The following is a 72,089-nucleotide window of genomic DNA, read 5'->3' as shown; positions in this document are numbered from 1 at the left end:
TGAGTCATGCAGGCCTTGATATCTGCCTTGGCCTATTCCTTGACCAAAGCACATCCATGTACCTTACACCATTTATTCTACCTGTCATGTGGAGAATGGTCTATAGGGGAGCAAAAGGTGGCAGCAAGAGAACTAGCCAGAGGCCACTGCAAGCACTCAGGAAGGAGACAATGGAACTCAGGCATTTGGTGCTGAAATAAAGCAGAAAAGATGCCCTGGCAGAAGAGACTCAGGCAGGAGCAAATGACCCTGAGTTTTCTATCTCTGTCCTCAGCATCAAGTCAATCTACCCCAGAGACAACAAAAAGGTGCCACAAAGAGAGAAAATAACCCACAGCTTTCCTCATGGTAAGGAGGAAGCATATTACCGTCGCTGGAAGATTCTCCAGGCAGTGGCAATGATGCTGAAACTAGACAATGTCCCAAATCTCTCGAGCTGTGCTGTCCAGCATGGTAGCCACTAGAGCCACGTGTGTCTAAATTTAAATGTAAATCAGTGAAAATTTAAGAAAATTAAACTTCAGTTTCTCAGTCTCATTGGTCACATTTCAAGTGCTCAACAGGACACATGGTTTGTGGCTATCATATCGAACAGCACAGATTCACAGAATATTTCAATTATCATAGAAAGTTCTATCAGACAGTTAAGCTAACAATGTAGATTTCCATGACAGATGCCAACCTCTGAGACTGTGAATCTAGAATGCTCTGAAGACTTGGCTAAGAGATAATGGCCACGTACTGTGATCATCGTTCAGGGATGAAGTAAAGGAGATGAAAACTAGGACATTTTCTTTGACTTAGCATCAGTTATGAAAGATGAATAAGTTCAGCATGTCTACTGTATAGTAATGTGACTATAGTTAAAAACACTTTATCATGTACTTGAAATTTGCCAAGAAGGTAGATTTTAAATGTTCACACCACAAAAATAAAAAGGAAATGGTAACTAAGTGACCTAATAAATATGTTATTCACAATGAATATATGTATCAGAGCATCACCTTGTATACCTGAAATATACACAAATTTTTATTTGTCAATCATACCTCAATACAGCTGGAAAAAAAAGTAGTTGATCTAGTTAATTATTACAAAAATATTCTTATCTTCAACATTAAAATTAGAAATTTTCTGAACCAAAAAAAAAAAAAAAGTTCTATCGGACAGTGCTGCTCTAGATAGCTAAGACACAAAGGAAAATAAGGGAAAATACCAGCTCACAGGACAGTCCCTAAAGGAATAATATTTACTATTTTCTGGTACATGAATGCTAATGTGGCCTTATTCTAGAGGATATTTGCTATGCAAATAAGCACAGGCAAAAATACGTGGTGGGACTTCCATGGGATGAAGATAAGAGAAAGAGGTACCATATGATAAAAAGTGAGTAGGAAATTGAAGCTGCTGGTATAAGAATCATTTTATTGCCAAATTCAAAAGAGCCAGCCCAACCAGGAAATTAATCGAAGCCAAATGAAAACAAATGGATCCTGAGACTGAAAACTGAGACTAGGAAAGAGATGGGAGATCTGGGTACTGATGAATTAGGGAGAATGAATGGGAGTGGGCAAAGTGAAAAGTGAGTCCAGATAAGGAAACCTTAAGGTCTGAAATCTTGGAGGAGAAATAGCGTGGGTGATGTGGAAGTCCAGTATGTGCCGTTGCCCATGGTAACTGAAACAGAGGTGAAGTTTATATTCAAGAACTCTAAGACCAGGATTTTGGAAAGAGTCATCAACATGGAGTGTTTTAGCTTTCTGTTATGAAAAGCTTCAATCATGTATAAAAGTAGAAAATTAACATAATAAACCCCAATATATGCTTCACTCAGCATCAACAATGAATAATTTGTGGCCAATCTCGTCAACATGGATTTTAATGTTACCATTAAAGACACTGGAAGGTCTGGTCTTGGTGTGGAGAAAGAAAAGTGGGAACAGGTGGTAAAAACAGGAAAAGAAGGATGGGAGGTCCTCCTCCCACGGGTAACAGTGGAACAAAAGAAGAAGTGGAATTGGAAGTGGTGCTATTGCAAGAACAATGGAAAGCACCTAGCACAACATCTGGTACAGAGTACAGACTCAATAAATAAGAAGTGAAGAGACAGTGAAGAGCAAGGAACGTCTTATTCCCATCTCACTACATCTGTGGGGGAATTTAAGCAGCAGGAGACAAACACAATGAAAGAGCAACCCCTTTAGAAAAGACTGAAGTTTTAAAAATCTAGGTTGCAGTAATGGATACAGGCCCCATAGCTTATAATTGTAATAATCCAGTCAAGCCACATTATATCAATAAAATGTTGAGCAAAAATGACACAGCAGAGTTCACTCCCTGCTGACATTTGAAAATAAAACACGCTACAAAGAGTCATCTCCATTAATGTGACTCCCACCAGCCCTCTGTCACCTTTCCCTTGTCCTAATGAAGATCAGCCTCACCTGTGTGATTTGCCCTCAATAAGCACAAATATTTTCCACGAGCCAGTGAGCTACTCTTTCAGGTTAAGTGGGCATGACTACAAATGTATAGTCCTATGATGCCTCAAAGGCCTTCAGTGGTTTTCTGAATTTCTTTCAATTTTAATAGAAATTTGCAAGTGACAAAAGCCCAAAATCACAGCAAATGCTGGCTTCAAAGTTGGCCTCTTGGGACATTCTTCGTCCTAAAAATCTAAATGCAGTAAGTAAAAGCATTCCTGTGTGTTTAAGAAAATGTACTAAATTTACTTTCCCTTTCCTAGAGGTTAAAAAAAAAACAAAAAAAACTCTAAGTCTCCTGACATCACACAAGTTCAATGTTTGGTTTCCTAAAACACTCTGGTTCAGTTTCAGTCTGTAAGTCTATTGAACTAGTAAGATGGGTACCACTAATACATGTGGTTTACATTAATGCTATTCATGATGTTTATCCTAACTCTCTGCAGGAAGCAGCTCCACCATATGGTATTCATGTTTGTGTGTTGCTATAATACATTCAGAATCCCCATTCTAAAGAATAATTCATCAGCTGCAACATAAATAAAACACATGCCTCTGCATTTGTTATTTAAACAGCCATTTTCAATCAGGGTGGAGATACTGCAACAGTACACTCAGAATTAAATGTTAAAATCAGATGTCTTCCCAAGCCTGAATTGTGATTTGGGATCAGCTAATACCTGTAAAACAAAACAGATGCTTAGAAAAGAGAATTTCAAATAAGTGAGAGTTTGGTGGCTTTAAAGAGGAGAGCAAGTGATTCAGTGCTAAAAAGAGTAAATTTCCTCAGCACCTTCCTAACTGTGAGGACATTGTGCACATCTCAGGCGGATACTAAGTGATGCAGTAAAGCAGCAAATTAGAAGAATGTAAATTCTTTAGTAGGAATTGCACGCAGGGGAAAAATGCCTCCTAATGCTCATATTTGTTTTCATGTAAATAATGTACACTCTTCCTAAAATCAGACTGTCCGAGGCTAAGTAAGATGTCAAAATCTACAATAGATAATAAGCTGGACTCCAAAATGGTAGGTAGAGTTATATTCCTTCTTGGGTGCAATTCTTCCTGGTAAATGAGAAAGACGTACCCAACGTTGAAATCCAGCAGTTTCAGTCTTTTGCTTTCTCTCTTATTTTTGGTAGGCGCATGTGTTCTTGTTCTTATCCTCTCTTTTTCTCCCTTTCTCTGATTTCTTATTACACTGAATTATATGCTAATTGGTTGAGTAATCCCAGATGATACCATTTCTATTTTAATTGGCATAACTGTTATTGTTATTCCTCCTTCATCCCTGTGTTTGTCACCTTTGCACAGAACTGGTGATGCCTGCAGCTCTCTCTGAGGTTAATCGAAGCCTCATTATCCCACAGTGGGTGAATCAGAGTTCTGTGTGTTTTCCTCCACTGTCTCTTACAACTGGGTGACTTAGGACAAAGGCTTATAGCCCCATCTCTAAAATGCTTTTAATTGGCTATCAGCCTCACCTTTGTTTTTCTACGTCTAACCATGTTTACGGCACTTATAGACCATATCCCAAAATTTAGCACCTAACTGTAATGTGCCTGGTATTCCACCCTCCCAAGGAAGCTTCTCAAGGGTTCACATGGTGGAGCACAAGGGGTTGTTTGCTGCCTTCTGCTCTGCCCTGGCAATGAGGAAGGTCCTGCCTCAGCTCTCAAGGAGCTCACAACCTAACGGCCAAGACAAACAAGTTAACAGGATTTACAATACAGTGCTCAGAAGGGAGGTAGCACAGGAGGTTTAAGATATCCTAGGAGGACACCTGGCATATTTGAAGAGTCTAGAGTTCTCTGTATAAAGGGATATCTGAGATAGGACCAGAAGGATGTGTAACAGCAGGAAAAGGATTGGGACAAAATGATCTCAGGCAGAGAACATAGGTCAAAGTTTTTTTGGGAGGTGGGAGCAGGGCAGTCGAGAAAGCAGCAAAAACCAGATCAGAAAACCAATGAGATAGCACTCAAGTTCACAGATTCTCAAGGAGTATGTATTTAGGTTGAATCATATGAAATTGCAAATCTTTAACTAAAAATTTCTAATCAAAAGTATAGCATTTTTGTACATTATGAAATTTAATATTCTTTATTTGTACCACGATTTTAACATATTCCCCTATAGATAATGTTGTGTAGGTAGTTTTCATCTAGCTGGAGAGAGGGAAGTCAGCTGCCCTAATTGAGAATATCCATTCCAGGGTAGCTGGATAGAAATTGAAAGCCTCTAATGGAAACTTCACCCTCCACATGAGGCTCTATCAATATTTCAGCTATCTTGACAACTGATCAACTCCAGAGACTTTGTTAGCATCATGGATGTAAAAAGTGATTTTTTACTGGTGAAATGAGTGATCAGGATGTGTGTATTGACCAAAATATTGCACAAGCATTCCATTCGTGCATAATCAAGAATCCAGCAAGCTCAATAGCCTATGCAGTTAACAACAGTGCCTGAGGCTTGATTCGGGAATTATCTTGGGTCCAGCTGCTGACTCAGAGGATTCTCCTCTCCTGAATCTGGCTGTGACTTTAGCTAAATCCTGCTACTAAACTATTGCCTCTGTGTCTCTAGTGAACCATTCATGCAAGGAGCTGTTGGAGCACTCAAAGGGATCCAGAGCTAGGACTTTGTATCAAGCTTACAGAACAGGTTCTATGACTGTTTTTGTGACTCTTGGCTAAAAAAATGTTTGTATATGCAGCAGAATTCAAGCTGAGCCTTGCTGACATTAAAACCTGATATCAAGCTTGTCCCAAAAGAGATCTATCACTCTCACCAACTTTCAACTATTTGAGGCTATATTTATATGCTAATACCAATATACCAATATTTTTTCCCAAAAAGCTTAATGTGGATGATTAAATTGGCTTTGGTTGGTTCTCAAAATCCCTCTAGCATAGTGATAGGCATGTAGTAGGTAGTCCATCAAACTGTTAATTAAATTAGGGTTTTGACACTGGTTGAAATTATAGGATTATAGATGCATATGGGCTAATAAGAGAATGTCACACATATTTGGGAAAAGATACTTTCTAAGAAAACATTAGAGAGAACAGCCAGTGTTTTCTCTAAGAGATGTTCCATTCCATAATCAGAATGAATCTCAGCCCTGACCAGGTTTGGCACTATGAAATTTAGTATTCCGGCCTTCACACTCAAGAATGATCCCTAACATGCCCTTGGGTATGTAGAGTGAGTTTCCATAGAGATGATGACAGTGTACAGAGTCATCTCTAAATGGTCTTTCACCATAAGTGGCCATTCCCACTTACATGACCTCCAGTTGCAAGTTGAAATAGTTTATTTCACTGTACAGTGGCTCTGAAACTCCATAGTCTTCTGATCCTCCATGGGGTCTTTCTCAACTCTTTTGAGAATTACCCACAGTTAACAGATAGAGAAGGTGAGGCCCAGAGATCTTTAGCCACTTGGCCACAGTTTCACCAATACTTCATGACAATTGGCACCACAAGCCAGGTTTTCTGACTCTGAGTAAGGTGTTTATTCACCATACAGTGGCTCACAAACTTGTGCATGCATCACAGTTCACAGCTTATTAAAACACAGACTGCTGGGCCCCATCCCTCGAGCATCTGATTCAGTGTGGGGTTGGGGTTAGTCTTTTGCATTTTAATAACTTCCCAGGTAAGACTAATGCTGCTGATTCAAGGACCACACCTTGAGAACTCCTGCACTATATCATACTTCTTTCTTGCTTCTTAACCACCCTGCCCCTCCAACCAAACACACTTCTTCCTGTATAATCTGTATCAGCTCCACTTATATGACCTCTAACGGCAAGTTGAACCAAATACACTCAAAATACCACTCCATCTTCTTGTGACACTAGGCTCTAGGCCCTGCATTCTCATCATAGGTTTAACAAATGGTCTATCTTCAGAGAACTTCAAGGGAACTTTTTCTTTTTTGGAACCTGGGATGTCCGAGAGGATATAATGTAAGTTGAGCCTGGAAAAACTTCTTGGGGCCAGATCATAGAGGGTCTAGATCACATTAAGGAGTAGAGACACCAACTTTTCTCAGTTTTAGCACTAAAAGTTCTTCATCCTGAAAAACTTCTCAGGATTTGGCAAACCAGGATAGTTGTTGATTCTATATAGCATGGAGCTTGATTTATGATTTTAGACAATGAAATCCAGCCATTTTTTCAGCATTCATGAGTTACCATGCTTTGTTCTAGCATTATGTCAGGTCCAGGAAGATGATATACTACCCCAGACCTTCGTGATCAATTGAAAGAGAAAGGTAGGTAGGCAAAAAATTATCTTATTAGAGGGTACATAGTTTAATAGAAACTGTCTGCACCATAGTTATGGGAGCAGTATTGTGCTTTAGAAGTAGGAACCCAGAGAATAAAAAGCATGTAATTTTCAAGGACATGTTTTTTATAATAGAGAAGACTGAGTGTGTTCATGGGCAAGAGGGTGGGAGATAATACAGGGGAATAGTTCTCAGTTGAGAGGAGAGAATGAAACAGAGATAGTAGAATTACATGGAGAGGTTTTGGATTTGTTTTCCTTTTACACCACATACCATTAATTTACGTTTCCTGTTGAAAGTGAGCTTTTTTGAGAATCACCCATGCAGTGGGAGAAACTAAAGGTATAAAAAACAGGAAAAATTAATAGAGATTGTCCCAGAAGAGGCAGGAGGAGGAGTCTGAGGAAATCATCTAATTTTGCTGAATCACAATTCGCCTATTTAGAAAATAGAGATAGCATCACCCCTGTAAACTCGTATTTGTAGCTCCTCCTTCAGTTACCTGTGATTCTTAACCTTTACAAAAAGCACTTCAAGAAAGCTCTAGGTACACCTTGTCTCCAGAAAAGTGCTTATCAATTCTAAATACTATTTCAGGGGGTAGACCAACACTTTGGAGCCCATCATGGATTTTCCCAGATTAAGACCTTGAATTTTAGAGCAGGAACCAATGAAGCAGAATGTGCCACACGATCTATTAGGGATTGGGAGAAATGCATAATTGATATATATTTATATTTTCATTGTTATATGTGCATTAGTATAAGGTATATAATATTGGTGCTATAGTACATATATATGTGTGTGTATATCTATCTATCTATCTATATATATATATATTTTTTTTTTGAGATGGAGTCTCGCTCTGTCACCCAGGCTGGAGTGTGGTGGCATGATCTCAGCTCACTGCAACCTCCGCCTCACAGGTTCATGCCATTCTCCTGCCTCAAACCTCCCGACTAGCTGGGACTACAGGTGCCCGTCACCATGCCTGGCTAATTTTTTGTATTTTTAGTAGAGACGGGGTTTCGCTGTGTTAGCCAGGATGGTCTTGATCTCCTGATCTTGTGATCCACTCGCCTCAGCCTCCTAAAGTGCTGGGATTACAGGCGTGAGCCACCGCGCCCATCGAGTACATGTATATTTTAAGGTAACGATAAACCTATTTGGGGTCCTCCTCAAATTCACTAAAGGGTAATATTAAATTACTACCCACTTAGAAGAAATTTATATTTTAAGTGACTAACGCTTAAATAATAAAAGAAAGTAATAGAATTTCAGAGTGTCCAGTACATGAGGGGACACTGGCAGTCAGGAAGGATTTGAGGCCTTCCTGGAGGTCTTTGTGGTATCCTGAAACCTCCCCCTCGGCTGCTGCCTGCTTCTTTTCTGCCTAGGCATAGCCCTGAAAGGAAGGAAGAGAATGATTAGTATTATCCTAGCCCACAAAGACAAACAGAGAAGATTTATTGCTGTTCAACACTTAAGACCTCTATATTCTGCCATCATCCATTCCCCCTTAAACAAATGCTGGTTGTCACCAGATGATTATTATTACTATGCAGCCCAGATCCTCTGATGAATCGAAGCTGATGAAACAGTCCTCTCGAGTAAAGAGACTAAACTATTCCCAGGTGGCCTGATTTATCCCCTGGAAGTTGTGGTTTTCCAAGTGGAACCCTGGTTGCTGAAAAGCATTCCCTCATTGCAGTAGGATGGAAAGTTAACCCTGAAGAGCACTGTATTAGTCCATTCTCATTCTGCTAATAAAGACACACCTGAGACTGGGTAATTTATAAAGAAAAGAGGTTTAATTGACTCACAGTTTTGCATGGCTGGGGAGGCCTGAGGAAACTTACAATCATGGTGGAAGGGGAAGCAAATACGTCCTTCTTCATATGGTAGCAGGAGAGAGAAGTGCAGTGTGAAGCAGGGGACAGGGAGGAAGCCCCTAATAAAACCATCAGATATCGTGAGAACTCACTCCCTATCAGGAGAACAGCATGGAGGTAACCACCCCATGATTCAATTACCTCCCACCAGATTCCACCCATGACACGTGGGGATTATGGGAACTACAGTTCAAGGTGAGATTTGGGTGGGGACATAGCCAAACCATATCAAGCAAGTTTCTCCAGAACAGGAGATGGATATGAGTGTACACGCAGGTGACCAAAGAAGAATGAGATTGTTCCCATGGATATCCCTTACAGCAACATCCTCAACCTTGAATGTTTGTAAGAATTCCCCAGAGAACATGTGAAAACAGTCTCCCGGACACCATCCCCACAGATTCAGATTCATAAGTCAGGGCAGGGCCTATGAATTTGCATTTCAAGTGAGCCCACAGGGTTGTCTGTGCTGCCAGGGTGGTGATCACCCTTCGAGTGACAGAGCTGTCTGGCAAGCACCCTGGTTAGAGACCCCAGACAGTGTCACATCAATAGCCTCCCCGGTGGTCTGCCTCCCTCAGTACTCCCTGCTTCTGCCTCTCTAATTTGTTGGCTGCTAGAATGACCTTTCTAACACCACAATGTATCCTTATCTTGTTTAAAATAATGTTGACTGTGGCCCCCAGCTAATTCTACAATAGCTCAACATGACACCATCAATGATGTAGTATCGTAGGTCAATTTTTTTTGTTTTGATTACAGTTTGCAACTGTGCCAGCACAGGCACATACACATCTCCTCTCCAGGAATTCCTTTTTCTCCTGTTAGAGAAAATCTGAAGATGATCAGGGACATGCCAGGTCATATCGGAAGGTCAGTGAGGTGACATTCACCAACCACATGCTTTCTCTTAGATTCACCTTCATTAAGACACCTTTCCACAGCACACATCACAATCTTATTCTCGCCAAAACTAGAATGTCCCAGCTCCATGAATTTTTCTTTTCTTACTTGCTTTTAATAAAATCAGAGTGTTTCCTCTTCCAAGGGGTTTTAAAGATATGGAGAAACAGAGTGGCTAGACTCAAACTCGTGGGCTCAAAGTATCCTCCTGCTTCAGCCTCCTGAGTAGCGGGGACTACAGGCATGCACCACCATGCCTGGCTCAAAAGTGTTTCTTAATCACACCCTTAGTCTAGGTCATTCTAAGAAAAAGCCATTTGTTGCTCAGCATTGCTTGGCAGTATACTGTGAGAATTGAGAACACGTGACGATCTTAGTCTTCTTATCATAGCTGACATCTACAAGTTCTCCTGTGTGTTTTTGTTTTAAGTCAGCCGGCACCAATGACCCTGCGTTGGTCATCTTGTTAACAGTCCTACTGTACTGAGAGTGGGAGAAACTGAAACAGTCACAATTGAGGAAGACAGAAAACACTTTGGAACTGTCCACCAAGGCCTTTAGAAGAAATTCTGTCTAAAGACCTCTTATTTAGGTAACCACTGAAACAACTGAGAGAAGAAAAAAATAACCAAACATATCACTGGGAAATCAGTTTCTCTTGAAGAAAGCCTAAGATATTTTTGCTAAGATATCCCAAAACAGTGTGGCTGAATCTGCAGCGCCCATATCCCAGAACAAGCCCCACCTCAGAACCTGCCTCCACCATTCTGGCCCTTCTACTTGCAATTTCCAAAACCAAAATGTTCAGGAACTTAATTCTTAAGTTTTCCAGTTTTTATTTCAAACAAAAATTGTGAATAGATTTTCCTTAAAGAATAAATTGATCTGATCAAATAATTTAGAAATGTATGTTTATTGTAGGATTTATCTAAGTCCTTAGCTTATTACAGTAGAATCTAGATGTGAAACCTGGCATGTATCTACACACACACACTCACACAATCACATATATGAAACTTAATTCACTTGCTACATTAACAGTCTTGCTGGTACTCTCTCATCTTTCAAGAATGGTACAGTTGGCTGCCTTTATGTTTTCATTTAGCATCTCAAAATGGGCACTTCGTATTTGAGAAGGGTTACGGCATGACTCAGCCATTTAGTTAATCTGACTAATTAGCATTCTGTTGCCCATTAACAGAACTAAAAACAACAACTGGAGTTCCAAATATTTCTCAGATTTCTGAACAGACCTTTTCAGTGTCAAGGACGTTTGTTGCTTCCTGACCTTGGTAAATTTTGGCCTAGTTAATACCCCAGAAGAAGCCCTCTTACTACCCTGAACAGAGAAGGCATCATTTTAAATGACCTCCTAAATTGGCAGCCTCCTAAACCATACCACTTTTCAAAAATACAATTCCAAATTAAAATTCTGTGTCAGGAAGAAAACATTAACCGAATTGCAAGCGTTCTTATGAGCCTCATTTAACTCAGGTGCATGAAGTTGAGAAGGCAAATTTACATAAAGCTTGTTTTGAGTTTCTGGCAGGGGCTGGGGGAGTGGGATCTATATAACTGTGAAAAGGCTGTAGCTAAAATTTAGATATAAAATTACAAAATTAAAATTCAGCATTTGCTCTAGGGCAGTGGGGAGGAAGAACGAGAAAGCTAGCTAAAATTGAGACAGCATAACAGTATGTGGATTGCGTGCCATGCAAACTTATTAGGTTTCCTTGATTCAAAGAGGGAAACCTAAGTGGCAACTTCACTGAAAGATTCAAAATACTCATGAATCAAACCAATGTTTTTAGTATTCTTAATTTCTCATTTATTTTATGTACACCTTTGCTGTAAAAATGTGAGAAAAATGCACAAATGTTTGTGCAATTTGTCCTGATTGTATGCTGATGATATCCAGAATAAAGACATGATTCTTAATATTAAAGAATCCACCCTCAAGGGGAAAGACCATCAGGAGAACAGTAATGTACCTGAAATGGGCAGACATGACCCGAGCAAAGAGGAGACCCCTCCTATAGGCAAGGGAGTGGGTCAGGGAATGTATTCTGGAAGAAATGACCCAGGAAGTGAACCTTTTTACTTCCTTTTCCAGCTAGGCAAGCACTTCCTTTCTAGGTCTGCAGGTTTCTTCTCATCTAGGTTATTTATTTAGTAGTTACTTTAAGTAAATGTGTTAATTGTATTATACATATTTTCTCAATTATTCTTCCCCAAATCATATGAAATAGGTTTTACTATTATCACCTTTGTTATGGGATAAATGGTGTTCCCTGCAAAATTAATATGTTGAAGTCCTAATCCCCTGGACCTTAGAATATGACTATATTTGGAGCTAGGACCTTTAAAGACGTAACTAAGTTAAAATGGAGTCATTAAGATGGGCTTTAATCCAATATGACTGGTGTCCTTACAAGAAGCAGTGATCAGGATATAGAGAACACAGAGGGACAACCAAGTGAGGACGCAGCAAGACGGTGGCCATCAGCAAGCCAAGGACAGGGTCTCTGAAGAAATCAAACCTGACCTTGGACTTTTAGCCTCCAGAACTCTGAGAAAACTTCTATTGTTAAAGCCACTTAGTCTGTGAGATTTTGCTATGAGAGCTCTAGCAAACTAATATACCCTTTTTACAAACAAGGAAACAGAAACTTAGAATAGTTGCTCAAAGTTATATAAAAAGTATCAGAACCAGGATATGAGACTGGGTATCTCTAATCCAGAGCTTCTGTTAACTCCCAAACACAACTGCATCCTATGAGCCCTCGCCTTTCCAAGTGTGCTCTGAACCCCACCAGGAATAATCCCCTTTGTAGGGCTTCCCACTCCCTTTATGAGCCCTCTTCAGCATACCTAACTCTCATTTAAATAAGAACTTGCACCAGCGGTGTATTCATTAGCATGGCAAATTCTCTCTGGGACTTAGGATCAGAGACAGGCTGGGACCTGAAGGAGATCACAATCCCATGGGAGATGAAAAGTAGCAGTTAAATAGCATCCCAAGGAATCAAGTGAATGCTGGATGACTAGTGCAGGTGACAGAGAAAGAGCTATCTACCTCCCCGTTGCCATACTCTCCCTTACTACTATATCCGATCCCCATCCCTAATCTGAAACTGCACTTGCCATGGTCTCCTAGTTTCCAAATCCAATGGACACTAGTTATCTTACGTGACATATTTGTAAGTTTGACACCATTGGCCCTGCCTTTTTAAAAAAAAAAAAAAAACACCCTTGTCCCTTAATATTCTTGGCATGATTCTCTGGTTTTCATTTTTTCTTTCTGATTACCCTTGTTCTGTATCCTTTTATGGTTCCTTCTCTTTATCCCATCTTTCTATATTGGTGAGTCTTGGATTCTGTTCTCGGTCCATCTCTTTTCTCTCTGCATACTCAACCTTGATGACGGCATCCATTCCCATATTGTCAACCCCACCCACCTATGACTCCTATATCTATAGCTGTGGCCCAGACCTTGTTTCTGAGCTCTAAACCCACACATCCAGCTGCCACAAAAAGAAACCAAGCATCTTCTCCCAAAACTTATTCCTTCTCAATTCCGCTTCTTGGTGAATTGCATCCAGTCACTCATGCCAGAAGCATAGGAAGCACAGGTTTAGAAAGTTTAGGATAGGCAGGTATGGGAACCATGCAGGTCTTCATTTACACCAAGGTTTCATTATTCTTTACTTAATTTCTTTGATCCTCAGTGTCCTCATCTATAAAAATGAAAATGATAATATCCACCTGAAGAAGCTTTTGTAAGGATGCAGTTCAGAAGTCCCCAAACCACTCTGACATTCGACAGTTGGCCAGAACTCACAGAACTCAGAAATGCCGTTATGCTCTCGATTACAGTTTCTTACAGCCAAAGAATAAAGACTCAAATCACAAAAGGAAGAGGCGCATAGGGCAGAGTCAGTAGAGACCAGGCACAGAGCTTCCAGCTGTCTTCTCCCAATGGATCACATGGACAGCAATAACTTCTCCTAGCAACAGTGTGGCACAAATGCATGGAGTATTGGCAACCAGGGAAGCTCATCTGAGCCTTAGTATTCAGAGTTTTTAATAAGGGTCAATCACATACACACGGGCTGACCACCCAGGTGGCTAACTTTTGCCTTTCCAGATGTCAAGCCCAAAGCCCCCACTATAAATCACCTAGTTAGCATAAACTATCTGGCGTGGCCCAAGGCTCCAGGTAAACATCAATATTCTTATCAGGCCTCCAGGTTGATAAGAACCTCTAGGTTCCCAGGCACTGCTCAAGGGCCAATACCTTTATTGCACAGAGGATTAATGAGTTCACAGATGTAATGTGTTTAGCACAGTGCCTGACACATAAGCGCTCAATAAATGTTAATTGTTGCTAATATTTTCACCTTGTGTTCTTCTTTATTTTCCATGTTCAGTCAGCTACCAAGTCCTAACAACACCATCCTCTTTCTTTTCTATTTTCCTTTATGCCCTTCCTTTATATAGTGGAGGAAATATCATAATGAAATAAGAAAATATGTAAAATGAACAGGAGAATTTGAAAAAAAATCCAAATAAAACTTCTCAAAAAAGTGATCTTTGAAATTAAAAACTCAGTGAATGTCATAAACATCAGATTAGCCACAGATAAAAGAGCAATAAAAATTCCAACTTTAATTTTATCCTAATTTGTCCACTTTTTTCATAAGAAAACATGCAAAAAGGATTCATTGTTCCATTCTTTGAAATAGTAGGAAATTAGAATCAATAAGGAAGTACATAAAAAATAATGGTGTATTTTCCATGGGATACTATGTGGCCATAAAAAGGAATGAGATCATGTCCTTTGCAGGGACATGGATGAAACTGGAAGCCATTATCCTCAGCAAACTAACACAGGAACAGAAAACCAAACACCACATGTTCTCACTCATAAGTGGGAGTTGATCAATGAGAGCACATGGACACAGAGAGGGGAACAACACACACCAGGGCCTGTTGGGGGGTTGGGGGCAAAGGGAGGGAACTTAGAGGTCAGGTCAATAGGTACAACAAACCACCATGGCACACGTATACCTGTGTAACAAATCTGCACATTCTGCACATGTGTCTTGGAACCTAAAGTAAAATAAAAAAATTAAAAATTAAAATAAATTAAAAAATAATGTTGTATTTTTACAACGGAATGAGATTCAGAAGTTAAATGAACTAGAGTTAAATGTATAAATTTGTATAAATGCATAATAAATTATAGTAGTGAAAAAGCAAGGTAAAAATGGATAAAGTATTATGCCATTTATGTGAATTTCTAAAATTCAAACTATAACACTCAGTACTTTATACACATTTACATATTTTGAAAATGTATAAACATAGATTAGAAGGATACACACCAGATGTAGAATATTTCTTATCCCAGGAGAGGAGGGGTAGTGAGTGGGGAAGTCAAGAAGAGATTATAAGATTTTCTACTGCATTCTATTGTTACATTTTTTTAAAAAATTTCAGCCTGGGCAACATAGCATGACCCCATCTCTACAAAACTTAAAAATTTAGCCAGGTGTTGTGGTGCATATCTGTAGTCCTAGCTACTCAGGAGGCTAAGACAGGAAGATCACTTGAGCCCACCCAGGAGTTCAAGGTTGCAGTTAGCTATGACTGCATCACTGCACTCAGCCTGGGTGACAGAGTAAGACCCTGTCTCTAAAAAACCTAAATAAATAATTTTTAAAAATGTAACTCGAGCAAATATAGCAAACATGCACCATGGATTACTTTCAGTTCTACAAATGTGTCATGCTCTCTCTTTCTCTTCCTTCCCCCATATCATACCTTTGTATTAGCCAGGGTTCAACCACGAAGAACCCAGTAAGAGATATATATAGTAAAGAACTATTACATAGAATTATCATATGACCCAGCAATTTTATTCTTAGGTATACACCCACAGGAATTGAAAGCAAGGACTTACACAAATATTTATAATTCAGTGTTCATTGCAGCATTATTCACAATAGCCAAAATGTTCAACCCAAGTGTCCAGCAACCGATGAATGGATAAATGAAATGTGGTATATACATACACTAGAATATTATTCAGCCATAGATACATGCTACAACATTGGCGAACTTTGAAAACTTATGCTAAATGAAATAAGCCAGACACAAAAGAACAAATATTGTATGATTCTACTCATGTGAAATATTTAGAATAGTCAAATTCATAGAGACAGAGAATATATTGGAGGTTACCATGACCTGAAAAGAAAGGAAAAGGGAGAATTATTGCTCAATGGCTATAGAGTTTCTGTTTGGAATGATGAAAAAATTTGGAAATACATAGTGGTGATGGTTTCACAACATTGTTGATATAATATAAAGCCACTGAATTGTACACTTAAAAATCTCTAAAACAGTAAATTTTGTTGTCTATATATTTACCACAATTTTTAAAAAATTAATAATGTAATATACCAAAAACCATTGATTTATAAATTTTAAATAGGTAAATTGTATTGTATGTGAATTATATATACAAAAAAGAGAGAGAGATTTGTTGCAAAGAATTGGCTTATGCGGTTGTGGAAGCTGTCTAGGCAAGTGGAAATCCACGGGACAGGCTGTGAGGAAGGGCAGTCTGGAAGGCTGACATGCAGACTGAAGCTGCAGTCCATAGGAGGAATTTCTTCTTCCACAGGGAAGCTTTTTCTGCTCTTAAGGCCTTGCGACTAATTAGATCAGGCCCACCCAGATTGTCTAGGAGGATCTTCCTTACTTGAAGCAAACTCATTATAGATTTTAGTGACCCTGCAAAATATCTTCATAGCAACACCTTGATTCATGTTTGATTGAATAACTGGCAGGAGCCTTGCTAGGTTGACCCACAAAACTAACCATCACACTCAAGGTTTATGTAATGAGTATATCTTCTTGTCCTTGACACTTACATGGATTCAAATGGCCAGAAGTTCCATAGGGTCCAAAAGCACTATGGAATCATTTTGAAAAATATAAATTACTTAATGTATGATATGCAAATTATGAGTATCATAATAACCCAGTAGTTTTTAATATCTCCTGACAAAGATGACGATTAATGTATTCTTCAAGTGTCCAGCAGAAATTCTACACTTATCCTTTAACAAAAATAAAGTCTGTGCCAGGCATTGAGCTTAGGTTGAGGATATTAAAATTAATAAGGCACAAAAACTGGCTGAAGGGAGTTCCCAGTCTACTCCTATTTACACAATAATAAAACATGATCCTTCCCCAGTCACAGGATGATGGACTCCACTGATTACCTGGGTCTGCCCTGCCGTCCACTCTGGCTCAGATGTCTGTGTAAACATCCTCTGCTGACTGGCTTCCAAACCTCAGGCAAAAGGCTATACCAGTTGGAAAATTCAACAGTAAAAAATTAAAACACCTCACATTCTTTCCGAAACATTACAGCCATTTCTCTCTGCTATACTTCTTTTCATGAAGAAATTTCTGAAGGCAAAATTTCAAACTTTTAAAGAAGCAAAAGCAAGACATTGTTTGCAATTGAGATGTAAGAAAACAATGGTCCCCATAGCTTAGGGTGTCTCCCTGTTCTCCAGTTTATCTGCTTTTCATCTTCTCCCCTACATTCTTGCTCCTGCTCTTCTTATCTACTCTTCTTCTATATCTTTATTTTGGCCTTCAGCATTTCCTTGACGCCTTCAGCATTTCCTTGATCATCATTTCATCCTGTGGTAGCACTCAGGATTAAAGAGAATGCCATTCAGAGAAATGCAAACCAAAACCACAATGAGGTACCATCTCACACCAGTCAGAATGGCCATTATTACAAACTCAAAAAATGACAGATGGCAGATGCTGTGGAGAAAAGGAAATGCTTACACACTGCTAGTGGGAATATAAATTAGGTCAAGCCACTGTGGAAAGCAGTCTGGAGATTTCTCAAAACACTCAGAAGTACCATTTGACCCAACAATACAATTACTGGGTATATATCCAAAAGAAAATGAATCACTCTACCACAAAGACATATGCACTTGTATGTTCATCGCAGCACCATCCACAATAGCATACACATGGAATCCACCAATGGTGGGTTGGATAAAGAAAATGTGATATATGTATAACATAGAATACTACACAGCCATAAAAAAAAGAATGAAATCATGTCCTTTGCAGCAACGTAGTTGCAGCTATCACGAGGTTAGGAGATTGAGACCATCCTGGCCAACATGGTGAAACCCAGTCTCTACTAAAAATACAAAAATTAGCCAGGCGTGGTGGCATGTGCCTATAGTACCAGCTACTTAGGAGGCTGAGATAGGAGAATCACTGGAACCCAGGAGGCAGAGTCTGCGGTGAGCCGAGATCACGCCACTGCACTCCGGCCTTGGCGACAAAGTGAGACTCCGTCTCAAAAAAAAAAAAGGAAGCCATTATCCTAAGCAAATTAATGTAGGAACAGAAGCCAAATATTGCACTTCTCACTTTTAAATGGGAGCTAAACTTTAGGTGCATATGGAATAAAGATGGGAACAACAGACACTGAAGACTACTAGAGCAAGGAGAGAGGGAGGGGGGCAAGAGTTGAAAAACTACCAATTGGGTATTATGCTCACAGCCTGGGGAATGGGATCATTCATACTGCAAACCTCAATGTCAGGCAATAAACCCTTGTAACAAGCTGTACATGTATCCCCTAAATCTAGAATAAAAGTTGAAAAAAATGAAAATAAATAATTTTTTTAAATGAACAGAATTCCACGAATCACTTTCTAACCTGTTGGGTAGAAAGACGCAAAAAAGAGCAAAGCAAAGAAAAACTCTGTTCAAGGTGAAATGGTAAGTAATTGGAACTTCTAAAATTGTTTTCTTTAAGTTTGTCTAACGGTATAATTTATTAAAAGATGCCCAATAATTATTTCATGTTGATGATAATAATGAACTACAAATGACCTTGTACTTTTAGGAAACTTTACTTCATGAAAAGAAACCACTGCTATAATGTTGCAATATATTCCTTTCTTAAGGCTTAGCAGTTTCGCCTCCCTGCATTTTCACTGCCTTTAATTATTGAATGTCTTTGGAAAAATAAAATCAATATTTTGCAAACTGAAACGACAATCTCCACCCTTATTGAACATCAGACAGCTGCAATCATGCATGTAAACTTAATTGTGAAAAAATGAATCAGAATTCTATGAAAACTAATTTAATTATGCTTTCAATGTTTTCCTATTGATAGAATGTGCATATAACTCCTTTAGGACAATAACATGGGTTATGAAATCTAACTCATATGAGCAAAGGGGTTTTTGTTGTTGTCGTTGTTGTTATTGAAATTATTTAATTTCTCATTTCTCTCAGGAACCATTTCATTCAAGTGAGCAGTTCCATTGCCATTTTAAAGGAGAAACTGAGGCAAATATATGATTAAACCAGGAGATTCCTGAGCAACATTACAACATATTCCTGTTTCATTTGCCTTCTATGCATCAAAATATCAGTGCAATGTTGTATGCTATTAGGCAATACAGAATCCCAGCACTGTATTATTTCCTGACATTTTAGCTGAGCAAATACCCAAAGGACCTTCCCAGGTGGATGTAACTTGGCTCTGGGCAATTAGTGTCCAAAGCCACATTAATGTTGTCTTCCTGAATCTGCAACTTGACAGTCTGATAAACAATAGCACTGAGAGAGGTGTGAACTTCCACTATTTATCTCAATGGGCTGTTAACTTTGAAACCTAATTATGATCACTTAAATGCCAACACTCTTAATCATTTCACTGCTGATCACCGTACCAGAAACGTCCAGCCACAGTAATGTGCTTCTTCCTGGGGCTGCTGGACTCAATGGCCATGTCCTGATGTGTTTTTCAGAATATCCTCTTGTTAGTAATGTCAACCTCAGACTGGCTAAATGGGTATATTCAGCACTTGAGTTCTTGGTTAAGCAAAGCACCTATGATTGTGCTTTAAACAAAGAAAAGGAATGAATATCTGTTGCTTCGTTTTGTTTATTTCTTTTTAAATACTGGGCTTGATGACTTTTCTTCATGAGAATCTCTTAAGTCCTTACAGAAATCGAAATCTTTCAGAATACCAGAGTCATCACTGGGAATAATGTAAAATAAGAGCAGAGAGGATGATTTTCCAAAAGTCACTGGCATGAATTTACAGTATAATTGAACTTGAGAAATTTCCAATATCATACACTTCAACTATCTAAAGTGGGAAATATTTTATACAGTCTGACCAAAACCATGCAGCCTCTCTCTTAATATTTTCTGGTTTAGCACATGGACACAGGAAGGGGAACATCACACACTGGGGACTGCTGTGGGGTTGGGGGAGGGGGGAGGGATAGCATTAGGAGATATACCTAATGCTAAATGACGAGTTAATGGGTGCAGCACACCAACATGGCAGATGTATACATATGTAACGAACCTGCATGTTGTGCACATGTACCCTAAAACTTAAAGTATAATAATAATAAAATTTAAAAAAAGAAAAAATATGTATATTTTTTCTGATTTAGGTAACTCACTGCCCCACACAGAAACCCATCCCATTGTTTGCTTCTTCCTTCTTAGAAGGTTCCTTCTTGTATTCAATGTAATTCTCTGTCGTATACTGTTTATCCTTTGGCCCGAATTCTCGTATCGCACAGAAAATATTTATCCTCTCATCATCTTCAAATATTTTTAGCAGTTCTTCCAGATCTTCCATCCTAAATACTAGCACGTCATTGATAACAGCCTCTTACTGAACACTTATGTGCCAGGCTCTTTGCATGTAACTCATTTAATTATCAAAACTTCAAGAAATAGATAAATTACCATTTTACAGATTAAGAGATTAAGACTCAGCAAGATTAAGCAAAAGGGGTTGGTAAGTGAAAAGGTGGGGCTTGAACTCCCAGCTGGCTCTCTTGCGTCCTCACCACGCTGCCTTCCAGCCACAGTTTCTCCAACACACCTTCTCATTGCAATAGGGCCCCCTCTTTTGAATCTCTTTCCTAGATTAACAGCATCCTCTAATGAATACATATTATTATCCTTATTTTACAGTGAAAGAACTGAGGATCTTCTAATTCCTGTATCACTGTTTCAGTACTTACTGACATTTCAGGATCAAATTGCTTGATCTTTCCTATTTGCATATGATATTAAAACAAGCCAGAGTCCACCAGCATGGGATTCACATGCAGCCATGTTCCCCACAAGACTCAACATTGACATGACTGATGATGGCATTCTTCCCCACTGAGCTCAGATACAGTCAAAGTTTTTCTCAATCAGGGCTCCAAGCAGCCATTGTATGCCTATCAGTCAACTGAAAGCATAAACCCTGTTAGGCTCTTCAACAATGGCCACTAATTGGTTTCTAGAAATAATATACTAAATTGAATATGACAAATTTCAAATGTGACAAATATGGGTACATTGGGATGAAGAACCTGACAAAGATATTATAATGAGAAAAATGTACAACAGCAGCCAGGTTAAAGGCCATCATTAAATAAACAGCAACGATTTACCAAAAACACAAGTCCAAATGGGGTCTTGGCCTTAAAGGGTATACAGTTAGTTTGTTGATGTACAACACTCAGAAATTCAATAAACAAAGACTAAGAGCAAAATAAAACTGGTTCCTTCCCACTCCAGAAGGAATTTACATTGTCACTTATTTGCAGTGCAGAGGAGGCATGCATAATATAAATTTATTTTGTCCAGAAAAATCACCCAAAAGGTAGTAGGTGTTGCTTCACACATGGAGAAAGAAAAGATGATGGAAGGAAGAAAAATGAAATGAAGGGCTCAAACTGTCTTTGAGTTCAGTATATGTTATAGCAGGATTTCACTTTGACTTAAGTAAAATAGGCATACAATAAAAAACAAAAATCAAAAGAAAGTGGAAGGAAGGTCCCCTGGAAAACAAAAGTTCATGCCTTCCCTGAGGCAAATATGGAAAAAAAGACTGAATATTTTCTTTCTAATGAGCTTCCCACTCTGAAGCAAGAGGCAACATACTGTCACACAGGAAAGGACCAGGGCAGTTGTTCTCTAACTGTGCTCCTAAAAATGCAAATTCTCAGGCTTACCCCAGACCAAATGACTCAGACACTCTGGGAGAGTGGGGTGTGAGACTAAAACAGCAAGCTTCCAGGGATTCTGATGTTCTCTGAAGTCTGAGAACTATTGGTCTATGGGAAGCCTACAGTGAAGAAGCCAGGATTGGCCCAGCCGCAGCCAATGTTGTCTTTATTTAAAACCAGCCACCAACTAGTTCTCTGCCCTTATTACCATTAATTTAATTGCAAAATTAAAAAGAAGGAAAATCCATATACTCATATTTAAAATCTGTGCTCCAATGCGCCACTGACCAAACCCTGCCTGGGAGCTCACATATTTGGGCTATTTTTTCACACAGTGTCCTGAGTAAAAGGACTGAGTTTTTTCACACAAACCCTGCGCCTGAGCTGCTAAGCAGAAAATTTTGGAAGAGATTAGATATGTGCATGAAATTTTAAGTAGTTTGAATAAAACCTTTGGGTTCAACCTTTCAAGTGTATGTCTTTTGCATACAACTTAGGAAAACATTCCTAAAATCTACTGAAAATTTTGAAAACTCACAATCTTTTGCCTCATATTCTGAAAATGCACAGTATTCAGAATCATTTTATTAAAATAAAATTATTATTCTTTGTACACTCTAATGTTCACTTTTTCTGAGCCAACTCTACAACTATAGTTCCTCCAGTAAACGTGTAAGATTTTCTCAAACAAGTGTTATTTATTAAAGAACAGCCCTTTTCCTGAATTCCTGTTTCTCTTGGCACTAGATAGGTTCTGTTGTTGATAGATGCGTGCCAAGCTCTAAAATAAAAATCCAAGTTGAGTGATTTTTCTCTATGTTTATTTTATCCATCCAAATGAGTCCACATCCCTTAAGGGAACCAAGCAAGTCAACTCAGCAAGGTCCTCGTCTATTTTGCAAACTTAGGTTGGAAGCTCTGTTTGAAGATATTCTCAACCAGAATTAAGCTTCTTGGCTACCTCCAGAAAGTGATATTCTCACTTATACATTGTATTTGTTATTTAAGAGAGGTGGAGAAGAGCAGCAGCTGATACCAGGGATATACTACATGACAGCAGTTCATCAAAGATATTTGGATCATTGGACAGCAACTAGCTCTCTCAAAATATCAGGTTACTTTTTAGTTTTGGTGCTTTACTAGTAGTTGAAAGAATCATACACTCCATATGGAGGCAGTCAAAAATGATGAAAGGTCTGGGAGGAAGAGGCTGATTAAGATGGCCAAATAGAACCCTCCAGCAATCATCCTCCCCACAGTAACACAAATTGAACAACTACCCACTCACAAAAAAAGCACCTTCATAACAGCCAAAAATCAGGTAAGCAATCACAGTACCTGGTTTTAACATCTTATCAAGGAAGGAGGCACTGAAGAAGGTAGGTAGAAAAGACAGTCTTGAACTGCTGACACCACCCCTCCCCATCCCCCTAGCAGCAACTCCATGACACAGACAGAGAATCTATGTGCTTGGGGGATGGAAAGCACAGTTGTTTGTGAGATTTTGGACTGGAACTCAGTGCTGTCCTGTAACAGCAGAAAGCAACACAGGGCAGAAATTGACTGGCACCTACAGAGGGAGCCTTTAGACTTGCCCTAGCCAGTGGTCGGAATCTGAGTTCTGGGAAGTCCCACCACCAAGGGCTAAAGCCCTCTGGTGTCCTAAATAAACTTGAAAGGCAATCTAGGCCACAAGGACTGCAATTCCTGGGCAAATCCTCATGCTGTGCTGGGCTCAGAGCCAGTGGACTCGGGGGGCATGTGACTTAGTGAGACACCAGCAGGGATGCCCAAAGTGTGTCACCTTTCCCCCAGCCCTAGGCAACATAGCTTGCAGCCTCAGGAGAGACTCCTTCCTTCTGCTTGAGGAGAAGAGAGAGGCTATTAAAGAGGGCTTGGCCTTGCAATTGGGTTATGGTTACCAGCTCAGCCACAGTATAAGAAGGCAATAGGCAGAGTCTGGAGACCCCAATTCCAGGCCCTATCTCCAAGAAGAAATTTTTAAACACACCTGGTTCATAAGGGAACCTACTGCCTTGAAGGGAAGGACCTAATCCCAGCAGAATTCATCAGCTGCTGGCTAAAGAGTCCTTGTTAAGTTTTTTTCAGTTTAAAATAATGTGCTATAAGGTCTTATTTGCAAGCTTCATGGTAGCCTCAATTAAACAAACCTGCAACCAAGAAATAAAAAATAAAAAGCAGGAAATTAAAACATTCCACCAGAGAAAATCACCTTCACAAAAGAAAAGAAGATAGGAAGAGAAGACAACAAAACAACTAGGAAACAACAAAATGGCAGGAGTAAGTTCTTACTTATCCACAATAATATTGAATGTAAATGGACTAAACTCTCCAGTGAAAAGACACAGAGTGGCTGAATGGATTAAAAAAAAAAAAAAAACAAGACCCAGTGATCTGTTGCCTACCAGAAACAGACTTCACCTATAAAGACACATATAGACTGAAAATTAAGGGAGGAATAAAAGGTATTCCATGCAAATGGAAACCAAAATAAAAGCAGGAGTAGCTCTTTTTTGTCTGATACTTATATCAGGCAAGATAGATTTCAAGACAAAAATTATAAAAAGTGACAAAGAAGGTCACTATATAATAGTAAAGGGGTCAATTCAGCAAGAGAATATAACAACTTTAAATATATATGCACCCAACTGGAACACCTAGATATATAAAGCAAATAGTATTAGAGCTAAAGAGAGAGATAGATCCCAATACAATAATAGCTGGACACTTCAACACCCCACTTTCAGCATTCATCAGATTATCCAGATAGAAAATCAAAAAGGAAACATAAGACTTCATTTGCACTATAGATCAAATGTACCTAAGAGATATTTATGGAACATTCCATCCAATGGCTGCAGAATACACTTTCTTGTCCTCAGCACATGGATCATTCTCAAGGATAGACCATGTGTAAGGCCAAAAAGCAAGTCTTTAAAAATTCAAAAAAAATTGAAATTATATCAAGTATCTTCTTTGATCACATTGGAATAAAACTAGAAACCAACAACAAACACATGGAAACTATACAAACACATGGAAATTAATACATTACTGAATGACCAGTGAGTGAGTCAATGAAGAAATTAAAAAAGAAATTAAAAATTTTTTGAAACAAATTAAAATGGAAACACAACATCCCAAAACCTATGGGATATAGTAAAAGCAGTACTAAGAGGAAAGTTTGTAGCAATAAGCACCTATACTTAAAAAGTAGAAAAACTTCAAATAAACAACCTAATGATGCATCTTAAAGAAGTAGAAAAGCAAGAGCAAACCAAACCAAACCCAAAATTAGTAGAAGAAAACAAGTAATAAAGATTGGAGCAGAAATAAATGAAATTGAAATGAAAAAAATACAAAAGGTCAATGATATAAAATGTTCCCTTTTTGAAAAAAAATAAACAAAGTCAACAAACCTTTAGCCAGACTAAGAAAAAAGAGAAGACCCAAATAAACGAAATAAACATTTTATTAAGAAAAAACAGCCAAATAAATAAACATTTTACTAAGAAAAATGAGAAAAGACCCAAATAAATAAAATCAGTTATGAAAAAGGAGATATTACAACTGATACTGCAGAAATTCACAGGATCATTAGAGGCTACAATAAACAACTTTATACCAATAAACTGAAAAACCTAGAAGCAATGGATAAATTCCTAGATATATACAAACTACCAAGATTGAACCATGAAGAAATCCAAAACTTGAACAGACCAATAACAAGTAACGAGATTAAACAATAACAAATAATAAGTAATGAGATCAAAGCCCAGCAAAGAAAGTCCCAGGACCCAATGGCTTCAATGATGAATTTTACCAGGCATTTAAAGAAGAACTAATACTGATCCTACCCAAGCTATCCTAAAAAATAAAGGAGGAGGTAATACTTCCAAACTCATTTTATGAGGCCAGTATTACCCTGATACCAAAACCAAAGACGCATTAAAAAAAAAAAAAAAAGAAAACTACAGGCCAATATCCCTGATGAACATGAATGCAGAAAATCCTCAACAAAATACTAACAAACTGAATTCAACAATGTATTAAAAAGATCATTCATCATGATGAAGTGGGATTTATCCCAGAGATGCAAACATGGTTCAACACACACAAAACAATCAATGTGATACATTATATCAACAGAATGAAGGACAAAAACCATATGATCATTTCAATTGATGCTGAAAAAGCATTTGATAAAATTCAATATCCTTTCATGATAAAAACCCTAAAAATAAAACTGGGTATAGAAGAAACATACCTCAACAAAATAAAAGCCCTATATAGACAAACCCACAGCTAGTATCTTACAGAATGGGGAAAAAGTGAAAGCCTTTCCTCTAAGATCTGGAACACAACAAGGACCTTTCACTACTGTTATTTAACGTAGTACTGGAAGTCCTAGCTGAAGCAATCAGACAAGAGAAAGAAATAGCTGGGCACGGTGGGTCACACCTGTAATCCTAGCACTTTGGGAGGCCCAGGAGGGCAGATCACGTGAGGTCGGGAGTTTGAGACCAGCCTGGCCAACGTGGAGAAACCCCATCTCTACTAAAAATACAAAATTAGCCGGGCATGATGGTGCATGCCTGTAATCCCAGCTACTCCAGAGACTGAGGCAGGAGAATCTCTGGAACCCAGGAGGCAGAAGTTGTGGTGAGCTGAGATCACGCCATTGCACTCCAGCCTGGGCAACAAGAGTGAAACTCTGTTTCATAAATAAATAAATAAATAAATGGCATCCAAATTGGAAAGGAAAAAGTCAAATTATCCTTGTTTGCAGATGATATGATCTTACATTCGGAAAAACCTAAAGATTTCACCAAAAAACTATTAGGACAGATAAACAAATTCAGTAAAGTTGCAGAATACAAAATCAACAGACAAAAATCAGCAGCATTTCTATACACCAACGTGAATAATATGAAAAAGTAATCCCACTTACAGTAGCTACAAATGAAATAAAATGTCTAGGAATTAACCAAGGAAGTGAAAGATCTCTATAATGAAAACTATAAAACACTGATGAAAGAAATTGAAGAGGACACAAAAAATGGAAAGATATTCCATATTCATGAATTTTAAGAATCAATATTGTTAAAATGTCCATACTTCCCACAGCATTCTACAGATTCAATGCAATCTCCATCAAAATACAATGACATTGTGCACAGATATAGAAAAAAAATCCTAAAAATTCATTTGGAACCACAAAAGACCCAGAATAGCCAAAGCTATCCTGAGCATGAAGAACAAAACTGAAGGAATCACATTACCTGACTTCAAATTATACTACACAGTTATAGTAACCAAAACAGCATGCTACTGACATCAAAACAGACACATAGACCAATGAAACAGGAAACAGAATCCCAAAATAAAACCTTACATCAACCGTGAACTCATTTCTGACAAAGGTGCCAAGAACTTACACTGGGGAAAGGACAGTCTCTTTAATAAATGATGCTGGGTAAACTGGATATCCATATACAAAAGAATGAAACTAGGCTGGGCACGGTGGCTCATGCCTGTAATCGCAGCACTTTGGGAGGCCGAGGCAGGCAGATCATCTGAGATCGCAAGCTGGAGACTAGCTTGACTAACAGTTTGTCCAACAAACCCCATCTCTACTAAAAATACAAAATTAACTGGGCGTGGTGGCTCATGTCTGCAATCCCAGCTACTCTGGAGGCTGAGGCAGGAGAATTGCTTGAACCCAGGAGGCAGAGGTTACAGTGAGCCGAGATCGCACCCTTGCACTCCAGCCTGGGCAACAAGAGTTTAAAAAAAAAAAAAGAAAGAAAGAAAGAAAAAGAAAGAAACTAGACCCCTATCTCCTCTCACCATATACAAGAATCAAATCAAAATAGATTAAAGACTTAAATCTAAGACCTCAAACTATGAAACTACTACAAAAAAAAAAAAAAAAAAAACCTTTGGAAAAACTCTCCAGGATGTTGGTCTGGGCAAAGATTTCTTGAGTAATACCCTATAAGCACAGGCAACCAAGGCAAACATGGACACATGGGATCACATCAAGTTAAAAAATTTCTGCACAACAAAGGAAAGAAGCAACAAAGTGAAGGGACAGCGCACAGAATGACAGGAAATATTTGAAAACTACCCATCCGACAAGGTATTAATAACCAGGATATATAAGGAGCTCAAAAAACTCTATAGGAAAAAATCTAACAATTCAATTTTAAAAGAGGCAAAAGATGTGAATGGACATTTCTCAAAAGAAGACATACAAATAGCAAACAGGTATATGATAAAGTGCATGACGTCATTGATTATCAGAGAAATATAAATCAAAATTACAATGAGATACCATCTCACCTCAGTTAAAATAGCTTTTATCCAAAAGATAGGCAACAGCAAATGCTGGCAAAGATGTGGAGAAATGCGAACTCTAGCACACAGTTGATGGCAATATAAGATAGTGTAGCCACTATGAAAAACGGTATGGAGGTTCCTCAAAAAAACTAAAAATAGAACTACCATATGATTCAGCAATTCCACTGCTAGGTATATACCCAAAAGAAAGAAAATAGTATACTGAAAAGATATCTGCACTCTTATGTTTATTGCAGCACTATTCACAATAGCTAGTATTTGGAAGCAACCTAAGTGTCCATCAACAGATGAATGGATAAAGAAAATTTGGTATATATAAACAATGTAGTCCTATTCAGCCATGAAAAAAGAATGAGATCTTGTCATTTGCAACAACCTGGATAGAACTGGAGGACATTATGTTAAGTGAAATAAGGCAGGCACAGAAAGACAAATTTTGCATGTTCTCACTCATTTGTGGGTGATAAAAATGAAAAAAATTTAATTCATGGAGATATAGATTATAATGATAGTTACTAGATGCTGGGGAGGGTAGTGGAGCCAAGGGAAAGGTAATGGTTAATGCATACAAAAATATAGTTAAATAGAATGAATAAGATCTGGTATTTGATAGCACTATAGTGTGACTACAGTCAATAATAATTTATTGCACTTTTTTTTTTTTTGAGACGGAGTCTTGCTCTGTTGCCCAGGCTGGAGTTCAATGGTGCGATCTTGGCTCACTGCAACCTCTGCCTCCCGGGTTCAAGCAATTCTTCTGCCTCAGCCTCCTGAGTAGCTGGGACTACAGGTGTGTGCCACCACGCCCAGCTAATTTTTTGTATTTTTAGTAAGAGAAGAGGTTTCACCATGTTAGCCAGGATGGTCTCGATCTCCCGACCTCATGATCTGCCCTCCTTGGCCTCCCAATGTTCTGGAATTACAGGCGTGAGCCACCATGCCCATCCTATTGCATATTTTAAGATGACTAATTAGAATGTTTGTAACACACAGAAAAAAATGATAAATGCTTGAAGTAAAGGATGCTGCATTTAGCCTGATAGGATTATTACACATTGTATGCATATATAAAATATCTTCTGTACTCCTTAAATAAATGCACCTGCTATCTACCCATAAAATAAATAAAATAAAATAACTATGAAGGGTCTGAAATTGTATTTTTTTAATGTGTTAAAAATGTTGAACACATTATCATGCTGCTTTCTTTTTTGTTTTTTTAATTATTATTTTAATAGTTTTTGGGAAACAGGTGGTGTTTGCTTACATGGATAAGTTCTTTGGGTGTGATTTCTGAGATTTTGGTGCACCCATCACCCGAGCCATGTACACTGCACCCAATGTGTAGTATTTTATTCCCAACCTCCCTCTCACCCTTCCCCTCAAGTCCCCAGAGTCCATTATGTCATTCTTATGCTTTTGCATCCTCATATCTTAGTTCCCACTTATAAGTGAAAACATGTTTGGTTTTCCATTCCTGAGTTACTTCACACAGAATAATGGTCTCCAACTCCATCCAGGTTGCTGCAAATGCCATTATTTCATTCCTTTTTATGGCTGAGTAGTATTCCATGGTGTATTTATACATATACACCATCTATATATATCCACATATATATATATCCACATATATACGGTGTATATGTATAAATACATATATTTATAAATACATACATTTATCCACATATATATATGTGGATAAAGATATATATATCACATTTTCTTTATCCACTAATTGATTGATGGGCATTTGGGCTGTTTCCATATTTTTGCAATTGCAAATTGTACCGCTATAAACATGCATGTGCAACTGTCTTTTTCACATAATGACTTCTTTCCCTCTGGGTAGATACCCAGTAGAGGGATTGCTAGAATAAATGGTAGATCTACTTTTAGTTCTTTAAGGAATCTGTGTACTGTTTTCTGTAGTGGTTGTACAGTTTACATTCCCACCAGCAGTGTAAAAGTATTCCCTATTCACCAAATTTCTTGGAGACTTTGTTCATTTTTGTTTATTCTTTTTTCTTTATCTTTTTCGGACTGGGTTAATTCAAAAGACTTATCTTAGAGCTCTGAAGTTCTTTCTTCTATTTGCACAATTCTATTGTTTAAACTTTCCAGTGTATTTTGCATTTTTCTCAGTGTGTCTTTCATTCCCAGAAGTTGTGATTGTCTTTTCCTTATGATATCTATTTCTCTGGAGACTTTTTCATCCATAACCTGTATTTTTAAAAATTTCTTTAAGTTGGTTTTTACCTTTCTCTAGTACCTCCTTGAGTAACTTAATAATCAACCTTCTGAATTCTTTATCTGGCAATTCAGAGATTTCTTATTGGTTTGGATCCATTGCTGGAGAGCTAATGTGATCTTTCAGGGAGTGTTATAGAACCTCATTTTGTCATATTACCAGAATTACTTTTCTAATTCCTTCTTATTTGGGTAGACTCTTTCAATGGAAAGATCTGGAACTCAAGCGCTGCTGTTTAGATTCTTTTTTTTTTTTTTTTTTTTTTTTTTTTTTTTTTGAGATGGAGTCTCGCTCTGTCACCCAGGCTGGAGTGCAGTGGCGCAATCTCGGCTCACTGCAAGCTCCGCCTCCCGGGTTCACGCCATTCTCCTGCCTCAGCCTCCCGAGTAGCTGGGACTACAGGCGCCCGCTACCACGCCCGGCTAATTTTTTGTATTTTTAGTAGAGACGGGGTTTCACCGTGTTAGCCAGGATGGTCTCGATCTCCTGACCTCGTGATCCGCCCGCCTCGGCCTCCCAAAGTGCTGGGATTACAGGCGTGAGCCACCGCGCCCGGCCGCTGTTTAGATTCTTTTGTCCCATCGGCTGATCCCTCAGTGTGGTGCTCTCCCCTTTCCTGTAGGGATGGGGCTTCCTGAGAACCAGACTGCAGCAATTGTTATTGCCCTTGTGGGTCTAGCCACCAAGCAAGGCTACTGGGCTCCAGGCTGGTGCTGGGGAAAGTTGGCACAGGGTCCTGTGATGTGATCCGTCTTCAAATCTTCCAGCCATGGATACCAGCACCTGCTCTGGTGGAGGTGGCAGGGGAGTTAACTGGACTCTGTGGGAGTCCTTGTTTGTAGTTTTGTTTAGTGTGCTGGTTTTCTCAAATGCTGGTTATGCTAGCAGTGAAGTTGTCATGTGGACAGACTCAGGACCTCTGGTTAGCCAGGGTGTAGTAGGTGATGGAATTAGCTGGGTTTTTTCTCTATTTTTGGAGCAGGGTTGTTCTGAGTTGCTGTAACGGCTTGAATTGGTTGGCCTCCCGCCAGGAGGTGGTGCTTTCAAGAAAGCACCAGCTGTAGTAGTAAAAGGGGAATATAATCTTGCCCTACATTGGCCAGGATGAACACTTGAGTTTTTCAGGCAATGGGTGGGGCCATAGAGCTCCCAAGAGTCTTTTGTCTTTGGCTACCATGGTAGGTAGAGAAAAACCATCAGGCGGGGGCAGAGTTGGGGAGGTCTGAGTTAAGACTATCCCTGGGTGGGGTTTGCTGTGGCCACTGTGGGGATAGGAGTGTAGTTCTTAGGCCAATGTTCCCAGGGGGATTATGCCTGCCTCTGCTGCATCATACAGGCTGCCAGGGAAGGGGGAGAGAGCTGGCAGTGACAACTCTCACCCAGCTTCCATCCAGCCAGCAAGGCCAGTCTCATTCTCACTGTGCCCCCCACCACCACCCCCACCACCAACTGCAGAATTTATACCAAGGCAGCCAGTGAACCGAGCTCAGATCTTGCCCCAGGCTGTAAGCCTCCCCACTGAGAAAGCAAGTGGGGCTCTCAGGCCTCACCCCTCCCTGCCTGCCTGTTGTGACTTCTGCACTCATATATGTACTTTCCCTTCATTCCCTACCCCCATTCCAGATTCTGTTCAGGAAAATTTGTGCTCAGTCAAAATTATTACAAAGTTCAGCAAGGAGCATCCTTCACCCTATGGCCCTTCCCCAGTTTCACTGGCTGCCTTCCCTTCCCCAAGGACCTCTGTGAGATAAGGCCAGTAATGGCTTCCCTGGGCTCAAGCTGGGGACTGGGAGTGCCTACAGGGCTTTTCCCACTTCTTCTACTTTTATATTTCACTTGGCTCCCTAAACCCATTTCAGCCTAGGTAAGGTTGAATCATTCCCATGATTCAGATTTTCTGGTTCTCCCATGGAGATGTGTGTTCAGAGGCTGACATTTCCCCCTCTCACACTTTGATAATTCACAGTTTTTCATCTATCTTATGGCATTTGCAGCAGCAAGTGCTTCTTTCAAAGGGTCTGTGAATTCTTTCAGTTTTCCTGGTATGTTCCTGAGGTGGTTCTTGGAGCAAGAGTTCACAATGTGAGTCTCCAGACACTGTTTTGCCTGTCCAAGTGGGAGCTACACATTAGTTCTGTCTCCCATCTGCTATTTTCTTCTCTATTTGAGATTTTAATCTAATTGAAAGCTAACAAGTTAGCCTCCCACAGTTTCATAGAAAAAGACATGATACTCAGATCAGAGACAAAGGATTTTATTACTCACAACAATAGTAGTATCCAGAAGATCAGCATTCACACCAGTTACTCTAGCCTCAATTCTCACAAAGTGATGCAATGAGGGCCAGGTAATGCCTGCACACATGCAGTGGCTTACTTTATAGGAGAGGAATCATGAGCTTGGGGTACCTGCATCTTTTATAATGAACAGTAAGCCTGCCTAACTAGAGAAAAGGCACTGAAGGAGACCATCTTCCTGGGTTCAAATCACAGCTCTCAGTATGCCTCTGAGGGCAATTCAAACTTGGATTTCAGCCAGATATCTCCTTTGGACAAGATGCAGAAATGTGGTCTGGAAGAAAACATAGCTTGGTAGACTTGTAGGAGGTTGAAAAACCAAGTAAAGAACTTCAATTAATTAGAGGCAATAAGGTTTACTAGAACAGCATGATTTAGAGAGATGTAGAATCAAAATCTAAGTTCAGCACTTGCTAGCTGTGTAACTCTGATTAAAGATTAAATGTGATAATGTATGCGGAGAGTTATATGTAGTATCAGAAACATGGTAGATGTTCCATAAAATCTGTTTTCCTTCCATTTCCCCCATTAATTAATCCATGCCAACCCACAGGAAATTTTGCAGGGCTTAAAGAGCTTTGTCTCTGTCCTCCTCACATTTTCAATTATTTGGATAAAGGTGACAATGGTATAATTATAATATCTGCAAATGGCACAAAGCTGGGAGAAATAGGCAATGTACTGAATAGCTAAAACTCTATTCCTAGAGCACTGAACAGCCTGGAAACTTGGCCTCATTCAAAATCACAAGATGACATTTAATAGAGATATATATAAAGCCCTCTACTTGGTTCCAGGTTCCAAAAGTTTAGCTCCATAAATGACGTGACAGAGAAACTCAGACTTGTAATATTTTTAAGTTAACAAGAGCTGAATATGATTCAGTGTTTTCACAAAAAGTAGATTGTGAATGTCTTTCAATTCCAGGCTCTGGGGCTGACGGTCCAATCTGTTTTCCATATTCCGACTTTCCTTAAATCCTAGAGTTTGTGGGCAGAGGAACTGTATCCAATACTACTGGATTACTGCCTGTTTTATTACACTTTCCTGAATGGCATTTGGCATGCAGTCTCCTTGCATTCAGCTGGGGGAACTTAAAACAGAAGGCCTTTCAAAGGGACTCCACAGGCATCTACCAGAGTCACCCTGGAGAGATGCAAGCACCTTCCTTCCCTTCCAAGGCTGAATGCTTCCACCACCTCTCCTGCTGGGGCTGCTCTAAAGCTATCCTTATATTCTCAAATTATTAAACAATTTCATTAAAGAAATTAAATTACACTTAAATTATTGACATTTAAAAGGACTTCATGTTAATAATATCAGATAGGAGAAAGAGAAAAGGACATACTTAAAAACCAATTATCTTGACTAAATTCAATCTTGCAATTTGCCTGCAATTCATAAAATGATTCCAGCTGTGTTTCTTTTGGTTTTTGCTGCTAGGAGTGCTTTAGTGAATAGTCCCCAAACCTATACTGTGTCTTTCTTGATTCCCCTTAGGAATCTTTTAGTAAAATCACCAGTTTTTCTTCCCTAATACCCCAATATGATCACATGATAAATTCAAAAGACTATGGTACTATTGTTGGAAATAAAGGGCAATGGGCCTGAATCTCCCCTCTGAGTTTAGGAAGTGCTGACTTCAGATTCCAGATCATCGAGGGGAGAGGAGCTGCTTTGCATCCCTTCCACCACCATAAATTCTTTCTTCCTGTGATGGTCTACCTGATCCCCTCATCTTGCCTGCTGAATTGCTGAGCTTGCTTGCTCTGAAACTGCAGGCCTGGCTATGCCCTGGAATCTAAAGACAACCTTATATTCACCCTGAGAATTGGGAGCATGCTGTGGCAATGCTGGAGTGCTTCGGCATCAGCACAGCTTAACTTCTAGTCCTTCCAGCAGCTTGTGTCCAAGTAACTAGGCTTTAATCCCAACATACCCTTGTTCCCAAGCTCCACTACAGAGTCGCCATTTCATTTCCCTATGCCTGAATCCCTTTTCCACAGAGTGAATGTCCCCTCCTCAGTTGCACTGAGTCCTTTCATTTGATAGATAATCCCTCACCCTTTCCCCAAAGTTCCGCCCTTGAACTCATGAGGGTGGTGAGGAGTGCACGGAGAATGCTATAATCCGCTTGCTGATACAAACTAAGTTCTATTAACATCACCCAATGAATCCATTCTTTGTTGTTTCTTAAGGTAACCAGTGACTTTCTAATCACCAAATTCAATAGACAATCCTCATTTTAATCCATCTCGTTTTTAAGTAGCTAACACCATTGACCATTCCTCTGTCATGATCCTCTCCCCTACCAAAGACAATTTAGTGTCTTTTCAGCCTTCAAACATATACTCCACTTTGCAGTTATGGTAACACCATCCTTCTAGGCACGCACTAAAAATCTGAGTCTTCAAGAACTCCTTCCACCCATTTGGTTCGTGTATCTTTCATAAATCCTGTTGATTCTCCCTCCTAAGAACCTTCCCCCTCTCATGATCATCTCTGCCACTGCTTTAGCTCAGTTCCGATGATCTCTGAGACATTTGTGAGAGCCTCCAACCAGCGTCTTCCCCCTCCATGCCATCCTCCATCCCATTGTCAAGGACAGCTTTCTTAACCAAAGATCATGCCAGGAGAAGATCCAAGTTTTGAGAAGGCTGAATATTATCCAGTTGGAAGAGCCCTCTGTAAAGTAAATGATTTTTATATCTTACTTTTTCAAATTTTAGAAAGATATATGGCCACAGGGATACATTGCTTGGGATCTTCCCAGGTTCTTGGAAGGGTCCATGCAAGTTACAGGCCCTAAAGCTTTATTGTGATGAGTTTCATGGTAATTGCATGTCTAGCAAATGCCAGTCCCATGATGAAAAGTTTCAGTGGCTCCCTGCCAGCTGGAGGATGGTATTCAAAGTCTTTTATGAACACCTATCTTGTTATCATTACAGTCACATATCTTTTCACTTTCACTACACACGTTACACTCTAAACTCTTAGAATTAGTTACCATTCTCCAAATACAAGATGCTTTTTTCATCCCTTCATCCTCTTTTACAAGCTGTTCCTGTATCTATAACACTTTTCCTTCTTTTCAACTTGGCCACATTCTCTGAACCTTTCAAGGAAGATGCAACTTTTACCTCATTTACCTAATTTGTGAAGACTTCCCAGTATGTTTTAGTCATGTACTTTCCTTGGATTCATAAAATTTTGTGTTTAACTCAATTCTACACAACCCATTGTATTCTAATTGTTCAGATTTTGCTTCCATTGCTGGGTTGTAAGGAAGAGGCTGTTTTATTCATCTTGTATTTATACTGCCTAATATAATGGCTGTCCCACAAAAGGCACTTAATTAATGTTTAATGAATAAGTAAATCAATGATTCTAAGCTTGAGGTCTCTTGCTTCAAAACTTGTGGACACAGCTGGGTGCGGTGACTCACGCCTGTAATCCCAGAACTTTGGGAGGCCGAGGCGGGTGGATCACGATGTCAGGAGATCGAGACCATCCTGGCTAACATGGTGAAACCCCGTCTCTACTAAAAATACAAAAAATTAGGCAGGCATGCTGGCGGGTGCCTGTAGTCCCAGCTACTTGGGAGGCTGAGGCAGGAGAATGGTGTGAACCCAGGAGGTGGAGGTTGCAGTGAGCTGAGATGGCGCCTCTGCAGTCCAGCCTGGGTGACAGAGTGAGACTGCGTCTCAAAAAAAAAAAAAAAAAAAAACTTGTGTACATCATGCCCTGTCTAGCTTACTTATGCTCCCTTTATGAACCACCCTGACAGAGCCCAACTTTCAGAAGTGTTATCTGCTGCCCCTACCTGCTGCCTGTCATCACATTCCTTGAATAACTTTATCCACCTGGCTGGATTCCTTGTTATCAACTATTGAGTCCATCTTTCTATTCCCCAAGCACATGCTTCAGCCCAATGGAGATATCTTTTTATGTATGTGCCACAGACATTGTACTGGGCACTAGTTTCTTCTTTATATCCATTCGTTATCTTAAGCAAATAATGTTGCAATGTAAGAGTGAGGTGGTATAACTTGAACAGTACATTATTATAACTACCACAAGTTATTGCAATGTAACTGTAATTGTAATAGGGACAAGTGTAATAGGAGAAAATAACTACATCCTGCCTGGAACATACATATCTTTCACTTTAGGAAAGTCTTCTAGTAAAAAAAAAGATGGAGGAGAATCACCGCTGCTTTTTGTTCATTGGCTTTCCTATAAAGCATGCCATTTTAATGGCCTCTTCTTCCATGTTGGTCAGGGAAATTGAGCTATACAATATATTGAGATTGGGTCTCTCAAAACTTGCTCCACAGAACCAGCCATATTTATGTGCAAACATTTCTAAGAACAATTATCCTTTGAATTGCATAATGGTAATGAATATAGTAAAGAGTAGAGAACATCCATTCTAGAGCCATCAATCTGACCTGTCTGGGGCTCTCAGAGTGTTTGCTGTCTTCAGGCCTTTGGAATCACAGTACTACCTCTTATGAGCTGTGTTAAGACATGTCCAATTTTTTGGACAAGTTATTTAACCTCTCTAAGCCTGTTTGCTCAGCAGAAAAGTAAACAAGGTTAAATGAGATTTTGAACATAATACATTTAATGCAAGAGTTTAATAAATGTTGTTATTACTCTTAACCCATCTGCTCTTGGCTAAATGTGCACACACACACAAACACACACAATCACACACACATTACTGCTTTATGGGTAACTTAAATGCCTGCTAAATAAATACGTTTAACTGACTGCCGTTGAACAAACTTGCACAACTTAAATGTGGTGCTGTGGATTTTAGCTCCAAAATATATCTGAAGTCAACTATACTAACATAGGAAAAGATTAAAATATGAAATAAATAGAAGTTTGTATTATCAATATAAAACAGCTACTAGTTCCCTGAATCTAATAGTTAAACTACTGTATATATTTATGAATATCTACTCAAAGTAAATTGACAGCATTGCTTTTGGGCTGTACAAGTATAATTGTGTTACATAAATAGCAAGGTCCTGTAATTGACCAAGTGATGTTCAAGATAGAGTGACATCCCTGATTTTTACTGTCTTACCAAGTTCTTTGTTTATGTCTCTAAATTCAATTAAAGATGCAATTATGGATGTTTTAATACATTTCCTTGCTCTGCCCAGGGTTTTTAAAGCAACTATGATAAATTAGTATATTCCTGTTAATTGACACACACTTTGCATCCAACTGGTAAATTCTGGCTCTTTTGCTTTGAAAATTGAGGCAAAGCAAGCCCATGCAAAACTACACAAGTTTCATCCCTACTTTTCTAGCCACTCCAACTGTGAGCAGTATTATGTTTTCCCACAAGATCTGCTACTTAGAGAGGCTTGTATGAAGCAGTTTTGCCTGAAGAGTCTCCAGGGTAGGCCAGCCAGTCATGAAAAGAGTTTTGAGATAGGCCTAGAGTTCATGATGACAGAAAATTTCACTGTTCAGAAATAGATACTCCCAAAGATGCAAGTTAAACACAAACAAAATCCAATCTACAGTAGACTAAAAACTATTTCAAAGAATATGCCTGAACACTTTGGAGGGAAAAAACAACTAGCATCTTTTAAAAAATAATGAAACTCAAACAATATAAGACTCATTAGCTTTAAAATGAAAGCTTTTATCAGCAAAAGCTACCCCATAGTTTAGACGGCCCTGCCTTTTGCCTAAAATGTATCTCATGGTGTTAGCTGTGTTAAAATTTTCATACAACACAGGACAGGATAAACACATATAGCTGAGTTCAAATGCCCAATGTTTGGATTTGATCCTTCTGTTTTGTTTGTTTGTTTTGTTTTTGCTTTTAGTCCCTGAGCGATAATATTCAATCGAACTTTAATTGTCAAATATTTATTGAGTCGCTTTTTCTATAAACTGATATGGAATGATTTTTCAGGTTACATTTTTAAATTCAAAAAGCAAGATGAAAAAGAGTTATAGTAGGCTACTTTTTATGTAGTGAAAAAGAAAAACATAAGGATATATAAAATTATTGGTTTTGCCAAAAAGAAAGAATTGTAAACCAGAAACTAATAAATTTGGTGACCCGTAATGGGGTGGGGGCAAGAGACGTTAGGGAAAATAACCTCAGAGTAAAAAGAATCAATTCAAGTAACTTTTGAACATAAATATTCTGACCATTGATTTTTGTGAGATATGATCTAAGGATTGTAAAGTAACCATATGCTTTAGTTAGTGGACCTATTGTTAGAGTAATATGGGTATTACAACTTTCAAATTATTGTATGTGTATTGTGGGATTAAACAAATAAGGAAATCCGTTAATGGTATCAGGAATATAGATTTTCACTGTAATGGAAAAAAAGATACAAATATAAAGCAAAAGATAGTAAAAAGAAGTTATCTTGATATGCTAAATTGGAATTGGAATATCAGGACACTTCGTACCTATTTCTGTTGAAATGGCAAAGGATAGTGTTTCACAGAGTATGTTCCATGGTCTTTGCATCAGAATTGATTTCAGTTATTTTAAATTTATTGAGATTTGTTTTATAGCCCATTTTTTTCTCTATCATTTGTTCTTTCTTGTTTCTTGATGGTCCAAGATTTCTTTTCTCATTTCCTTCTGCTTAGAGAATTTCCTTTAAGCAGTACTTTGAGTAGATCTGTTGGTGACAAATTCTCTTAAGTTCTCTTCATCTCAGAATGTCTTCTTTTTCCTTCATTCTTGAAAGATAGTTTTACTGGCTTTAGAATTCTGGGTTAACAGTTCTTTTCTTTCAGCACTTAAAAATGTTGTGCCAAAAAAAAAAAAAAAATGTTGTGCCACTTCCTCCTGGCCTCCATGGTTTCAGAAAAGAAACTCAGTGTCATTCAAATTGTTTCTCTCCTATAGGTAAGGTATCTTTTCTCTCCTGCTGCTATCATGTATTTTTCATTGTCTTTAGTTTTCAGAAGTGTGACTGTGATATGTCTTGGTATGGATTTCTTTGGGTTTATCCTGTCTTGGTTTTGCTTGGCTTCTTCAGTATCTTGGTTTATGCCTTTTTCCAAATTTAGGGAAATTTTTAACCATTATTTCTTTTGAGTACTTTTTCAGTCCCACCCTCTTTCTGAGACTCCTTCAGAGACTCTGATGCATGAATATTATATCTTTTGTTATACTCCCTTAGGTCCCAGAGGCTATTTTGTTGTTGTTGTTCAGTCTATTATCCTCTGTTGTTCAGATTGGAAATTTTCTGCTATTCTTACTTCCAGTTCACTGATTCTTTTTTCCTTTGTCCCATCCATCCTGATGTTGAGCCCATCCATTGAGTTTTTAATTTCAATTATTCCATTTTTTTAGCAAAATTTCCAGGTGGTTCTTATTTATATTTTCTATCTCTTTGCTAAGAGTTTCTATTTCTTTACTGAGACTTTATTTTTTCATTGGTTTCATGTGTGTTTGTAATTACATGTTGGATCATTTTCATGACAGCTACTTTAAGGTCGGCTGTATAATTCTAACATCTCTGTCATGCCAATACTGGCACCTAATGATTTTTTTAAATTAGGTTTACGATCTTCTTGGTTCTTGGCAGGATGAGTGATTTTCAATTGAAACCTTGACATGTTGGGTGTTAGGTTCTGATAATCTGGATCTTCTTTAACCTTCTATTTTATCTGACATTAGTCTGGCAGAGGAAGGCAGAGAGCACCACTTTGTACTACCAAATGGAGTAGAAGTCCAGTTTGCCCACTTTCCCTTTGGTAATCCCTGAGAGGCGGAAGCTCTTCATTACTGTTAGGTGAGGGTGGGAATTCAGACTCCCCTACAGGCTTCCACTGATACCTCCCTGCCTGGGAGGGGTAGGAGTGACTCATTACTTCTTTCCAGGTAGCCTCCACTGACATCACGGTAGGAGCGCGGAGGTGGTTTTGTCACTGCTGGGCAGTGGTGAAAGTCCTAGCTCCCTACCAGGCTCTCCACATTGTCTCCACTGACACTATCGTGGGGAGAGGGCTCATTACTGTCCAACAAGGATGAAGTTTCTGGCTTACAACTCAACTTGCTCTGATATCCCCCCAGTAGAGATACTGGGGCTACATGTTACAGCCTTGTGTGGTTGGAAGTATAGATTTCCCACCCCACCTTTCCTGGCCTTGGTGGAGTGGGGCCAGTTTTTCCTTTGGTGTTTGGCTGGAATCATGTAGCTACTGTCTAAAAGACTTTTATTTTGTTAGGCCACCCTTTTCCTCAACCTTTGGCTAGAAGAAGCAGTTCTTTGTTTTGTTCCTGTTGTGCCCACTGGTGTTTCTTTCTTTTTTTTTTTTTTTAGACCGTCTCACTCTGTCTGCCCAGGCTGGAGTGCAGTGGTGCAATCTTGGCTCACTGCAACCTCTGCCTCCTGGGTTCAAGCGATCCTCATATCTCAGCCTCCTGAGTAGTTGGGACTACAGGCACATGTCACCACGCCTGGCTAATTTTTGTATTATTTTAGTAGAGACAGGATTTCACTATGTTGGCCAGGCTGGTCTTGAACTCCTGACCTTAAGTGATCTGCCCATCTCAGCCTCCCAAACTGTTAGGATTACAGGCATGAGCCACTGCACCTGGCCTCCACTGGTGTTTCTTGATTGCCAGCTTCTTCAGCTCCATGTCTGGAATATATGAGGCAAAAAAGAAAATCCAGCCAGTCACACTGGTAGGCACCTATAGTCCCAGCTACTTGGGAGGCCGAAGCAGGAGGACTGCTTGAGCACAGGAGTTCAAGGCTACAGTGCACTATGATTACTCCCATGAATAGCCACTGCACTCCAGCCTGGGCAATATTAACATGACTCCTGCTCAAGTAAAAAAGAAAGGAAGAAAGAAAATCCAGGAAACTCACCACTATGTCATTCCTTGTTCCCTGAGGTCACTAGCCAATCCAACTTCTCTTCACTTTGCAGAATCTTCCTATGTTTGTTTTATATGTATAATGTCCAGATTTTTTTAGTTGTACTTAATAGGAGGAATAGGGGAAAGAACATCTATCCTATCTTTTCAGGAGTGAAATTCTCAGGAATATAAATTGTTAAAATCTCCCTGGGTTATGTTTAATGTCTCTAAAGTCTAACGACAAGTGGCATGGAGGCAATGGCTCCTTGGTAGCAAGAAGGAGCTTGTAGTCTTAAAATGCTGTTTTCCACAAAAGGAACTAGGTCTCTCTGTAGGAATGACTGATTCTAAGCCTGCAGCAGGGAAAGAAATGGTGAGACCAAATTTTCTTGTGTTAGAAAGTAAGAAGATGCTCAGGAACTAATGGTGGACTAGTAAAAGGATTCTGAGAGCCATGGTAGAAAACCATAGAACTAGAATACTCTCCAGGCTCACTCCCAACCCCAGCAGTCTGTACTTCTAGGACTCTCAGTGACACCAGGAGCTATGGGGTACTCAAAAGCACATGTCACTGTGCAGCGTGGTGGCTCACACCTGTAATCCCAGCACTCTGGGAGGCGGAGTTGTATGGATTGCTTGAGCTCAGGAATTCAAGACCACTCTGGGCAACATGACGAAACCTGTCTCTACAAAAATTAGCTGGGCGTGGTGGTACACACCTGTAGTCCCAGCTACTTGGGAGGCAGAGGTGGGAGGGAGGATCTCTTGAGCCTCTCAGGTGAGGCTGCAGTGAGCCGAGATCGTATCACTGCATTCCAACCTGGATGACAGAGCAAGACTGTCTCAAAACAAAACAAAACAAAACAAAACAAAAAAAACCTGCCATTGGCTAAAAGCAGTTACATGGATGCTTCAAGCTATGAAAACTCTACTAAAATGATAATAACCATTATTGGGTGTAAACTAGAATTGAGACATTGCATATTGTCTCATTATAGTTATCAACCCTCTTAGGTAACTTTCATTGTTTCCATTTGCCAATTTTAAGGGTTTCCCGCTGGCCAAACTTGAGACAATTTGAAAAATAAAAAGCATATTGGCAATAATGAATTACAACTGATTGAATAAAGAAAAATCCACTACTAATACTAAAGAAAGAGAGAAGAAAGGTATTATTTATAGAAAAATGCCTACTAAGAAATGTAAAAGGAATGGTTCAATTAGAGAAATTACCATTCTGCAACCACCAACATAATAATTGACTCTGGTAAGAATTATTAATAACTATTAAAATTAGTGAGTAAATAGTTTTTGAGAAATTATGTATACCCATCTCAAAGTATTACCCCATAAATCACTTACTAATTAAAAAAAGACAAAGGCGCTTTTACAAAGAAGAGATTTGGCAGCCACACCTTAGCCAAGTGGTCAAAGTTAGCATCATTAATAGAGAAAAAATGACATTATATGCCACCTAATGTTACTTCGATGCAATAAGAAGTATACAACCTCACCTATGCACTACTTTGACAAAAAAACAAACTGAAATTTAATCATGAAAATTAAATTTCAAGGACTCAAACAGACATTTGCAAACCACTGTTTATAGCAACATTATTCACAATAGCCAAAAGATGGAAACCACCATGCACTAGAATAACATTCAGCGTTTTCTTTTTCTTTTTCTTTTTTTTTGTTTTTTTGAGGCAGAGTTTCACTCTTGTTGCCTAGGCTGGAGTGCAATGGCGCAATCTTGGCTCACTGCAACCTCCGCCTCCCGGGTTCAAGTGATTTTCCTGCCTCAGCCTCCCCAGTAGTTCGGATTACAGGCATGTGCCATCACGCCCAGCTAATTTTTTTTGTATTTAGTAGAGACGAGGTTTCACCATGTTAGTCAGGCTGGTCGCGAACTCCTGACCTCAGGTGATCCACCCACCTCGGCCTCTCAAAGTGCTGGGATTACAGGTGTGTGCCACCGTGCCCGGCCACAGCTTTTAATAAGAATAAAGTTCTGACACATACTTCAACACATATGAACACTGAAGACATCAGTGTCATCACTGAACAGCATTAGATCAACACTGAAGACATCAGTGTGAAATAAGCCAGACACAAAGGACAAATATTGTATGGTTCCACTTACATAAGGTCCCTAGAAGTAAAAATCATAGGGACAGAAAGTAGAATGGTGATTACCAGGGAATGGGAGAGGACGAACGGGGGAGTTATTGTTTAATGGTTGCAGAGTTTTAATTTGATGAGAAAAAATTTTTGGAGATAGATAGCAGTGATGGTTGCACAACAATGTAAATGTACTTAATGCTACTGAACTGTAAACTTAAAAATGGTTAAAATTGGGCCGGGCGCAGTGGCTCACGCCTGTAATCCCAGCACTTTGGGAGGCTGAGGCAGGTGGATCACAAGGTCAGGAGATTGAGACCATCCTGGCTAACATGGTGAAACCCCATCTCTACTAAAAATACAAAAAATTAGCCAGGCGTGGTGGCAGGCACCTGTAGTCCCAGCTACTGGGGAGGCTGAGGCAGGAGAATGGCATGAACCCAGGAGGCAGAGTTTGCAGTGAGCTGAGATTGCACCACTGCACTCCAGCCTGGGTGACAGAGCGAGACTTCATTGATAGATAGATAGATAGATAGATAGATAGATAGATAGATAGATAGATAGATAGATGATAGATAGATAGATAGATAGATAGATAGATAGATAGATAACAAAAAACCACCAACCTCACAGACTCTGCATGGCTGCTGCCTCTCTGCCCAGAGATATGAGTGGAAAAAGAAGGGGAGAAATCAGAAACTCAGCCCAGCCCCATGAGTAGATGTGGGACAATTCCCCATTGCTCCAGGATCTATAAAATCCCAGCAAAAGCAAATGGGAATGAGTCCTGCAGGAGCACGCCCACGATCCAATGCAAGAAGAGAAGCCAGACTGGGATAGAAATGCAGGAATTTGTTGCTACTTTATTTGGCTCTGCTTTAAAAAAAAAAAAAAAAAAAAAAGTAAACTCTTGGTGAATGTTCTTAGAATTTCCCTTGCCTATTTGCAGGAACTGGAGGGTGGGAGGGAGATATTTCAAGGTGGTGTGGCCTCTCCTCCCTAACCTAGCATCTGGAAATATATTTTAAACCTAAGCATCAAATGTTTCTGTGTGGCCTTAATTAAGTGCCCGATTATTAAATAACTAGTATTACTTGGGGGAAGGAGTGTCATTTTCTTTTTTATTTGGAAGCAAAGGGGCACAGATTGTTTCCTATTAATGTAGCACTCTGGATATTTCAAACCTTCACCAAAATGCATCCTCTCTTCCTGCTTTGGTTATGCATTTCTGAAAGCGACTTCCTCCCAGAGAACTTTCTGTCTTTAATGTTCTGATGATTTACTGAAGAACTTATTCTTCCAGTTCAGTGACCTTTCCTTATCTCTTAGCATTTTCCTCTTCACTATTCTATAATCTACTAAGTGCTGTTTGTGGCTTCCAACATCTGACAGCTTGCAAGAATAAAGGACATTTATGCACACATTCCCAGTAAAAGAGCACTGCTTTTTTTTTTAATGCTAGATATTGCCCTGATTGAAATTCCATTTTGGGTATGAGAAAATGGAGATTGATTTTATAGAATGATCAATAGTGATGGTAACTATATTTGGCTTTTTCTACTCTTTCTGCAATCATTGCTCATCTCATAGCTTGTGGCCTTCTCTCAGGACCTAGATACTTTTCGCAAGGCCACTTAAATCAGGCCCCTTCTACTAGAACACGTGCAGTGATAGGGGCTCACTGGCAAGCCTGTTGTTCTCTTGATGGATTATTATAATTAGTATAAGAAAACACTTTTTTTGAAGTGATGTGAAAACAGCTCTCCTAGGATTTCCAACAGTCAGTCCTAACTCTTCCCTCCATAGGTAGTCAGTCAATCCTTATGATTTGCAAATTCACCTACTCACTAACATTTATTTGTAACCCTACAATCAGGACTTGCAGCACTTTTGTGGTCATTTGTGCACATGTGCAGAGTGGCAAAAAGACAGAGTCCCAAACATGCACAATCCCAGCTGAGGTCAAACAAGGCAACATTCTGCCTTCTTGTTTCTGCTCACATATACAAGCATCCTTTTCATGGTCTATTTAGTGCCCCTTTTGTTTTTTGGGTTTTGTTTTGTTTTGTTTTGTTTTGTTTTGTTTGCAATGTAGTGCTTTTTTTCAGTGATTTTGTTATTTAAAATGGCCCCTAAGCATGCTGCTGAAGTATTGTCTAGTATTTCTAAGCACAAGAAAGCTGTGATGTTCTTTACAAGGAAAATATGTGTGTTTAAATAAGCTTCATTTAGGAATGGGTTGCAGTACTGTTGGCTATGAATTTAACATTAGTGAACCAACGATATATATTTTAAAAGGTGTCTAACAAAAACACACATAAAACAAGGTTACATGTTGATTGGTTGACAAAGGTGTTGTGACCAGAGGCTCTTGGGAACCTAACCCTGAATTTCTCCTAAAAGGAATGGTTAATTATTTACCAAGTCATTGTTGACAGTGAATTTATAATTCTACCTTCAATAATGGAAATCGACTGTACTTCTTTATGCTGGCATATAGTTCACTTGTTATTCAAGAAAACAAACAGCTTAATGTGGGTTTCACTTCTTTAGAGATGGAATAGATGAGGAAAACAGTAGAGACTAGTGAGGAGGAATGGGGAAAGCTGTGGATAGAGATAACGTTTGAATTTTTCTAAGTTCTTGTTAGAAATACACTGGGTGTCTCTCAGTACATGTTAAGAGTCTGAGAATAATTACACTAAGAGTATTTCAGTCATAATCATCATAACAAGCACTTCACTCGTGGTGTACTTCACATTTCATGAAGTGTTTTCACAGGCATTATTTCACTTGCTTTGTGCTTACAACCACACTGTGAGATAAGGCAGGGTGTTATCCTTGTTCCTAAATGAGGAACTGCAGGACTTACAGAGGAAGCAAATTGATCGGGTGTTCCAGCTTGTCAATAGCATAACTGGAGTTACTTGCTATTATACCACGGTTTTCCAAGCAAGCTGTGGCTCTCCTGTCTCTTTCTGCTCCTCCCCTTTATTAGTGCATCATTATTGACCCTCAATTTCATAATCCATCAAGCTAGATTATTACTAAGGACCAAGCCCTCAAAAGAAAAGATACGTGTCTTGGCTGTACATACGGTAACTTAGAAACATACCATTGTTAAAGAATCATTTATTAAGGGCAGGCTATATGCCCTACTCTAGACAGTGGGAACAGGAAAGTAGAAGTTTTGTTTGTCTGGGAAGGCAAAATAGACATAAGTAAAACTGAGTAAATGAGGGCTGTGTAGTTAAACCATTACCACTTAAATCATTTCACGGTTGGGGCATGCTGGTAGTGCAATCTGGAGACAGTAGTGATTTGTTTGTTGGCAAAGGAAAATTCAGCTTGCAGTCTGGAATATATCTGCACATCCAATATATAGTACAGCCATACCCCCCATTTAGTGCTGAATATACATTCTAGAAAATGGAGAGGTTAAGGGAATCAGCAGAGACCTTGTGGAGAAGCAGTTTCAACATCATTTGTATTGCCTATAATCACAGCCTACAATCACTACTCAACTGGGGGATTATTGGCTGATGTTTATATACCTCCATATTCTACAGAGTGGTTCTAATGGTGTACCTAGGTAGGCCATGTTTTAATAATTGAGAAATATTAAAAATATCTATTCTATTCAGAATTAAATGCTAGTTTAAAGGATAGGTGAACGGAAAAGCTCTACTCATCCACACTCCTGGTCTCACCTGGGCAGATGGGGATGGAGACAGCCAATCCTTTTGAACAGAAAATATTTCCTGCTGCAGCTGCCGCTATAGCTATTATTATTATGAGCAATCTACTTCCTTCACAATGGAAAAACATATTGACTTATTCACCTGATCAAAACCGTTTTGAATGTCTAAAAGCCATTAGGAAATAATTGGGAAGCAGGGCGGGGGGATGCCCCATTGCATTTCTAGCACTTTCCTAACTGCCACCAACAGACTTTGGGTTTGTATTTTACATAAGAAGGAAATTCTAGGTCTGCCCCTCAGTGAGGGGGAAAAAGAGGAGGAGGGAGGTGAGTAGCAGGTCACTCATTTTTGCCTTTCTGACAGAAAGTGACATTTATCCTTACCACTCTGCCAGATTCCTGAAACTCTCATGTCTTTACAAAATATTTTTCTATTTAGTTGAATCAGGCAGCACAACTACAATATGTCTTCTCTCTGTGACTGCCTTTCACAGCCTTTGCCTTCACGAGACTTAGATGAGGTTTGGGTGATTCATGGCACTTAAACTTCTCCAGAGCACTTTTTCAATTGGAAAATTCTCCTAAACTGAATGCATCATCAGCACGGTTGTCCATGCATAAAAGAACTACAAGCAAAACAATGAGCACCATTTTTTAAAACCTACGCTTAAGCCAAGAAAAACAGTTATATCACAAAATGTTAAAAGACCTTATTTTTCAGTTTCCAGGAATCTTTCATGGAGAACATGGCCTATCTTAGTCTTAGAGCCCCTTATTCTAGGCTTTCTAAATTACAAATAAAAGAAATAGTTTATATTCAGTTTAGCTTGTTTTCAAGTTATTAACATGATATATAGCAACATAAGTAATGCCACCTGCTATATTTATGTAGAAGTGATTATTCCTCACCCTCATTAATTCTTTTCTGCATTCTCTGTGGAAATGCTTAGAAGTTTTTTACGTTTTAGGTGGTTTTCTCATTATTTTTATTTTTTATGTATTAAAGAAGCAGTCCTTTAATATATTTTAGTGTAGAAGATAGTCTTTTGCGAAAACATAAGTTATACTGATAAGCCCTGAATCTTACCTGGAACTTCAAATTAAAAATATTTGCCTGTATTTTTGATTCACAAATCAGCATTTTATAACGGAAAGGGTGCCTTAGTAAGAGTTGAGAGACACCAGCTCTAGTTCTGCTCATTATTGACTCAGTTTCCCCAAAGGTAAAATGGGTATCATATCCCAATGTCAGAGATATTTATTCTTTCATTTAACAAGTAATTACGAAGTATAACGATACATCAGGGAAAGCAGTGGAAGGCACTGGTTAAGAAACTGACTACACAAGATTGAATCTCAGTTCCACCACTGATGAGATATAAACATCATTTCTCCATCTACAAAATGGTACCCACGTCCTAGGTTTATTGTGAGTATTAAACAAGTAAAACATATGCATCTGTGCCTGGCACACATAGTAAACACTCAACACGTGTTAGGTATTGTTTTAACTGTTTTCTAAAGATTTTTCTAAAGGGAAATACATAGCCCCCATCCTCAGGAGGCTTACAGTCCAGTGTGAGGTTGATAATCAGAAGAAACCAATGACGTAATTCCTACCATAGAAAACAGTGTAAGAATGTAGTGGCACACACCTGTGGTCTCAGCTCCTCAGGAGGCTGGGGTGGAAGGATTGCTTGGGCCCAGGAGGTTGAGGCTGCAGTGAGCTGTGATCAGACCACTGAACTGTAGCCTGGGTGACAGAGCGAGACCTTGCCTAAAAAAAAAAAAAAAAAAAAAAAAAGATTAAAAAAACTAAAAAATAAAGCTATGTAGGAATGACTTGAGTAGACGTGAACTTCACTTGCCAGGTTCTGTTGAAAAAAACTGAAGCTACTTTGTTCTTCAAAAGTTACATTTAAATCCACAGGGTTAAACACGTGCTGTTGCATTGTGACTTCTCCTTGCAAAAATGAACATTTTTCACACCAATAAAAATGTTAGAAATTTTTATAATAGGACTTGAAATCAGAAGATGTGATGTATCAGTTAGAACTCTTATTATATGGAAAAGAAATTCAAATCAAATTCACTTAAGCAAAACGAGAATTCATTGCCTCATGTAGATGAGAAATCAGAGTTCAGCTTGCTTAACAAGGTCAGTATCTCCCTCTCCCTCTTTCTTTATTCAATGTGTGCTTCCTTCTCAGGCACGGTCTCCCCAGGGTGGGACCGGAAACCTCCAGGCTCATGTCCTCCCCTTTGAGTAGCCTTGGCATGAATAGAACTCCTCTGCCCATGGGCTCCAATCAGAGTCTCCATGTGACTCTGATTGACCTAACTTGGGTCACAAGTCCATTCCTGAACCAGCAGGGGGATGAACTACTCTGCCAGATTTTGGTCACATACCCACCTTTGGAGCTAGGGGTGTGATTATTTCCATCAGAACCACATGAAGTAAAAATGAGGAGTGGGCAGTTCCCACAAGGGAAAAGTGATGGTGTGATCTATAATCAGGAAGAGAGTTCAAGACCCAGATATAACATTAATAGCTGCGTAAGCTTGGGAAAAACTTCAGAACCTTCCTGAATTTCAGTTCCAACATTTGGAGAGGATGGGTATGGAACTAAATTACCTCTATTACCATTCTACCTTTTGAATTTTCTAACTCTATTACCCTTCTTTTCTAGGAAAATGACTAGTATAGGGCATGTTGAAAGACATATGATTCTTAGAAATAAATTATTCTACAGGAGGAAGATTTTATAAATTTCCTCAAATGGAGTTGTGATACAGAAGAATAAAGATGAAATGAAGTCAGATCTAGGTCTTGGGACACAACTTCCTCGTGGGGTGGAGGCGTGGAAAGGGTCATTACAGTCAGAGGAAATGGGTGCAATGTCCTGAGACAAGAAAGAGCATGAAAGCCAGACATAGTGGTATGTACCTGTAGTTCCAGCTACTTGGGAGGCTGAGGAAGGAGGATCCCTTGAGCCTAGGAGTTCAAGACCACCCTGGGGAACATACCAAGACCCCCATCTCTACAAAAACATGAAAGAAAGATGAAAGGAAAGAACATGAAATTTTTGGTAGGCTGTAAGTATGCTGGAGGGTGTGTGGAGTGTGGAGGCAAAAAACTGGTGGAGCTATGTCATGATGATACTTTATGCCCCTTCCTCCTGTGACCATTGAGAGTGTCTCCTGGTAGACACTGGGGGTTCTAAGGGAAAACTTTAAAGGATGAAATGGAGAGAGGTAAGACTTACAGATCTGAGAAATGTTGAGGAGATGGACAAGACAGTACTTGCTCATTCAGTGAATAATTCTGACCTGTTTAAATCAGATCAATGAAACTTTTAATTCACAAATTACATGCATAAAAGAGAAGACAATCTCATTCAGGGATGTTTGTAAAAAGGTGCATTTTTTACTCATATTCTCAGCAGTTAATCTTTTAAAAAATAGTTCATAAATTTATTTATGTTTCCAAAGTGCTAATACTAAAACCAATATTCATCATCACTTATGATTATCAGGGGAACCAGCCCCCAATATTTCAACATAGGTTCTTTCTATTTTCCTTAAGTGTCGGCCAGTCTGAGAAATAAAGAGAAAGAGTACAAAGAGAGAAATTTTACAGCTGGGCCTCTGGGGGTGACATCACATATCGGCAGATTCCATGATGCCCCCTGAGCCGCAAAACCAGCAAGTTTTTATTAAGGATTTCAAAAGGGGAGCGGGGTATGAACACGGAGTAAGTCACAAAGATCGCATGCTTCAAAGATCACAAGGGCAGAAGGGCAGAGCAAGATCACAAGGCCAGGGCAAAATTAGAATACTGATGAGGTTCCATGTCCCGCTGGGCACATATTGTCTTGATAAACATCTTAACAGGCAACAGGGTTCGAGAGCAGACAACCGGTCTGACTAGAATTTGCCAGGCTGGAATTTCCTAATCCTAGCAAGCCTAAGGGCACTTCAGGAGACCAGGGCGTATTTCATCCCTCATCTTCAACCACATAAGACAGACACTCCCAGAGTGGCTGTCCATAGACCCATCCCTGGAAATGTATTCCTTCCCCAGGGTTATTCCTTGCTGGGAAAAGGATTCAGTGATATTTCTCCTATTTGCTTTCTGCAAGAAGAGAAATATGACGCTGTTCTGCCCGGCCCCGCAGGCAGTCAGACCTTATGGTTATCTCCCTTGTTCCCTGAAAATCGCTGTTATCTTATTCTTTTTCAGGATGCCCAGATTTCATATCATTCAAACACACATGTTTTACAAACAATTTGTACAGACAACGCAATAATCACCGGGTCCTAAGGCGACATACATCCTCAGTTTACGAAGATGATGGGATTAAGAGATTAAAGTAAAGACAGGCATAGGAAATTATAAGAGTATTAATTGGGGAAGTGATAAATGTCCATGAAATCTTCACAATTTATGTTCAGAGACTGCAGTAAAGACAGGCGTAAGAAATTATAAAAGTATTAATTTGGGGAACGAATAAATGTCCATGAAATCTTCACAATTTATGTTCTTCTGCCGTGGCTTCAGCTGGTCCCTCCGTTTGGAGTCCCTGACTTCTCGCAAAATATGACGTTGAACATTTCCTATACAATCTTCTCTTCCTATGGCTGGCTTCATCTCAAAAGCTTTCAGTAGGTGCCTTATGACTCAAAGCCATAATAACACTTTGGTGACTGTCATTCCTAATTAAATCTAAATGGCTATTTTCTACTCCTTATCCATGTTTCGGTGCAGATACTACTTCTTCCAGGAAGCCTTTCTTGATCTCCCAATCACCCCCATACAAGTTAAGAGACTTTTCCAAGTATTCCCAGAGCCTCTGCCCTTCCACCGTCATAGAACTCACCTCACTGCATGATAATTGCCTATCAGTCATCTGTCTCAACCATCAGAATGTTGGCCTCTGAGGACCATAACTATGTTTAGCATGTTTACTATTATCCGCTTAATGTTTGATTCAACATCTGTCACATATTGAGCACTCAATACTCCTTGAATAATCAAATCAACGCATGAATAAACAAGTAGGAATTGAGAGAGTCGCTGTCGATCAATCACCATTCCACAATTTATAAACATATAGCGAGTGCCAACTATGTTCCAGGAATAATGACAATGTTGAATTTATATTTTAAAGGACAATAATTATAACCACTTTTTTCCTCTTACCAAAATGAAATGGTATTGTATTGCTTAATCATTCAGAAGGTTGCTTTTTAACTAGTTAGTACATAGCAGTCAGTTTCAGCCTTCCCAAGATGGTCATCTTTGGAATGCCAAAAATGAAATGCTTAGAAAGACCATAGATCAAAATAAGCTGTAGCAGCCCTATGCAGAAAAGGCTACCCCTAGAGACCTGATAAAGGAGAGCCACAAATCAAGTGAGCTCTTTTTATTTACTCCTACAAAATTTATCACCATTAAAGCTTTTTGTTTGTTTAACACCCTTTATTGCCAGCATCTGTCATTAACGCAGTTCTTATCTGTTACATCTATTGTAAAGATCACTTAACCAGCAATTGAAACTTTGTATCAATATAACTGGAGACAAGGTATATAAAGTATAATAGTATAAAATGATCAGTGCCTAACACGAGGCAGGAGCTGGGAGACTTGAGTGTAGATGGGATTCAACAACTGAGTTTTACCGTCCAGTAGAGGAGTATGGTTGTGAGGGGAAGAAAACAGAGCACCTGCTAACTAGAAAGTGGGAGGATATTTAGGATTGCAAGGATATTCTAAATGAGTTGATATTTTAGTATATCTGGGTCTGCAAGGAATGTGTCAATTAAGAGGGAACAATTGAAAATACAGAAAAGAGGGAGGAAGAAGGCCAGAGAATAGTCCAGGGGGCTCCAGAAAGACAGGAGAGAGGACATACCTAGAAAACATCTACCTGGGGAAAGTCAATGGAATCAGAGGAGGCTGACCAAGGAGCACTTCCTGGCAATGCTTAGAGTCTAGTCCTCCAGGGTACTACTTCTGATCTAAGCTTCATAGAACCCTGGGACCAAGGGATTAGTACAAGGGGTCCAGGAATTCAGAAGTGAGCTAAGCATTATAAGCTGACAAAATAAACACTTATTCCCAGCTGGACTATTTATTTAAAGTACATAGATGCTGTTGTGAATACTTCCATACAAACGCACTTAAAAGTGTAGTGAATCCATTCTAAGGCAGACATAAGGTGCTTCTCTTTTTTTAACTTTAAAAGGCATCCTTATTACTCTGAAAGAGTGGGAGTTTGGGTCTAGATAATGTGGAATCATTCATGATTCCCGAAATAGGGAATAACATGATCACTGCAGAGTTTTTTGAAAGATCCATGTGTCAGCAGTGGATCAGGTGAATTGAAATAGGGGAGAGAATCGAGGCAGGAAAGAGTCATACAAGCCAATCCAAAAAGCCCTGAACAACTCTCCGCAAGCATCTCACACCACCTATATACATCCTGTCTCTTCCTGACATTTCCTCTCGGCTTCCAAAAGAAAACAATGCTCCCAAGGATCCAATGTCGTTTAAAATAGCAAACCTGGTTTTTGTTTTGAATGCCCTCTTTTTCTGAAGATAGAATCAGCTCCAGCATCTGGACAAAACAATGGGATCTGTGGTTCAATCCGGCCACAGCTGTGCAGTCCTTTCTAAAGAGTGTGTCTGTCTTAACTTGATAGAATTCTGCTGGGAGAGCAGCAACAGCGGGCTCTGACTGCGGCACTTGCAGCCCCCTAGTGGGGCCTCAGCGGTTCCAAGTTGTAATAAGATTGGCTGAGAACAAATGCAGATAAAATAGTAAAACCATAGTAGGTGAATATAAGAATGTCTTGAGATGTAATGAAGTATTTTCTATAAAAGTCCCATCATGGAAAAAAAATACAACAAACAATAACAGCAACAAAAGCTAAAGCTGATACAATGAGACTGAGTTTAAGAGAAACTGAACATGGAGACAGGAGGAATGTTGATAGAAAAATAAAGACTAAAAGAGCAACATCGTTTGCAAAATGGCTATATGTCGAAATGTAACTGACAAAACTGCCGTCCTAATGAGGGAGTAAGGGTCTTTTCCTTTTTTATTTTTATTATTATCTTTTTTTTTTTTTTTTTGAGACGGAGTTTCACTCTTGTCGCCCAGGCTGGAGTGCAATGGCATGATCTCGGCTCATTGCAACCTCTGCCTCCCAGGTTCAAGCGATTCTCCTGCCTCAACCTCCCAAGTAGCTGTTATTACAGGCGCCTGCCACCACACCCAGCTAATTTTTGCATTTTTTGTAGAGACGGGGTTTCACCCTGTTGGCCAGGATGGTCTCTATCTCCTGACCTCGTGATCTGCCCTGCTCAGCCTCCCAGAAGTGCTGGGACTACAGGCGTGAGCCACTGCGCCTGGCCAGGGTCTTTTCACAAAGGGCTGGCAGCACAGCCTGCAAGGCTGAGGATCACAGCCACAGCTTCACTGGGTCTCCACAGTCCACAGGGTTTTCTTCTGGTGGTGTCACCCTACTAGATTGACTGCTTGCTTAATTTGGAAACTTGGGGTTGGTTAGGGGAGGAAGAATCATTGTTTTGTTTTGTTGTTTTTCTCTAGAATTTTACTATCTTTTCAAACACAACAGTAAAAACTAACTGGAATGGTGATGCTTAGACATGTTGTGTCCTCTGTGCTAATTACTACCTTCCATACAGTCCTGTTGTGTCAAAATGCAAAGCACACTGGTAGCTGTTGGTGACTCACTGATAGTCACCAAGCTTGTGGACCCTCCAAGGAGCACGAACTGCTTGAAAGCCAGGGCTGTAGGTTGGCAAGTCACACCTAAGACTGTGGGACTAGTAAAGAAAGGCCATTAATCTCTTCATCCCTCTCATCACCCCACATCCTCCCACTGCACTCACCCTCCCTCCACTGCAAACTTAGGCTTCAGTTCAGGATCCTACTTTGTCCAAAGAGAGAGAAATCTATCCTACTCGAATATCCCATGCTCCCTTGTTGATTCACACCAATAAATAATTCTCACAGTCTGGAAAGTCTTCCTTATCTTCAGCCAAAATCTAGGGAGACTGTCACCCTATTTCTTCTTTTCTGTCCTCAGGGAAGATACATTAAAGCCATTCATTATCTTTTGTGTAAGATCCCTTTGTGTCAAAGAAAAATTAGATTTGCTCCTGATCTTAGAGAAACCTCACATTTTACAGCTGGAAGTGATATTAGAAATCATCTCAAGCAGTTACCCTCTCATTTTCATCCCACCCTCCACAACTTAAAATATGAAGGAACTGAAGCCCAAAGAGGTTAGGTGACTTGGCTAAGGACACACAGTGAGTTGATCAGGTTTTTCCAGGGCACTACATATTTTTTCTCTGGTTCCTTTAACATTTCCTCACGTATTTTTCAACTACAAAAAACGCTGAGCTTCTTTTGAAAGTAACAACCTGTACCCAGGTGATCACAAGCCCTAATGCACAAAGAGGCTCCCAAATGTGAGAGGAGGAAGCTAACATAATAGGAGTGGTGTATTAGTCTGTTCTTACGCTGCTGATAAAGACATACCCGAGACTGGGTAATTTATAAAGGAAACAGATTTAATGGATTCACAGCTCCACATGACTGGGCAGGCCTCACAATCATGGCAGAAGATGAAGGAACAGCAAAGGGATGTCTTACATGGCTGCAGGCAAGAGGGCATGTGCAGGGGAACTCCCCTTTATAAAACCATCAGATCTCATGAGACTTACTCACTATCATGAGAACAGCTTGGGAAAAACCCACCCCCATGATTCAATTACCTCCCACCAGGTCCCTCCCTCAACTCATGAGGATTATTACAATTCAAGGTAAGATTTGGATGAGAACACAGAACCAAACCACATCAAGTGGCAATACTGTAGCAAACTAAATTTCCTATGTCTAGTATAAAGGTGGCAACCCTGCAGGATGGTTATTATCATCACTATTATTCATATCAAAAACTATGACTCCAAGTGGCTAAGCAGCTTGTCCATGGGCCCCAGCAGGTGGACAGCACAGGCAGCCTCTGAACTCAGCTCTGCCTCCAAAGTCTTAACAACATGGGAGATATTGGTTGTGATTAAGAACATTCATTGTTATTAAAAACATAGGGCATATTGAAAGTGCTTTTTTAAATTAACAGAACATTTGTTCCTAAAGTATTACATGCTTTGTTTGTAAGTTTCTGCATTGAATCTTCAAGACTTTATGTAGAAGTTAATCTGAGTGTTGTCTCTTTTAGCCTGTAAGATGCTGGAGAACAGAAATCATATTTTTTAGAGAGTGGCATAGGCAAATATGCAATAACAAATACTACATTTTACTGGTCTGAAGTTGACAATGCTGAGTATAAAAGGAACATTTTCTCCAGTGTCAATATGCCCTGCCTGTTCTTATCACTGAACTAATTTTGCTTTTTAAACCAACTGGCTACATGGCTGTCCCAGATCCAGTCTCCATTCTGCCATTACTGCCCATTACAACTACATGCACTATTACATGACATATTTTGTGTAGCCCATCGCCTTCCCATCGTTTTTCAAAGGTTGTTTTTATTTCCCCTGCATAATCACACTACCTTTCACTGTTCATGCTTCCAGTCTCTCCTCCCAATTCACAGGGTCACTGTAGACTCTGATCTTACTCCCCAAGGATCTAGAAACCTGATGACTCTGTTCTGCCAAGCTTTGGAAAATGTCTCTCATTAACTGATGTACTGTAGTCAAGGCTCTTCTTGTTACATGGAACATAAATTCTCTCATGCCAGATCAAGAAAGCAAGAGGGGTCTGTTCAGAGAATGTGAGACAATCTCACGCTTTCTAAGGGCAACAAGTAAAATGGACTATTATTTCCAATGTATTATGCCCACTCATTGGTTGATGGGCATTTAGGTTGGTTCCATGTTTCTGCAATTGTGAATTGTGCCACTACAAACATGCATGTGCATGTGTCTTTTTCATATAATGACTTCTCTTCCTCTGGATAGATACCCAGTAGTGGGATTGCTAAATCGAATGGTAGTTCTACTTTTCATTCTTTAAAGAATCTCCATACTGTTTTCCCTAGAGGTTGTACTAATTTACCTTCCCACCAACAGTGTAAAAGTGTTCTTTCACCATATTCACTCCAATATCTTTTTTTTTTAATTTTTTTAATTACGGCCATTCTCACAGGAGTAACGTGGTGTCTCATTGTGGTTTTAATTTGCATTTCCCTAATGATTAGTGATGTTGGGCATTTTTTCATATGTTTGTCAGCCATTTATACATCTTCTTTTGAGAATTGTCTGTTTGTGTCCTTTACTCACTTTTTGATGTGATTACTTGTATTTTTCTTGCTGATTTGTTTGAGTTCCTTGTAGATTCTGGTTATTAGTCCTTAGTCAGATGTATAGTTTGCAAATGTTTTCTCCCACTCTATGGGTTGTCTGTTTACCCTGCTGATTATTTCTTTTGCTGTGCAGAAGCTTTTTAGTTTAATTAGATCCCATTTATTTATTTTTGTTTTTGCTGCATTTGCTTTTGGGTTCTTGGTCATAAATTCTTTGCCTAAGTCAATGTCTAGAAGAGTTTTTCCGATGTTATCTTCCAGACCTTTTATGGATTCAGGTCTTAGATTTAAGTCTTTGATCCATCTTGAGTTGATTTTTATATAAAGTGAGACATGAGGATCTAGTTTCATTCTTCTACTTTGCAGCTTGCCAATTAACCCAGCACCATTTGTTGAGTAGGGTGTCCTTTCCCCACTTTATGTTTTTGTATGCTTTGCTAAAGATCAGTTGACTGTAAAGATTTGGCTTTATTTCTGGATTCTCTATTCTGTTCCATTGTTCTAATATGACTATTTTTATACCAGTACTATGCTGTTTGGGTAACTATATCCATGTAGCATAGTTTGAAGTCAGGTAATGCGTTGCCTTCAGAATTGCTCTTTTTGCTTAGTATTGCTTTAAGCCCTCACTCCTGATTAAAATTTTCAGTGTGATACAAATAGAAGCAACTTACTAAAATTGACAAAGGATATAATACAGAAATATATGACAAACATCTTACTTAAAAGTAAAATATTATAAACATTTACATTAAAATTATAAACTGAACAGTGGTGCCTGCTAACAATACTTCTTATTCCACATTATTTTCTGTACCTCTATATCCTAATATTTATTCATGAGAAGACAATAATATGTTTGTGGAGGTGATATAATTGTATATCTAAAAATGCCCAAAATAAGTAACTGAAAAACTATGAGGACTAATAAATACACTCTAATGATGCACTAGATTTAAACATAAATTCAGTGCTTTCCTATCTAAAAGCAATACTCAGAAAGAGTAAAAAAAAAATGCATTGACAATTGCATACCAACAAACAGTATACCTAGAAATAATCTTTAAAAGCAAGCAAGAAATACAGACAGGAAATAATATTCTGCTGAAGGACATTTTTAAGAGGAACTGAGTAAATAGAATACATTACCATCATCTTGAGTGAGAAAACTCAATATTCTAATTGCTCTTAAATAATTCACAAAGTCAATGTAATTCCAATAAAAATCTCATTGAGAATGTATTTGTGTATCTGTCAAAATTATAAAGTTTATCTAGAAAAGAAAACGTATAAGAGCGAAAATATTTTGAGAAGAGAATAGTTTAGTCAAATTTGATCTATTAGTTATCAAAGCATAATATTAAAAAAACACTATAAAGTATAGTAATTAGAACAGTGTGATATTAACACTGGTATAGAAAGATGAATTAGCCAAAATAGAAATACATGCGCAGAGCCACGTACATATGAAAATTTAGTACACCATTATGATGGTACTTCATAATAATAGGAAAGGATATAATATTCAATAAGTGGTATTTTTAGTGGTGGCAGGGATCTGAGTTACACCGAGTTACCACAAGCGTATTCGTATGGGTCTGTAGCAACTTCAGTCCTTGCCTCCTCAGAACTTGACTGAAGGACATAAAGCAGAAACAGAGACCAAGGCAAGTTTCAGAGCAGGAGTGGGAGTTTATTAAAAAGGCTTTAGAACAGCAAAGAAAGTAAAGAACCCTTGGAAGAGATTCAAGTGAGCCCCTGAAAGTCAAGGAGAAAAGAGAGACAAAAGAAGCACCTTTAAATTTGATCCTGGGACTTTATAGGCTCACCTCTTTCCCATGATTCTTCCCTTAGGGTGGGTTTTCTGCATGCGGTGCCTCCTTACCCTTGGGAACTGAGCACATGCAGTATGTTTAGGATTTGTATGCATGCCCATCTGAGGCTTTCTTCCTTTTTCGGGCGGAGTGATCCGGGAAGATCATACTTCGCCATTTTTGTCTCTTAATGTGCATGCCCAAGAAGCTGCTTCTCTCTGGGGCCCGCATTCAATTAACATTTTAATGTTAACAGGTGTGGACCATCAGAAAATGGCCTCTCCCTGGGGCCGGCTGCCAATTTATCACTTTTAAAGATGCAATGCAATAACTGCCGAACCATCATCCAACATTTCTAGTGGGTGGTGGGAAGAGCCCTCTCCTGCCCTGCTCATGCCTATCTACCTGTAACAGTATTGAAACAACTAGCTACTCATTTGGGGAAAAAATTAAGTTTAATCTGTATATTATGCAAGTCATAAAAATATTCCAAAAATGTTAAAAATCTAAAAGTTTTTAAATTAAAACATCTGTGTAGTAAAGAATACTACATCTGTGTAGTAAATTTACCCAAAGAGAGGTATGACCTTTGTGCCAGCTCTTGGGAAGTAACCTCTAAACCCTTAAAATACCTCCAGTGATTGGAGTGTCTTTGTTATTCATAATGGGTTCCTCAGACCACACCTGATAGTCAGATGACTCATAATGGGCCCCTAGATAGTTTGTGCTAAAGAGTTAACTCAAGATGAGGACTGGCCACACCAGAAAGACCAAGGCCATGATTAAAGGGTTGGGGCTTTGAGCCACATGGTATCAGACTGATCTCCCCAACAGAAGGGGCTGGAAATTGAGTTAACCACATGGCCAACAATTCAATTATGCTATGCAATGAAACTTCAATAAAAACTTTAGATATCAAAGCTTGGGTGAACTTTCCTGGTTAGCAACACTCTGAATATTGTCACACACCAGAGCTGGAAGCAGTAACATGATGAAGAAATCCACAGGGAGAAGATAACTGGAAGCTATGCATTTGGACCCCTCTCAGACATCACCTATGCATTTTTTTAATCTGGTTCTGATTTGTATTTTTTTGCAATGTTAAAATTATAATCATAAGTATAGCACTTTGGGGCATTCTATGAGTCTTTCTAGTGAATTATTAAACCTGAGGGTAGCCATACGAACCTTTGAATATGTAGCTAGTTGGTCAGAAGTAAGGGTGGCCCCAGAGACCCCCAAACTTGCAACTGGCATCTGAAATAAGAGCAGTCTTGTGCAGGGCTGTGCCCTTAACATTGATTTTCATAAACGTTTTATTGTTATGGTTTGAATATGTCCCCCAAATTAATGTGTTAGAAACATAATTGTTTCACGTGTCCGTGTGAAGAGATCACCAAACAGGCTTTGGTGTGAGCAACAAAGCTGTTTATTTCACCTGGGTGCAGGCGGGTGGAGTCCGAAAAAGGAGTCAGCAAGGGTGATGGGATTATCATTAGTTCTTATAGATTTTGGGATAGGCGGTGGAGTTAAGAGCAATGTTTTGGGGGCAGCGGTGGATCTCACAAAGTACATTCTCAAGAGTGGGGAGAATTACAAAGAAACTTCTTAAGGGTTGGGGAGATTACAAATAACATTGATCAGTTAGGGTGGGGCAGAAACAAATCACAATAGTGGAATGTCATCAGTTAAGCTATTTTCACTTCTGTGGATCTTCAGTTGCTTCAGGCCATCTGGATGTATACGTGCAGGTCACTGGGGATATGACGGCTTAGTTTGGGCTCAGAGGCCTGACAATAATTACCATTGTAACAGTACTAAGAGATGGGGCTTTTAGGAGGTAATCAGGCCATGAGGGCTCTGCCATCATGAATGAATGAATTCCATTATCACAAGAGTGGGTTAGTCATCATAGGAGTTTGACCCCCAATTTGTCCTTCTGTCTCCCGCACTGACTTCTGCTTTCCACCACAGATGATCTTTGCCAGATGCTGGCACCATGCTCTTCGACTTCCCAGCCTCCAGAACCATGAGTCAAATAAAATTCTGTCCTGTATAAATCACCCAGTCTGTGTATTCTGTTATAGCAGCAGAAAATGGACTAAGACAACATCCAAAATAAAATAGAGGAGAATATTTCAATAATATTAGCATATGCGAGGCCTTCCTAACACAACTCAAAATACAGAAACTATAAAGAAAAAGATGGACAAATCTGATGATATAAATATGTAAACTTTCTGTACAAAAAAAGGATACCATAAAACAAAATTATAAGAGACAGATAATGAGATATATTTGAAACCCATAATAGACAATGAAATGTTATTTATTAAAGGAATTTCCTTAAATCATAGGAAAATGACAACTCAAATTTTCAAATGGGTGAAGTCTATGAACAGGCAATTCATAGAACTACAAATATAAAAAAAAAATCGCCAAAAAAGAGACCTCTTCAATCATAATCCAAAAATGCAAATTAAACAGTGAAATATTATTTTTTAGTCTTTAGAATGGCAAAAAGTAAACATCTAGTATTCACAAAGACTTGAGCAAAGCAAGAACCTCCTGAACTGGTCAGTGGAAGATACTTTGTTTCAATATTTTTGCTCTTGAAATTTGGCAATATCTGACAAAATTTAAATATGGATTCTTCTGAATTTGAAGAATCTATGCCATAAAATCATTCACATTGTAGTGTCCCCCTTCCCTCTCAGCTTTCTTTTTGTGTCCTGACCAGAAATCACAAGAGTGTCTTGACCACTCTGTGACCCAGCCAGCTGCAGGATTTTTTTACTCAAACTGGGGCCTTGAACATTTCCAGGCACTGATAAAGGTATCTATGTCGTTGCCCAAAACACTGAATGAAACTGGTCCTGGCCTTGTACCAAATTCCTTAAACTCTCACACAAACTTCATACCCTGACCCTCTTGCTGTAGATGTACCTAGATAGAACACCCCTTTTCTCTTGATGTCCCTCACAAACATTGCTGCAGTACTCTATAAGTAGGTTCCCCTAATAAGCGCTTTGGACTAATTACCCTGGTATTTAGTCCTTCTTTGAAATCCCAACCAGCCTCATATCTGGTTTGGGGCATTCTCTTGTGGGAATTCTCTTGCCACCATTTTTGGGGCAATTCAAACTGCATGTTTGGTGGATGAAAACACACATATGCACCAAAATGTACATGCAAGTATGTTTCTGCTGCAGTTTTACTTCCAGCAAAAACTAGAAACAACTTATATGCACAAACCAGACACTGTTTAAAAAAAAGGGGGGGGCTCCATTCACATCCACTCATGAAGAAAGCTCTCTAAGATATATTTTGTGTCACAATACAATATGTTTAAATATATTATACTTTTATGAGTCATATACTACACATGTGACATAATTAGGAAAAGTTGTATTTAAAAAAAAAAAAACCTGCAACAGTTCACCACATTTTGGCTTTCTCAATCACCCTTATGGCCTCATCCTAGTTGGAAAGGTTGAAAACCTAAAAATCACTAGGATTCTGGATACGAATAAGGCTTAGCATATTAGAGAAACTCAACACAAGATTTGGGAGGTGGATGTCAGGCAGAGGCAATTTCCCTGTTCATCTTGGCTGTCTATTTTGCTTTTTCTTTTTTGAATTTTTATTTTTCTGAGACAGGGTCTTGCTCTGACACCCAGGCTGGAGTGCAGTGGCGCCATCCTCCTGGGCTCAAACAATCCACTCATCTCAGCCTCACAAATAGCTGGGACTACAGGCACATGCCACCATGCCCAGCTAATTTTTTTTTTTTTTTTTTTTTTTTTTGAGAGACAAGGTCTCCCTAGGTTGCCCAGGCTGGTCTCAAACTGCTGAACTTATGCAATCCTTCCTCCCCAGCCTTCCATAGGGCTGGAATTACAGGCGTGAGCAACTATGCCCAGCCTTGGCTGTTTATTTTGGCAAGCAAGGTTATAGAAACAGCTTTTCTTCAGAAATATTCTAGCTTCCTGGTGCTGACATGCAGTTGTGGTGACAGCTCGTATAGTAGTGGATTCTTGATTCTGGCTTTCTAATCCATGACTTACAGCCATAGGTGTCCACCTTCCAGCTTTCTGGATGTCAGGAGGCTGTTTCAGTAGTGAGCATGGCAGCAGCAGCAACTTTTTGAACTTGGGGCCGCATCTACAGTGATGAGTTGTTGAACTCATGCTAGCTCCCCTAGTGAGTCAGTTCTAGATCATTCTAGAATCCCAGCCTATACCTTATTCCCATATCCCTTTCAATGATTTTGTAAGCACATAAAGCCCTGTTATGGTTTGAATGCTTGTCTCCTCTAAAACTCATGTTGAAATTTAATTGCTATTGTGATGACATTGGGAGGTGGGATGTTGAGGAGGTGTTTACGTAATGAGGACTCTGTGCTCACAAACGGACCAATGCTATTACCATGGGAGTGGATTTGCCTCCTTTTAGTCTTTCTCGGGCACCATGTGATGTCTTCCACCATGTACAGTGCAACAAGAAGGCTCTCACCAGATGCTGGACCTTGATATTGGACTTTCCAGCCTCCAGAACTATGAGCCATCATTTTTCTGCTCATTATAAAGTACCCAGTTTCAGGTATTCTGTTATAGCAGCACAAAATGGACTAAGAAAGTCCCTGTCTTAAATCTCTCTATGTTTAGAATGCCTAGAGAGTTTTTCATTTTCTTCACTGAATCTTTACTAGGTGAGAATAGGGAAATTGGCACAGAGACCCAAATCATTTCACACTGGGAAATTCTCAGGTGTTTCAGCCATATTTCATTTTGAGATGCAATGCTTTAGGAAGTGAGTGTCTGCCTGAAGTTTCCCAAATATATCTGTAATACAATTTGATTGGCTTCCTAAATGCCTCAAGACTGGGGGTATCACCTAGAGGCTTGGCAACAAAGATGTCCCTAGTGGGTAGCAGGGCCTCTAGTTAGCTACGCTAGAGCTCACTGAGTTTATAGGTTTGGGAGGAGTTATGTCAACACAGAATTACTTGAATTACTTATTTGACAAGATTACAATAAACTGCCATCTAAAGAATAATTTTTCCAGTTTTAATATAACTTAGGGTTTCCTGGCTTTATAGACAATCACAGAATACATTATGGTCAAATTTCCCCAGTTCACATATAAGTTAACAACTAAGTATACAACATTATGCCTTTAAAAGAACTCAGAAATCCTAACTTGCATTCTAGTGCTTTTTTTTTCCACCCTGACACCATATAATAGACATATGTTGCCTTTATTTTCCCAGCATCCTTTTCCCCTTATTTTGGTAACAACATCTCAGTGTTCCTCAGGAAGCCATGCCTCCCCCACCCTCAGTGCAGAGTGAGCAGGCCAGCCACCGAGCCCATACTCGCAAACCCAATGATAGGCTTCAAATGGGTACATAACCATTTTGGTCCAATTAGACTCCCTTTCAATATTGTAATTGGAAAGCCTGGGAAAGAGAAGCTTTCTTTTCACTGGGGGGTAACTACCCTGGAGCTGCTGCGGGGGAGATTCCACCCAGGAATGAAGCCACACAGACCTGAGAGACAAGGATCCTGGAGGCATATTGAGGACGAGGACCTCTTCATGCTTTTCAGCCTCATGAAGCAGTAAACTTCCTTTTCTGCTTAGGCCAGTTTGAATTGGATTTCTTTCACTTGTGGCCAAAAATCCTGACAACAATTGCCCTGAAAATTATAAAATGTCTTACTTAAAAAAAAAAAAAAATCTTCTTGGCCTGGCACAGTGGCTCATGCCCGCAATCCCAGCACTGTGGGGGGCCAAGGCAGGAGGATCACTTGAAGTCAGGAGTTTGAAACCAGCCTGGCCAATATAGTGAAACCTTGCATCTATTAAAAATGCAAAAATTAGCCCAGCATGGTGGCATACACCTGTAGTCCCAGCTACGCGAGAGGCTTAGGCAGGAGAATTGGTTGAACCCAGGAGGCGAAGGTTGCAGTGATTTGAGATTGCACCACTGCACTCCAGCCTGGGTGAAAGAGTGAGACTCTGTCTCAAAAAAGAAAAATAAAATTCTACTTGACCGCCTACTATTTGGTATTTATAATTCAAAAAGAAATGAGGCAGCCAGTTCTTACTCTTCCTTCAGAGATTCAGTCTTACAGAGGAGACACATAGGTTTTGTTGTTGTTGTTGTTGTTTGTTTTTTATTTTTGTTTTTTTGAGACAGAATCTTGCTCTATCGCCTAGACTGGAGTGCAGTGGTGCAATCTCGGCTCACTACAACCTCCGCCTTTCGGGTTCAAGCGATTCTCCTGCCTCAGCCTCCTGAGTAGCTGGGATTACAGGTGCGCGCCACCAAGCCCAGCTAATTTGTTTTCTATATTTTCGTAGAGACAGGGGTTTCACCATGTTGGTCAGGCTAATCTCAAACATCCGCCCACCTCAGCCTCCCAAAGTATTGGGATTACAGGTGTGAGCCACCGAGCCCGGCTGGTTTTGTTTTTTAATGTAATACAATGAGGGAAGTCACACAGGTCAAAAGAGCTCTTGATGCAGAAATGGGACAAACTAAATCAGCTTGGAGGTTGGTCAAGGTCTTCACAAAGAAGGTGACATTTACATGGGCCCTAGAGAGAAAGCATAGGGTTTCCCCCAAATAAGGAAGAAAATGAAATCAAGGCACTTCAAGTGGAGGATTTTCAGGTCAAGAATGGCAACTCGTTCTGCGGAACTGAAGTACACAGGACACTAGAATGAAAACCAGAAGTGGAGTTGAAAAGGCAGATGGTGCAGCGCACCAGCATGGCACATGTATACATATGTAACTAACCTGCACAATGTGCACATGTACCCTAAAACTTAAAGTATAATAAAAAAAAAAAAAGAAAAGAAAAGGCAGATGGGAGCCAGCATGCAAATTTCGTTACTGTGACCGGATAAGGAAATTAGATTTTCATCCTGGAGACACTGTGTTGAGACTTGCAGGGATTTTTAAAGGATAGTGTTATGATTGGATTTGCACTTTAGAAAGATAATTCTAGCTGTACTGTGGAGAGCAGATCACAATGTGGGACCACTAGGAGCATGTGGCCACTGTATTTAGGAGTCTATGTCTACAGTAGTTTACCGCGTGAGGAAGAATATTAATAGATGCTTCATCAAGATGCAAAGGAACCTGAGATCTATTTAGCAAGACTCTGAGAGATTTAAAGAGTAATTACACATAATGAACCAGAAAGGCAAGGGCAGTGGGGAGTTAAGATTTCTATCATGAGAGGCTGGGCACAAGAGAGGAACAGCTTTGAAAAGGAAAGTAATGAATGGCTTGGGACATAATAAATTGGAGATGTTAGACATACATCAAGGCTAGAAGACAAAGATCAGTAACAAAAAAGATAGGGTAATTACAATCACAGATGCAATAAATAACTACTGAGATAACATACAGGCCTTGGTTAAAAATCTTAATTCCAGACCAGGCACAGTATCTCATGCCTATAATCCCAGCACTTTGGGAGAACAAGGTGGGAGGATCACTTGAGGCCCAAAACTCAAGAATAGCCTGGGCAACATAGCAAGACTCCATCTCTACAAAGAAATTTTAAAAATTAGCCAGGCAGGTTAACATGCACCTGGAGTCCAAACTATTCAGGAGGCTTAGGTGCGAGGATTGCTTGAGCCCAGGAGTTCGAAGTTACAGCGAGCTATAATGGTAGCACTGCACTTAAGCCTGAGTGAAAAAGTGAGACCCTGTCTCTAAACCTTAAAATCTTAATTCCACCACGTTTTAACTGTGCAATCTGCTTGAGATTTTTCTCATGTGTATAATGGGAATAATATCACTTCTCCGAGTGGCTGAATGAACAATATGAGACCACACATGGAGAATAGCTATACATTTCATGACACAAGAAGTAAACCCTAAATAAATGTCAGTATCTTTCCTTCCTCCTACTGGTTCTTGCTCCCTGAAATTTTATAGCTAACCTATGTGGCCACAGGAGTGAGGTAATGACCAAGCATTACTTGGATACATCTACTCTGCTGTATTTGAGAGAAAAGTACAGCGTAGTGGTTAAGAGCAAGACCTATAGTTCAGACATTTAATCACAAAGACTAGGGCAACCTCGCCTGTTCTTTACAGTTACATAAATATGCCATACCTTTAACACAACTGCATAAATTCAATATATTCTGAAGGAATAAAAGGTAGATTATAATCACATATTCCCATATGTGGGTTTAAAGAGGAATGCTGACTTTACCAGTAAACCACCTTTTCTTCTGGTCCATCAACTGGAGTTTTTGTATTCCTGTCAATGAGACTTTAGCTCTTGTAATTGGTAGATTTAATAAGTATTTTATTGACTATGAACAGGAAGTTGATTCTTAAGGGAAGAAATATTAAAGATTGATTTTGCAACTTTCCATTATGTTACATGATGGTTGGTTTCATATTAAGAAACAAGTTGCAGATGTTTTTTTTCAGAATAATAATCAATGTCAGTGTATGATGTTTATGGGTATTTCTTGAGAACATGGAAAATTTTATCTGAAATCAGTGAGCTCTCTTGGTGCTTCTTATTTTTCACTTTTTCCTGACCAGTTACTAAAATTGCTTGAAATGCCATAGAAAGACAAAGAATTCAGGCATGCAATGAATATTGACTTGTGTATTTTTCACTAACATTTGCTGACCTCTTAGGTCAATATGTTTTGAAGTTTACTTAACAAGTCAATATGATTTATTTCAGTTGAGATTTAGATTGTTTTAAAGTGTCAGAATTGTTTCTTGTTTACTAACATAAAACCACTGCCAGAGTATAATAACATATATGTTAAAAACTAGTTCTTTTGAGAATTAGAAGTGTCCTGCAAGATTATGGGTTTTTTTTCAAAATAATATAAGCAAATTTAAAATGACCCTTTGTCTTTCTCTCTTTCATTTCATGTGCCCTTATTTCCTTCAAAGAGCTCTAATGTCTAGAAAGTTGTACAAACAATTAAGCTAAATCATTTTGTAAGCGGTTCTATGAAATGCAAGAGTGATTTTTTTCTTAAAGTCCAAATGTGTAACTCAGCTTACATGAGCATATAAGCATATTTTGCTTAAATTACATTTCCATCTGACAATATTAATTTCATCAAGGAAGCTTAGTATAAAATTAATTATAGCTATCATTTATGTTATTTCATCTTCCCCTTCCATTGAAGCTTCAATGAGAATTCATCAACTGAAGGGCATGATTCACATTTTAACAACAATAATAAAGAAAATAACCAAAACTACATTTTCCCCCCCTACTAGAATTCCGTGACTAAAGACCTATCTCTTAATGTCATCCGAAATGTAATAATATATTTTGAGGTTCAGAGGAAATGCTTCCAATGGATATAATGAGAGCACTTCTAGTCATATTCTCCTGCTGACATAGAACATTTCAGTTTCATTGACTTTGGTGAATAACCTCCTGTGATTTTTTAAGAAACAAGTTTCAAGAAAGAATCTGTGCAAGTATTCAAATGCCATACTGTTAAGCATGAAGACAAGGACACCAGCTTTTATTCACTCACCAATTCCAGAACATCGAGATTTACATAGAAAATAACCTCAGCTGGGCACAGTGGCTCATGTCTGTAATCATAACACTTTGGAGGCTGAGGCAGGAGGATCACTTGAGGCCAGGAGTTTGAGACCAACCTGGAAAATAAAGCAAGACCCTGTCTCTACAAAAAATTTACCAGGCAAGGCGGCACACACCTGTGGTTCCAGCTACTCAGGAAGCTGAGTATTGCTTGAGCTTAGGAGGTAGAGGCTACAGTGAGACATGATTGCGCCACTGCACTCCAGCCTGGGCAACAGAACAAAACCTGGAGGAAGGAAGGAAGGAAGGGAGGGAGGCAGGGAGGGAGGCAGGCAGGCAGGCAGGCAGGCAGGCAGGCAGGCAGGCAGGCCAGGCGGGAGGGCGGGCCCATACTTTAGAACTTCTCCCCAGCCCAATTTCCCATAAAAGTTCACTGTTGGCAATGGAGTAAATGCTTCTAGGAGTTGGCAGTAAGGCATGATTCGGGTTGCAGGGAGCAACATCAAAGCAAACAATAACAATACACACCTCAGGCTGGGCCAGTGGTTCATGCCTGTAATCCCAGCATTTTGAGAGGCCAAGGCAGTTCACTTGAGGCCAGGAGTTTGCAACCAGCCAGAGTAACATAGTGAGACTCTGTCTCCATCAAAAATTTAAAAATTAGCTGGGCATGATGGCACATGCCTGTAGTCCCAGCTACACAGGAGGCTGAGGCAGGAGGATCACTTGAGCCCAGAAGGTCGAGGCTGCAGTGAGCTATGATTGTGCTACTGTACTCCAGCCTGGGCCACAGAGTGAGACTCTGCTTCCAAAAAAAACATATACACATTTCAGATATCCAACAAAGTGAGAAGATCCCTGAAAAAGACAAAGACTTTCTGAGGTGTACAGAGATATGGATAATTATTTTAAAAGTCAATTTTCATATCTTCAACTTTATTTGTACATCTTCCTAGAACTGACCTGCCTGAGAACCTGGGGGAGGATTAGCCTGTTTCTCTTTCATTCCTTCCCCTCCACAGCTGTTCGGTACTATAGGGTTTCCACTTCAGGAATAAAAAACTCACCTCTCACACACTGTGAATTGAATTATGGTGTAAAAACTTCCAGGATGACACAGAATGGGACATTCCAAACACTGGTATAGGTGAAGCCTCCCTCAGTCATCATGTTCATTCTACTGGAGAATGGGGAGGCAGAAGTGAAGGCTATTTCTTTTAATCTTACCTTTTCCACCCCTAATTATAGTCAAAGAATGAAGCACTTCTGAGAGAGGAGCCTGGGAAGGCAAAGCAACAAATGTGGGTAGAAATGGAAAGAGTGTCACTCTTATTCCATCCAGGTGACAACACCCAGCAAGATTCCAGGCCTTTTCTATGTATCTCACAATAGGAGATGTTTATAAAAAACAAAACAGAGTGTGCTGAGAAATACCAATTTGCTGCAAAGCCAGTCTTTCTGCATTTTCACCGTTTTCAGTAATAACGGTTTAGTGTGAAGATCTATAGATGAGATACTTATTGCATCCTATTGTCTACCTTTTAGGCCCACCTTTGCATGCCAGCCAACCAACTGCATTCCAGGGTAACCTCATTATCACTCATCTTCTACCCCAGTGCCTTTCTGCTGCTGCCATGTGGGATGCCACATTTGAAGTTTGCATAAACCTGGAAGTGGGGTAGAATTAATATCTCATGAGGTGACCCTTGACCAATAGTAACAAGACCCAAAGTCTAAATACTCCTCTAATACATCCCTCGGGTGGGCAATTTTGAGGCATATCTGACACAGTTCCTCAAAGGGTCCCTAAGAGAACTGAGCTGCAGTTGCCCACAGCGGTGACCCAACTCAATAACATTCCCCTTTGATTAGCTTTTCCTTCTTCTTTCTTTCAACCCTTCCTATCTCCCACTCCCATTCCTTGGGAATCACTTCTCAAAATAAGCCATCTGCATGCAACACCTTGTCTCAGGCTCTGCTGTTTGGGGGAACCCAGGCCAAGGTGTCTTCATTACATATTTTGCATGATTTCAGAAGAAAGGGTCAAAATTTCCGTTATCACTTCTGTAGAAGGACAGTATAACTTTCAGTATAAAGAATATATGGTAATAGCTAAGTTAACGTCTTTTTAAAAATATTATTCACATAGGTAGAAGAAACATTTTATTAACCTTTGCCAAAGCATTATTAGATGCTATAGGCTGGGCGCAGTGGCTCATGCTTGTAATTCTGGCACTTTGGGAGGCTGAGGCAGGTGGATCACCTGAACTCAGGAGTTTGAGACCAGCCTGGCCAACATGGCGAGATCCCATCTCTACCAAAAATACAAAAATTAGCTGGGCGTGGTGGCACGTGCCTGTAATCCCAGCTACTCAGGAGGCTGAGGCAGGAGAATTGCTCGAACCTGGGAGGTAGAGGTTGCAGTGAGGCGAGATAGCACCACTGCACTCCAGCCTGGGCAAGAAGAGTGAAACTCTGTCTCAAAAAAAAAATTTATTAGATGCTATAAACAGATATTCGTTTTTCATTCAGGCACAAGTCTCCCATTTGTCTGCATTTGTCAATTACTTCCATGCTTATATAATCCAGACTTTAGAGTTTAAGATTAAAATAAAAGGGTTGTTATAGGTGTCTATCATAAATCATGTACTGAGAGCAATATTTAATCCATCTTTTAATTTAGTGCATCTTTTAACTTAAAACATCTTTTATAAGCCCTATAATTAATAATGGTCTATAGTTTTTATGTCAATTTTTACAAAAATATAAACCTATAGTCTTAAAACAGAATATCCTCCTTTATGCAGGTGTCAGACAAAATGTTTCCATATCATATTCTACTATATAACAAATTAAATCCTAGAAAACCAGCTTCATTGAATTAGAATTAGTTTCTCTTCTGAGGATTCAAATCTCTTCTAATTCTGTCAAATATATAATTGTAAAAATTTATTTTCCATTAAAACTTAATATTAGAATTTATATATAATAATTCGCAGGTGTCATGACTTTTAAAGACTTTTGAGATAACTTCCTAGATTAATTGAAATTT

At 39.3% G+C, this 72,089-nt stretch overlaps 1 long non-coding RNA gene across 1 annotated transcript; it reads right to left on the bottom strand.

Annotated features, from left to right (window-relative positions):
* Window positions 1-48,229: 48,229 nt before the first annotated feature.
* Window positions 48,230-70,705, bottom strand: LOC117976837 (uncharacterized). Its single transcript, XR_008621923.1, has 4 exons — window positions 70,589-70,705; window positions 69,566-69,895; window positions 69,027-69,153; window positions 48,230-49,075 (listed from the first exon to the last, which is right to left on the bottom strand). It is a non-coding gene; the product is annotated as an uncharacterized LOC117976837 (long non-coding RNA).
* Between the last annotated feature and the right edge of the window lie 1,384 nt (window positions 70,706-72,089).

Source organism: Pan paniscus, chromosome 17 (assembly GCF_029289425.2).
Source record: "Pan paniscus chromosome 17, NHGRI_mPanPan1-v2.0_pri, whole genome shotgun sequence".
In the NCBI taxonomy this organism is placed as follows: Eukaryota; Metazoa; Chordata; class Mammalia; order Primates; family Hominidae; genus Pan; species Pan paniscus.
The sequence above is the reverse complement of the archived record's forward strand: the minus strand, read 5'-3'. Positions and strand labels throughout refer to the sequence as shown.